General features: G+C 54.3%; 1 protein-coding gene across 1 annotated transcript; it reads left to right on the forward strand.

The window, feature by feature from the left end:
* Positions 1-26,950: 26,950 nt before the first annotated feature.
* GPRC5C (G protein-coupled receptor class C group 5 member C) lies at positions 26,951-41,902 on the forward strand. Its single transcript, XM_032429633.1, has 5 exons — positions 26,951-27,115; positions 32,954-34,036; positions 36,601-36,695; positions 38,675-38,824; positions 40,503-41,902. The coding sequence occupies exons 2-5, from the start codon at positions 32,986-32,988 to the stop codon at positions 40,533-40,535; spliced, it is 1,329 nt and encodes a 442-aa protein (XP_032285524.1). The 5' UTR covers positions 26,951-27,115; positions 32,954-32,985; the 3' UTR covers positions 40,536-41,902.
* Positions 41,903-59,462: the final 17,560 nt, after the last annotated feature.

The raw sequence follows: 59,462 nt of genomic DNA on the forward strand, positions 1-59,462 counted from the left end.
GCAGAGGGAGGTACTGGAGAGGGGAGGTGACAACTCTCTCAGAAAGCAATTAAGCATTTCTTGGCGCCCTTGGGGACAACCTCAACTTTTGTGCATTTCCCCCTGGGAGGCTGGGGAGGGGGTGGGGATGGGGAGGAGAGCACCTGTAGCTACAAATCTTGAAAGTTCTGCTTTGTGCAGTGGTTCAGACTCGGAGAAGCTCACTGCAGGAAGGCAGCCGCCCCAGACCCGGCCCCCCTCCCCGCCCCCTGCCCAGGGATGCTCCCTCCCGCACCAGCAGCTCCAGGGGGATCCGGGAATGGACCAGGAGTGGGGTCCAAGATACAAGGGGGCCCCCTTTCTTGGTCCACTGCTGAAGAGCAGCTCTGGATCATCAGCCCCAGCAGAGCAGACAGGCCGGGCTGCGGACAGGGGTGCGGCTTAGGACGGGCCCCGGGCTCTACTGCAGTTCACAGATGCCACAGTCCAGCTCTCCTGTGGGCTCGGAGGACCTGGAGGTCATAGACTCTCACAGCAGCCCCGTGCTTCGCGGGGCTCCAGAATGACTCTGCCTCAGCAATTTCCAGTGCAAATTTGCATTTTGTTTGAGTCTGGAAATAACGGCGGCAGACTCCCCAGGGCCCAGGAACCTGCTTTGCTCCTCTTGGCATCTTATGTCCAGGAGCAAGACGCAACCAGATGCATAGGGTGGCACTGAGGTTAAGTTACAACAAGTTGACCTGGCCTGCCCCACGGATGCCGAGCCACCTCGAAGACACGGTCAGGGAGGGTCCAGGGCCTCTCCACGCCCCTTGCTGGTCACATGAGTGGCCTGAATCCTCCATGAGCACCAAGAGGGTGTCTCTACTTCAGACTCTGGGCAGGGATCAGCATGAGCCCTGACGTGGTGGTGAACTGAGCGGCCAGGGCTGGGTGCATCTCATGCAAGATGCCTTTGGAGATTTCTGGTGAGAATATCTTCCCAATTTTCCTGACCCTTCACTGGCTCACCACACGCCCTGCCCGGAGCCTTTTCCAACAACTAAATCCTCCCTCCCCTGCACCCGGCCTGGCTCCTCTCACTCTGTCACTTACAGCTTAGGACTTTGTTCCTTCCAAATGTCCCCTCTCCAGATCTAGCTGAGACCTTTCCATGCCTAGTTAGTGAACACACTTGCCCTGATCCCCACCTGCACACCCCATCTCTCCCAGGGGGACCAGGGAGCCCGGATTTGACAGGCGCAACGATCCGGTGTGCACAGGCGCTGGATGCCCACAGAGGATTCCAGAGACCAAGGTCTTCCCAGGACTGGCAGCTCGGATGGCTCCCGGGGCAGAAATAACCCGAGCCTGCTGCCCTTTCCTTCTTGAGTGACTCAGCAAGAAGCTGGGGGACAAGGGGGTTAGGGGGAGGGGTTAGCCTGGTGATGGGTATTAAAGAGGGCACGTATTGAATGGAGCACTGGGTGTTATACGCAAACAATGAATCATGGAACACTACATCAAAAACTAATGATGTAATGTATGGTGATTAACATAACATAATAAAATAAAATAAAATAAAATAAAGAAGCTGGGGGACAGAAATACAAACCTAGTCCTGGATCTTGCAGAGGGGATAGCGGGCAAGGCGACAGCCTTTGGCTGTGTGTGGAAAGGAACCAGTCCAGGGCCGGGCACTAAAAAGATGCTCAACCTCACTTCGAATAAAAGAATCAAACGAAAACAACGCCCAAGCCCCATTTTCTACTGAGCAGATTGGCAAAGATCAAAGGTTCGACAATGCACTGAGCTGGCAAGGGTGGAGAAAGGCACTCTTGGGCTTTGCCAGCAGGACTGTAGACGCACACATCCTCCACGGAGGGCAATTTGGCAGAATCTGCTGAATGCACAAATTCTGTGACCCAGCAATTCCGCTTCCCGAAACGTAACGCCCAGCGGTGCACATTTGTGGAATGACCTAGGGCCATTGTTTATAAGAATGACAAGGGATGGGAGGCGCCCTCCATAGGTGACGGATTCCACACTTACGGTATGCCCAGGTGATGGAACACAGCACCAGGACAAGGAATTGGAGCCACTGATGCATGGATCTGGAGACAGGTCCCAGTTATGTTGTAAAGTGGGAAAACTAAAGAAGAGCAAAGCAAGAGCAGAACAGGCTGCAGGTGTGGCTGGTTTCGAGTCTCAGTGAATGAATGAATGAATGAATGAATGAACGAACGAACGAATGAACTGGCATGCTCCCATTTGGGTAAAAATCATAAAAGAAAAATAGTGCATATGCTCGTCTGGTTGTGTGTCCTGAGCAACAACTCTGGATGGATACCCAAGAAACGGGTTCCGTCGGTTCCATGGGAGCAAGCATTTTCATGATATACCTTTTTTGTAACTTTAAATGGCTACATGACCTATTGAAAAAGAAAATACAGTTTCAACTACGTGGACCCCCCCCCCCCCCCCCCTCTGGAATGGAGTGGAATGGAATGGAATGATCCCAGAACTTGAGGGGCCACCAGCAAGTTCCAGGACAGAATGCGGCTATCATTCCATCGTACACTCCCACGGCATGTGACATCTTACAGACTCCTTCATTTGTGCTGCACCTTCAATCCTCAGGACAGCCCCTTTCTTTCAGATGAAGAAATGGAGGCCCAGAGAGGGTAAGTGATTTCTCTGAAGTCACACAGCAAGTGGTTGAGCCCAGACTTGCATCCAGGTTTGCTGGCTCCCTCTCTCCTTTTCCTCCTCACTTGAGAGTCCTGGGGACTCAGGTCGCTGCTGTGATGTCTGCCTAGAACGTTTCTACCTAGAACATGAGCCAGGCCGCAGTGCAGATGGGTGCAGGCCCCAGCTGTGATGTCAGGGCCTGGCCTCGAACTCTGGGTCGGCGGCATCCTACCAGGGTGACTTTGGGGAAGTTGCTTATTGGGCCGACTCTCAGTTACTTCATCTGTGAAGCAGGAACCAGACCACCACCCACTTCAGAGGGTTGTCCTGAGTCTGACATGAGCTCAGTGCCAAGGACATAGCAGCCTCAAAGTAAGACCGAGCCAGGCTGCCCGGAGCACGGAGCTGCCCTCTGAGACAGCCCCACTGTGAGCTGCCTACTTCTTAGGAATCTTGCACAAACCAGAAAGAAAAGCGTTTTGCATGCATTGCAGGGTTGGTTCTGCACCGCAGGCCGGTGGACCTTCCTTCTGATGTTCTTTTCTCCTTCCCTTTCATTCCCACCCTCTCTCGTCCTCCCTGCTCCTGCCTGGCTCTCAGCAACCTGGAGGGATGGCCCCGAGATTCTGCACAGAGACCCAGGGCTGCCCTCAGCAGAGAAGGGAGGCCACCTGTGGCTCACCCCTGCCCCTCACCTCCACGGAAATACCCCAGACCTGTTTTCTTTGGAAATTATCATCAACCAGAAAAAGGTGAACAGGAGGGAAGAAGGCAAACAGAAGCAAGTTTTTCCTGTCCCTTTCTCCACTAAATAGTCTGGAACACTAAGCCTTTAGCTACATATCCGCCCCCCCCCCCCCACCACCACCGTTTTCTAAAATAAAATAAAAGTTTCTCTCTCTCATCTCAGGGTCTGGAGGTGGGAAGTCTTGTCTACCAGGGCTGTTCTGCTCCACAAAGTCTCTCAGAGAACCAGGCACTTCCCACCTTGCTGTGAGTAACAACATGATACACCCCTGCGGGTGGAGGCCGCCTCAAAGCCGGGGCGGGGGTTCTCTGGGCCAAGTTCATGGTTTCACAGCCTGAAGTGCGGGTTTGCAGGCGTTAGAGGGAATCTCCTTCAGACAAGCGCAAGTATTGGTCAAGGGGAAGGTAGCTCCACACACAAGAAAGGCAGACACAGAGGTGGCAGCCCCACAGAAGAGGGGTTAGGGGAACACGGAATTTGTGTAAAGAGAAAGCTGTCCTTTCTTCTGGACGGACAGAACCATGGACTGAGGAATTCACCACAGTGTGTGGACTCCAGTCCTTCTGGAGGCCGGGAAGTCCAGGAGCAGGGCGCTGGTGAAGCCCTGTGCCTGGCACCTCGCGGGTGGGATCATTCTTTAAAAGACGGCAATATTAAAAATAATAAAAATAAAAACTAAATAAAGGAAGAAGATTTTTTTTTAAGATTTTATTTATTTTTTTTTTTTTTTAAGATTTTATTTATTTTTTTGACAGATAGAGACACAGCGAGAGAAGGAACATAGCAGGGGGAGTGGGAGAGGGAGAAGCAGGCTTCCCGCTGAGCAGGGAGCCCGATGTGGGACTCGATCCCAGGACCCCGGGACCATGACCTGAGCCGAAGCAGACGCTTAACGACTGAGCCACCTAGGCGTCCCTAAAGGAAGAAGATATTGACAAGAAGAGCCCATTTCCCTCTTAATTCAGTCTCCCCTTCTTTGCTCTTGCTTTATTTTTAAAATTAACATAGAATAAAAATGACTTTTATCTGCTTTTGGTGTTTAGATTTGTGTCACCGCCCACCATGATCAGGGCAGGACATTTCGACCTCCCTAACGCCCCCTTCAAGCTTCCCCTTGGGGAGCCGCACCCTCTCCCCACTCCTGGCCCCTGCCTGGGGACCCTCGATATGCCCTCCGTCCCTGGAGGTTGTCTTTTTGAGAATAGGTCATAGAAATGGAAGTCTACGGCGCGTAACCTTTTGACTTTTTTTGTTCTTTTTTTCACTCAGAATAATGCCTTTGGGATCCCCCTCATTGCACGTGCCAATAGCTCTCTCCCTTTATAGCTGAGTCGTATCCTATCGTCCGGGGTGCCACACTTTGTTCATCCATTCATGTGTGGAAGGACATTCGGGCTGTTTCCTGCGTTAAGTGATTATGAACAGAATGCCGCAAACATTTGTGCACAGGCTCTTGTGTGAACGAAAGTTCTCCTTTTTGCAGGGCAGTCGCCTCAACTGGAGGCAATTTTGCCCCGGAGGGGACATCTGGCAATGTCTGGAGACATTTTTGATTGTCGTGTGCTCGGCATCTAGCGGTTAGAGGTCAGGGACGCTGCTAAACATCCTGCAGTGCCCAGGCCGGTCTCATAATACAGAATGATCTGGCTCCCAATGTCAGTAGCGCTGTGGTCCACAAAACTTGCCCTGGGGTAAATGTACAGACATTGAGATTGCTGGGTCACAGGGAGTGTTCACGTTTAACTTCATAAGAAATTGCCGAACTGTTTTCCAGAGTGACTTTCCCATTTTGCATTCCCACCAGCAACATATGAGAGCTCTAGGCAGGTCACATCTCTCTGCCAGTGCTTGATATCATCAGTGTTTAAAATTTTAGCCATCATGGGCGCCTGGGTGGCTCAGTTGGTTAAGCGACTGCCTTCGGCTCAGGTCATGATCCTGGAGTCCTGGGATCGAGTCCCGCATCGGGGTCCCTGCTCAGCAGGGAGTCTGCTTCTCCCTCTCCCGCTCCCCCTTCTTGTGCTCTCTCTCTCTCTCACTCTCTCTCTCAAATAAATAAATAAAATCTTAAAAAAAAATAAAATAAAATTTTAGCCATTATGATAGGTGTATAGAGGTATCTCGTTATGCTTTATATTTGCATTTGCCTGATGGCTAGTGATGCGGAATATCTTTTCACATGCTTATCTGCTACCTGTGTGTCCTCTTTGCTGAAGCGTCTGTTCAAGTCTTTTGTCCCCATGGACCTGGGGTGCACCATCCTCCCAGCACTTGGAGGCACTAGTCCAGAAGCTTGTCAAATCTTGTTGTTCTTTTATATAGCTTAATCTCTTATATATAATCTCTTATATATAATCTCTTATATCTCTCTTTTATATAGCTTAATCTCCAGCACTGCCTCCGATCGGTGGAAGGGGCCGAAAGCTCTTAGGTTCTAATGACTTTGCTCTTCCTTATTTCCAGCCCCATCCAGAGGCTATGTAGGGAGCCCACACTAAGTCTCTTCTTCAGCATGAACTCAGGTGTGAGCCAAAGGGCTTGTCATAAAACCAAAAGCTGGGCGCCTGGGTGGCTCAGTAGGTTGGGCATCTGCCTTTGGCTCAGGTCATGATCCCGGAGTCCAGAGATCGAGCCCCACATCCGGCTCCTTGCTCAGCAGGGAGTCTGCTTCGCCCTCTGCCCCTCACCCCACTCATGTGGTCTCTCACTCTCTTGGTCTCTCTCTCAAATAAGCAAAATCTTAAAAATGAATCAATCAATCAATCAATAAAATAACAAAAGCCCCTCCTCTTACTTAGGAGAGGACAGGCTTTAGGAGCTCTGTGCCTGAAACAGAGGACAAAGACCAAATACATTTCTTTAAAAAAAAAAAAAAATATATATATATATATATATATATATATATATATATAAAAGATTTTATTTATTTGAGAGACTGAGCAAGAGAGAGAGAGAGCACAAGTCGGGGAGAGGCAAGAGAAGCAGACTCCCCCACTGAACAGGGAGCCTCACGCAGGGCTCCATCCCAGGACCCCGGGATCATGACCTGAGCCAAAGGCAGACGCTTAACTGACTGAGCCTCCCAGGCGCCCCCAAACATATATCTTATTACACCACTGGTATAGACTTACAATGATGCCCCAACTTTCTTTGTCCTAGCTAGAACTTTCACACTCAGATCAGACACTTTGTGTCGGTTCTAAGGGAGGGGAGAAATGCTGATTTTTTAGAAAACTCAAAAACAGCCATTCCCTTGCTTCCTGGGAGAACAGATTGTATTTTGCCTGAGGAATATGACAAATGCAAATTTGCTTTCTTTTACTCACTATGGAGTTGGTAAGTGTTTATAAATGGATTCACAGACAGATGAATGCTCTCCACTCACTCCCAAGACCAAGTTGTGTTTACTCTGACAGCGAAACGGTTGTAACACTTCTGACTTACCCTGCAAGATATTACTTATCCTTGCAAAACATGTTTTTCATTAGGCCAAAAAACTTGCCAGAAAGTGCATACATAATTTCTTCTAAAGTGGAGTGGGAGTTCATCTTGTCTTGTTCTGTGATCGTTGGGTCTGAATACTCTCCTTCCAAATCTCTGGATTCTCAGAGAGGCGAGGCTGTGAGTCTCCACCAAAGCTAAGAGCAGGGTAGAAGGTGAAAGTGGGTTTCCTGGGTGCCTGGGTGGCTCTCAGTTGGTTAAGCGACTGCCTTCGGCTCGGGTCATGATCCCAGGGTCCTGGGATCGAGCCCCGCGTCGGGCTCCCCCTGCTTCTCCCTATCCCTCTGCTTGTACTCTAGCTCTCTCTCTCTCTATCTGTCAAATAAATAAATAAAATCTTTTATTTATTTATTTGACAGAGAGAGACACAGCAAGAGAGGGAACACAAGCAGGGGTCGTGGGAGAGGGAGAAGCAGGCTTCCCGCTAAGCAGGGAGCCCAATGTGGGGCTCGATCCCAGGACCCTGGGATCATGACCTGGGCCGAAGGCAGACGCTTAACGACTGAGCCACCCAGGCGCCCCTAAATAAATAAAATCTTAAAAAAAAAAAAAAAGTGGGTTTCCTGGTCTCACTGATCTGACCAGAGCTGGGAGGTGGGACACCCGCTCCCCACTGGCCTCCTTCCTGGGACTGGAGACCTCACTGTCCTTCCGCCCCTCCACTCCCAGAGTCTCTAGCCTTGCCACGGCCCCATTTTGCTGCCTGTAAACTGGCAACTTCACTATCTGACCTGCTCATCTCATGGAATTGTTTCCAGAGACAAACGATCAAGCACAGAGAATGTCTGGAAAGCTATTACCCAAACTGGCTTCTCTAGGGAATGGAATGGGGTTAAGTGGAGAAGGGGGGGCAGGGCATCAGGATGTCTTTCAAGTTCAAACAACTCTGATCTTGTTTCAAAATTTTTAAAAGTATGAATTCCTTTTGTGATTAAAAAAAAAAGTTTGTAAACGTTCACAGTGATTAAATATACCAATTTTCCAGCCCTGCTAAGCGGCTGGCTAGCTACTCTTCAACACCTGTGTGTGGGTCGCTGGGCCCGGCGTGGCCACTTTCCATCTGAGGGTGTCATTGAGATTGGCCAGGATGAGGATCTGGGTTCCGGGGCAGGTGGCCGAAAGAGAAGGCGTGGCTCCATGTTGGCTGTGAGTTGGCTCCTCCCTCCTTCCTCTGAACCCCAGGTATGGGACATATGTTCCTCCCTGGGTGTCTGGCCAGACCAGCCTGCAGGCAGGAGCCATGGTGCCAGAGGGAGGGATGCTGCAGGACAAAATGGAGTCAGCACAGAGCACATTAAAAAAAATCAATTGCTGGGGCCACAGCCCACCAGAATGGGGGTGGGGCTGGGTGCTGAGGCCATCCTCCCAAGGAGCCAGCTTGCAGCTGGGGTCCTGGGCATGCTGACGGCTCAGCCGGCACTGAGGCCAGCCTGGGCCAACTGTATTCAGTGGCCAAGGGCACAGCCAGGGGCTGGCACACCTTCACCGGACAGCAAGGAGGAATGGGGCCGTGTGCATTTGTACTTGTTTATTTGTGTTTGAAGCTCCTCGCTGGTGCGTGTGGGTGCCGACTTCCCCAGGTGCCTAGAACCCACCCAGGATAAGCCCTCCCTTGCTCACAGCCCCTTCCAGGTCTGGGAAAGTGGCTGGGGGCATAATCCTTGGGGAACCCAGGATATCCCAGGAAGAAGGGACCCCATAAAGAGACCACCATTGTTTCTAAGAGGAGCAGTCTCCACCGACTGTCACTCTGCCCGTAACAGGAGGACCGGTCCCCAGGATGTCTCCCTGGAAGGGGGAGAGAGGGAGAGGGAGGAATGGTGGGGAGCCCAGGTCCTTCCAGCAAGCTGCATAAACCAGGTCACTTTAACAGCTAAGCTCAAGTTACAGAGGCTCTCAGCCCCTCCGCCTGGGACATGGGGGCGCAAGGGGACAGAAGCGAGCAATGGTTCTCTCCTTGAGGCTGTAGCTGCTCAGTAGCCAACGGTGTGACTCGGGGTGGGGGTGAAGAATGACCTGGGTCTTGAGTCAGCACTGCCTCAGACCCCGACCCGACCTTGTCCTGAACAAGCGCACCTGTTAAGTTGGGAGAGACACCAACACATCCATGCCTCCAACAGAACAGAACTGCTACTCAGAACAGAGGAAGCTCTTCCCTCCTCTATCAGCCCAGACAGAAACCATCTCAGAGAGGGGCGCCTGGGTGGCTCAGTCGTTGGGCGTCTGCCTTCGGCTCAGGTCATGATCCCAGGGTCCTGGGATCGAGCCCCGCATCGAGCTCCCTGCTCTGCGGGAAGCCTGCTTCTCCCTCTCCCACTCCCCCTGCTGTGCTCCTGCTCTCGCTGTGTCTCTCTGTCAAATAAATAAATAAAATCTTTAAAAAAAAAAAAAAAAAGAAACCATCTCAGAGAGAGAGCAGCCTGGGGACTTCCCTAATTCAGGGGTCGGCAGGTTTCTGTAAAAGGCCAGATGGCAAAGATTTTCCACTTCGGGGCCAGGGTCTCCATCAAAACTACTCAGTTCTGCCATCATAGCATGAAAGCAAACAGATTTGTCAACAAATGGGCCTGGCTGTGCTCCAATAAAGCTTTATTTATAAAAACAGGCAGCGGGCCAGATTTGGCCTGTGGAATGTCATTTGCCCTTAGCCGATCCCTGCTGTAATTCACCAGACCCCTGCTAGGGCAGGTCTGAGAAGCCTTCAGGATTAGCCATCTTTTCCTAAACTCCTCTGGACCTGCAGCGGGTCTCAGGTTCCCTGAGAGCCTGGCTGTCCACCACTGCACAGGGGAGAAGAGTTTGTGTGGAGGGAGGGAAGCAGATGTTGGCTGAACTGACCCCCACCCCCAGCCCCGTAAATCACTTCACCTTTGCCCAATTTTTTAATCACACCTGAACAGAGATCTCCCCAGTGAGCATAGCTGTGGTTCCATAAATCACCAAGATAGGCCACTTACGGAGATAACAGGGAATGATCCTTTTCCGGAGGTATGTGAGTCTAGGGAACCTGCTGGATGCCGAGGGAGGGGCCACAGGGGGCCCCTCCATGGGGGCCCAGGACCCAGGAGATGTGTTTATTCTTATGCACAGCGCCTCGGGGCTCAGGGTCAGGCTACAGTGGGAAAAACAGGGTTTCTGCTCAAAGCTGCGGCCACTTACTCACCCAACGACCTTGGGCAAGTTACTTAATCTCTCTAAACTTCAGTTTCCTTGTTTTATAAAACAGAGATAAAAATAGTACCTGGTTCCTGGAGCCCTGAGGTTTAGCTCAGATAACACACGGAAAGCCCTGAACACAACACTTAACGTGTTAGGGCATGGCCAGGTCCGCGGCTGTGACTGCCGGGTGACTCACTAGCATCTTCCAGGGCCCTGGCCTGTGTCCGGAACTGCTAAGTTAAACCTGATTCCTACTCGGTACAACCCTATGAGGTGGCTCTTAGTAGCCCCGTGTTACGGGTAAGGAAACTGAGGCTCCGAGGAGTGATCCCCTGCCCCAGGGCACACAGACGTAGCCTCGGTCACAAGGGGAGATGGTGAGAGCGCAGATCCAAGAAGAGAAGGGTGGGAGTGGGCAGGAAGCTTGGGAACCCCCTCACGTGTGTTGGAATCACTGGGTTTCCACTTTCTAGAGGAAGGGGGCAGTGACCTTGGAGTCACCATCTCCGTGGAGGGCCTGTCTCTCGTGCACCCTCCAGCCTCGGCCGGGAGAGCCGAGCGTCCTGGCTTGAATGGTGTCTTGCAAAAATTCATGGTCACCTAGGGCCTCAGAATGTGATCTTATTTGGAAATAGGGTCTTGGCAGATATAATTAAGGTCAGAGATGAGATCGTGCTTCATCGAAGGTCATGGGAGCGCCCCTGTAAGGACCAGAAAAGGAGACTCGGGGACTTAGCGAGGAGGCCACACGAGATGGAAGCAGAGACTGGAGTGATGTGTCCGCAAGCCACGGGTTGCCCACAGCCACCGGAAGCGGGGACAGGGGCATGGAATGGGCTCTCCCTCAGAAGGATCTGACCCTGCCCACACCTTGATCTTGGACTTCCGGGCTCCTGACCTGGGAGAGAATCTGTTTCTGTTCTTTGAAGCCACCCAGTGTGTGGTGGTTAGTTACGGCGGCCTCAGGAAATGAACACACCCCAGGCGAGCATTTGCGGGTGGTTCCCCGTGACCCTGGTGCCCAGCACCCTGAGGTCCCAGAGGACGCTAGTAGGATGGGACAAGGGGCAGGGAAAGGACGCAGGAAGGGAGAAGTCAGCTGGTGGCCCGCTCTTGGTTTGGAAGGCCAGGGCGTGTGCTAGAAGTTTCAGGCGAGCGGCTGCCCCAGCCGGGGAGAGGGGCCAGGTCAGAAAACAAGCAGGAGGGGCAAGGCTGGCAGAACAAGGCTCCTTCTCCCCCCACCCCAGATCAAGAACAGCAGACAGACGGCTCTGGTGACAAGGTTTCTGCTAACGAGATACAGCCGCAGGGCGGGGGCCACGAGACTACGGTTCGGTCGGCTCGTTGTGCCACTTCAAACTGCCCTTCGGACCCCACTTTGGGGCCTGCACAGAGGTCCAGCCAATGATCCCAAACCGCCCCTGTGAAGCCAACCAACTGCTTGGTCAGAGCTGTGTCAGGATGTGGGAGGGAGGCCAGGCTGGATGCTGGCCACGTCTGGGCCTCTGTATCACAGCCTTGACCTTGGTGCCCAGGGCCTGTGCTGGCCCACATTCCCATGGCCCAGGGCAACCAGCAGCACCTGGGGGCTGGGGGGAGGGGACGAAGGCTGCCCAGTGGCTTTTCAGTTGAAGGGCTTTCTGTGTCCCCACGCTCCAGCCAAAGCCAGGCCCTCTGTGTTGTCACAGCAAGAGCCCATCTAAGCTGGGCAGCTCAGGAGCCTGAGGAACAGGGACTGTCCCTGGTTCTGGGTAGCTTGCCTCTAGGGGAGCAGGCATCCGTTCCTGACGAGCCCCCCATCGAGAGGTAGAGTCCATTCCTCCCTGCCTTGCATCCGGGCTGCCTTATAACTGCTCTGACCAGAGGAATATGGCAGAAGAAATGCTGAGCCGGATCCGTATTCAGCTCTTGAGAGGACTGGTATTCCTACCTGCTCTTGAAATCACGAGTGGCCACTTGAGAGGCGGGGGCCATACTGCTGGAGAGAGAAGCCACACGGAGGAGCCCTGAGCTGCCATCTGGGACTCCAGCCCCGTCGGGCCCCAGCTGCTGTGTGAGAGAAGACCACCTCCACCACCGGGGGGACGACCGGCCAGTTGAACCCTGTGGACCCACAAAACCATGCGAGATAAAAATAAATTGAAGCCGCTACATTTAGGGAGGGCTTGCTGATACAGCCCTTAATGATAGGAATACTCGGAAAGATTCATCCCTTCATCCCCGTCCCCAGGCTTATTCACGTGTTACTCGGGGGCAGCAAGAACTCTCAAGCTCCCAAGTCCGCAGTCCCTCATTGACGACCTGCCCCCACAGTCTCCCCAGTCATGAGCCCCGGTCATGGGGCTGACTTGCCAGGGGGCGCCGCTCTTTCTGGGGTTGGTAGGAAACCTTTACGTGAAAATCAATGAATATCTGTAAAGCCGCGAGGATGTTTGTGGCACTCTGGGGAACTCAAAGAGACATCCGGTGCCTTTTACCTACTGAACCTCATTTCACCCATGAAAACCATGAAAGTAGCAGGCAGGCATTATTCCTTTTGTTCTAGAACAGGAAACCACCGAAGACGACACACACAAGAGTGGGAGAGCCAGGGCTGCCAGCCACGTCCCCTGGCTGCCCACCCACAGGTTCGCCTTGCACTGCATCCCTATCGTGCCCAAACCATCCTGGACAGCAGCGGTGGCCTCCGTCAGGCAGGGGACAGGGACTTGGGGAAGAGAAACCAGCTGCAGACGGTAAGCCCTGGTCGTTGTTATGGCCCCGCAGCCACATTCTTGGGGGCAGGTGTGGCTCTTGGCAGTAAGAACTCGGCAGTGACTCACCTGGCCACGCCTTAGCATCTGCATCTGGAAAGGGAGATGCACTCCAGCAGAGAGCTGGTGTGAACCGAGGTGGGCTTTTGTGACCGCCTCCAAGGACGGAGCACCGTGGAGGTGACCCTCAGTGATGCCGGAAGCCGGATCACAAAATGCAAGCTCTCCGCCTTGCTCTCCACGAAGCTGTCAGACCTCCCAAGGCTGCCGCGCGGTGAGGAAGCCCATCGCAGCCCACCTAAGGAGGCCACATGGAGAGACCTTGAGGCTGCAGGATGGAAGATGCCTGTTGAGGCCCCGGCTGCCTCAGCTCCCCGCTGTTCTAGCTCCATCCACTGTTCAAGCCAGAACTGCCCAGCCAAGCCCTTCCTGAATTCCTAACCCAAAGAAATCATGACAGGTAAGAAAATGGCTCTTGCTGTTTGAAGTCACTAAATGCTGGGACGTTTTGTTGAAAGGCAGTAGATAACTAGAGCAGAGTTGGTTGGGAGCTGGTGGGTTGGATGGTGTCTCCCCCTTTCCCCTAAGAAAACCCCTCAGAATATGACCCTATTTGGGATAAGGGTTTGCAGGTGTCATTAAGATAAGGATCCTGAGATGAGATCCTGAGATGATCTTGGATTACGGGGAGCCCTACACCCAGGATGAGTGTCCTTATAAGAGATGAGAAAGAAGACACAGAGAAACAGAGGAAAAGGCCACATGAAGTCAGAGGCAGAGAGGGAGGGATGTGGCCACAAGCCAAGGGATGCCTGGAGCCACCTGAAGCTGGAAGAGGCAAGGAAGGATTCTCCCCCTCGAGCCTTCAGTGGGAGCATGACCCTGCTGACACCTTGATTTTGAACTTCTACCCTCCTGAACTATGAGAAAGTTCATTTCGGTCGTTTGTAGCCACCAAGTTTGTGATAGTTGGTTAGGGTAGCCCCAGGAGACTGATACAGGGGCTAGACAGGCAGCTCCAGGTGTGCTGCTTTCATGACCCCAACTGTATTTTATGGCTCTTAAGTCAGATGCAGAACTGAGAAACAGAAGTGCTCCAGGGTGGGGGCGGGGTGGGGGCGCAAGAAGAACAGGAATTTTCTGATCAGGACTCCTGGAGGACGCCCAGCGCCCATGTGCCACAGCTCAAGTGAGGCCAGAGCGGACAACAGGATGGGAGCAGGGGACCGGCTGCCTCCCCACCCAGGTTCCTCTGGTTCACATAAAGTAAACCTAAACCAAAGTTAGGAATGACTTGTCGGGTCTCCAGGTTTTGGTCCGAGTTCAGGTTACCTCCCTGCCATCCTCAGAATTCCACTTTTTGGCTGAGTGTGCTCCAGCACCTTTCCCCCAAAATCTTGTGTGGATTTGGGACTAAATCACCAGCCAGCCGGAGTTGGCATACGATGCCCCACAAAAGCAGGGACACGGCAGTGGCAGCGGGTCTTGAAAAGGGACACAAGCTTCAGGCAGACAGCATCAGTGAGAGAAGGCTGAGTAGGAGAGGCAGGAGGGAATGGTGGGGAGTGGGGCAAACCGAGGGCTCCAGCTGATGGTCGTTGTGTAGGAACATGGGCCCAGAGCTGCCACATCTTCCAGTTTTCTAAGAGAACCTGGAAATCCAGATTTTCATGTAAAATCTGATTTTTAAATTGTAGCAGTCAATTCCAATTTAAAACATCAGGTAGATAAAACAGAATATTTCTATAGGCCAAATCGGAGCTTTGAATTGCTGGTTGTGACATCTGCATTCATGACCATCTATTCGTGCCTGGCACTGAGCTGAAATCCTATCTCTGCTGAAATCCTGGACGATCTTCCACCCTGATTCCAGCTAACATGGAGTCCCTCCGTCCTTGTCCTTGTTCCCATGGCACCTCGAGTACTTCCATACCTGCTATCACCCTGTATCTCAGCAACTGGTTGACATGACTCTTGCTGATTAGATCAGAACTGCTTCAGGGCAGGGACTGTGATTCAGTTGCCTTTGAACCCCGTGCCTGGCACGTTGGGAATATTCAGTAAGTAGTCATTGGAATGCACCTGAAAATTCAGAGGCTCTGGTAGGAAGAAGTGAAGAAACTTGCTGGAGATCACCCAGCCTCACTGGAGGCAAAGCTGGGTGCCTGGCTGGGCTGAGGAGCCAGTGAGCGCCAGGAACAAGGAGCTGAGTGGTGTTTCTTGGGAGGGTGCCAGGACTCCACCAAGAAGCAACTTTTAGAGAAACAGGGAGGGAGACATGGGCTGCGGAGATGCTTGGGGCAGTCAGGTGAAAAAGTCGTGGAGCAGAATCAGCCCCGGGCGAATGGAGGGTCCAAGGAAGAATCTGATAGAGACAAATTTGGTGGCTAGAATCCAGAATCCACTGGGAAGTATGAGGAAGTTCCAGTGAGAGACAGCAGCCTGGGCTTGGGGGAAATGGCCAAGACATTAGGACTTTCAAAGTGACCTAACGGCTGCCACCCCCATGGTAATGGCCTCCAGCAGGCTGGCCAATCAAACCATCAGCTCCCATCAGCAATCTCTACCAGCTGTGCTGCAATTAAAGACAATACATGGGACACCTGGGTGGCTCGGTCTGTTGAGGGTCTGACTCTTGATTTTGGCTCAGGTCATGATCTCAGGGTCATGAGATCGAGCCCCACATGGGGCTCCCTATTCAGCGGGGCGTCTGCTTAGGATTCTCTCTCTCCCTCTGCCTCTGCCCCTCCCCCTGCTTGCACTTGCTCAATAAAGAAATAAAATCTTAAAAAAAACTAAAGACAATACAGACTCACAGGTCTACGGGGTTTTACACACCACACAGTGTGTGTTGTGGGAGGAGTTGTGTCCTCTTACCCACTTGAAGAGATACGTTCAAGTTCCAATCCCCGGACCTGTGAATGTGACCTTCTTTGGAAGTAGGGTCTTTGTAGATGTAATCAAGTTAAGATAAGGTCATACTGGAGTAGGGTGGACCCTAAATCCTGTATGACTACTATCCTTATAAGGAGGCCATGTAAAGACCCATGGGAGAGGCCATGTGACAACAAAGCAGAGATTGGAGTGAAGAAGCTGTGAGCCCAAAATGCCAAGGATTACCAGCAACCACCAGGAACTGGAAAATTCTTCCCTGGAGCCTTCAGAGGGAACATGGCCCTGCAGACCCCTTGATTTGGGGCCTCTTGCCTCCAGACCAGTGAGAGGATATATTTCTCTTGTTTAAACTACCCAGTCTGTGCTACAACAGCCCTAGCAAACTTCTATAGCATGTTTACATCTATTCTCTGACTGGATCCTCCCAACCACCCTGTTAGCTGCTCTCTGTTACTGTCTGTGACAGCCAGCCTCCTAGATGGCCCCACTGGCCCCACCTCCCGATATTTACCTCTCTGTGTAGTTCCCTTCCACACTGAATAGGGCAGACTTGTGTAACCAATCGGATATTGTGGAAAAGACGTGTGTGCCTTCCGTGGCTAAATTTCCGTTTCTGCTCTGCCTTCTCTTAGAATAATTGCACTGGGTAAAGCCTACAACCATGTCCCGAGGCCATATAAACAGCCTGTGGAGAGAGGTCTACATGGAAAGGAACTAAGGCGTCCAGCCAACAAACAGCTCCATGTAAGGGCGCCATCTTGGAAATGGACTCTGCAGTCCAGTCCACCCTCCTGATGAGTGCAGCCCTGACCAACACCTTGGCTGAAGCCTCATGAGAGACTCTGAGCCAGACACTCCCGGTTAATCCGCTCCTTGATTCCTGACCCACAGAAACTGTGTGTCAAGATAGACGTCTGTTGCTCTATGCCATTAAATTTCATGGTAATTTGTGATACAGCACGAGATAGCCAATACATTTTTTCCTATCCCAACAGAGGCAGTATGTGTACGAATTAAGAGGCCAGGGTCTGGAGTCAACTATCTTTGACTAGCTCTTGGTCTTAAACAGATAACTTTAGCCTCTCTGAGCTTCCTCATTTATAAGCAGGTAGATTCATTATAACTCATATTATAGAATGTTGGAGGATCAAAGGAGTTAATACATAACTTATAACAGTCCCTTGCACGTAGTAAATATTATTGTTATTATATGGGTGAGAAACAGCCCAAGAGAGGTGAACAGATGTCTCCATGGCTACACAGCCAGGTACTCAGGAGTTAGGCTGAGTCCTGAACCCAGTTTCTTAACTCCTTGGGCAGTGCTCATGCTTTAACTGAGTGACTGAATGTGTACCCTGGGTGAGTCTATAACTTTTCCCATTTCCTCCCCTGCAGCAGGCTGTTTCAGCCATGAAGCACTGTCCATAGCTGGCCATGCATGTTGTGCTGGGGATAGGGGGCAGCCAGTCAGGTCAAACTGTGGGTCTGGCCCCGGCCCTGGGAGAACCCCTGAGTCCCTGCAGGAGAGAGGCTGGAAAGGCATGCGAGACCAGGCAGCAGTGGGCGGGCACCCTCTGAGGGGGCTTTTCTGGACCACACTTCATTGACAGAGCGGGTCCTAGGACAGCCCGGGGTTAGGAAATGGCCGGGAGAGCAGGACAACTGTCTTGAAATGCAATAAGGTATTAGAGCAAAAGGGTTGTCGGGAATCAGTCTCTACTTCTCAGCCTGCTTTCATTTGAACTGATCAAAGTGACCTTGGACAAGCAAAGGCCCAGGTGCTACCAGCCCCCATGGGACAAGCACCCACTCCTCTTTTTCCTCTAAGTCTGTGGCTCACCTCCCACATCTGATAGCAGGAAACAGTCGCGGTGAATAAGGCAATGGGAAAAAGGGGCAGAAATTTTAAAAAGGCAGCGGCATTTGAAATGTACCTTTGAATGAGCAAGATCACCTATGGAAATTGGATGCAAAGAATCTCCAGGTGGGCGTGTAGCTAGGGACCAGGTGTGCAGCTCTTTGGAAAACATCAAAGAAGCTTACTGGGTGTGGTTTTTCCTAAATTGTCACTGAGGAGTGGCAGAGTATGTCTCCTCAAAATATGCCTCTTTGGCATAAGGATTATTTTGAGCCGATTATTTTGAGAAACAGCAGACTCCCGGAGAAGCTCTGGAAATTCTCAGTTACCCTTTTGTAAGGGAAAATTTACATTTATAAAGGAGATCTCCAGTTTGTAAGGGTGTCTCCCTCTCTGTACCAGGAAGAGATGGACAAGGCTCTAAATCATGAGAATCTTATTAACCCAGAGGCACCCACGTCAATCTGCGTAACAAACCTTATTCTTGTTTGCCTTACTTTTCCTAGTCACCTCCCCATTACTGGCCTTCCCCACGCCTTTCTTTCTTTTGTCTTTAGCTGAAGATAGTATTTAGGACTGAATTCTAAGTCACCTCTTGAAGTTACTCATTTCCCCTGTATACACATGCTCTTGTAAACTTGTTTGTTTTCCTCTTGTTAACGTGTCTTTTGTTACAGCGTTCCCAGCAGAGAACCTAGAAGGGTAGAGGGAAAATCATCTTCCCTCTCCTACTTCACCATGACCCCAAATCCCCCATACCAACAGCCAAGGCTCCCATGTCACTTCAGCTGACTTGCTTTTTCTCTGGAGCCTTACCATTTCTAGAAAGATGAGGTTGGATATGAAGAGGGAAGACCAGACACCAGCAGAAAATAATTCAATGATGGCTGCCTCTGACCTCCAGGAAGAGGAAACCTACAAGGGGTCAGCTCCAGAAAAATGTGTATGAGGGCTTGTCGTTGGGACTGGCTCACATTTTTTTTCTTGAGTTCTGCCCCCTTCCCGCCTTCGGGATCCTCACTTTCCAACAGACAAGGGTCCGACCAATATTTCTCACTGCAATGCTGCCCCCACTGGGGACACCACACCCTGCACTCTCACTGCTTGTCTCCCCAACAAGACCCCGTTCCCAGGAGTGTGTCCATCTAACCAGACTGCTCTGTGACCACACACCCTCGTCAGCAACAGCCCCTCAGCCCCCAGTCCTGCCCATCGCTTTACCCTCCAGTGAAGTCTTCAAGGTAGATTTGTATTTTGGCGGCTCTTACACTTTATCAGCATCACCATCATCTAGAGCACTTGTTGAAAGAGAGTCTGAGTGAGCCTTGAGCTCTGAGGAACCGTTCCCTCATTAGGATGACTTCAGACAGGGCTGGAAAATATTAGGGGAAGGAGCAGGAGGGCAAGACAAAGGAGGAAAAGCCTCATAGCAACTTCCTGACCCTTAATCATGCCTTTAACATAGGAGGGGCCGAGGGTAGGTGTGGGGAGGAATAGAGAAAACTGCAAGGCTCTCATTTCCTGGTTCCACTTCCGCTGGGCATCCGTTCTGTGCTTCCGTGACCGTGGCGCCACGCTTGCACTCACATCCCCAAGTCCCTCATTCCGGAGAAGCAGGGAATCTGATCCTTCACGGAGCCTGCATGCCTTTTGCATTGTGCCTGCATTTCCCCTTCCTTTCCTCATAGCTGACTGGAACAATTCTCGGTTTAACCTTGCTTCCCTGGTTCTTAAGGTCGGTGTTGTATCACTAATCACACCTGGGGGGCGTGCACCTTGTAGAACAGGCTCTTAGGCTTCTTGGCTAGAGATTTGGTTGGGTTCCATATCCGGAATGGGACCCCAGAAATCTGCTTTTTATTTTTTAAAGATTTTATTTATTTATTTATTTATTTATTTATTTATTTATTTATTAAGGGGGTGGAGTACGCTTGCGAGGGAGGGGTAAAGGGAGAGGGAGAGAGAGCATCCCATGCAGACTCACCCGGAGCCGGGAGCCCTCGATCTCACATCTCACGACCCTGAGATCATGACCTGGGCCGAAATCCAGAGTTGGTGGCTCCACCACTGAGCCACCCAGGCGTCCCGAAATCTGCTTTTTACACGAACAATGCAACTGGTTCTGAAGCTGTACACTGAGGTTGGAAAAAACCTAAGAACCAGCCTCACCACTGTTTCTGTGAGATGCTCTCTCCCTACACAGACCGGGCTGTGGAGATGAGCCTGGGGGCAGAAGGTCCCAAATCATGGGCATTCTGGCCAAGGGCTCCCGGATCTGTGGTTTGGCATAATCTTCACAGCAATCACACGGGACAGGGATTATTACCCCATTTCACAGACAAGCAAGTTCTGTGCTCTCTGGACAACTCTGCTGCTCCTTCTAGTTCTAAAAGTACAGTTTCATGACAGGAGGTCAAATGCCACCCCTAAGCCTTATGTCCATCACCATGTGACCTCGGGTGGGCTCTCTTCCCATCCAGGCCTCCAGTTCCCACACGAGGATAATAAAGCCGGCCGCATCATCTCCAGGGCCTTCTATACAAGCTATCCAGAAATAGGTTAATCAACGGGGGCTTAGCTTTGTCGTCACTGGGTTTGATTATGACTCTAATCTTCTGTCACCCAAACTCAGTCTACATACTTTATTGCTTACATTGTAGAATCAAGTCATACAGTCTCAATCAAAGAAAAAAAAAAAAGAAGAAGAAGAAGGAAGAAAACAGGGTCTCAGAGGAATTCCACCACTGGCTTTATCTGGGAGGGACTGTGCCAGAAAGCCTGAGAGCGGGTTAATGCGGCAGGGTGGGTACGGGGCCAGACTGTAAAAGTAAAGAAGCACGGCTCTGGTCTGGATGACTGGCAGCGAGAACGCAGGCCTTTGCATCAGCGGGCTCAAGTGTACGTGGTTTATGGCCAGGTCCCACTTTAGCGTAACCACAGCTGCTATTAAGACCCTCAAATGCACCATCCGTGGTTCTGAACTTTGCATAATGACTGAACTCTGCCTTATCATCAGAGGGGAGGAGAAGAACAGCGTGGAAACCAAAGGGGCTGAAATTTCAGCTGCTGCCAGGCAGCCCGGAGCTCCAGCACACTCCCAGAATAGCGCGGCTAGGTTCCCGGCAGCGTCCGGCTGCACGGCAGCTGGCCTTCCGGCAAGGGAGCCCCAAGCTGCGCGGGGGGATCAGCTGGGACTGGACACCTCCCAGAAGCCAGCTGGCTGGGCCTGCCCCGCTGGAGCGCCGTCTCTGGTGAGTGCCGTGACTCTGGCTCTCCTGTGACACCCTGGCTTTCTCCATCACCTCGGGGTCCTGGCTGAGTTCGAGAGTCAGGGTGCCCTCCGATCCCAGGCGAGCGGGTGGGGGCAGCGACTGGGTCTTTTGAATGCTGTTGAGAGAATTGTGTTGGTGGCTGGCGGGGCCGGTGAGCAGGCCCGAAGGCAGGGCGGGCTGCAGTGTGCGCAGAAGGGACGTGAGTGGCCGTAGGGGCCAGCGGCCACCCGGAGAACAGGGCTGGAGAAGGAAGAAGGGGTTAGAGAGGGAGACAGGTGGCCCTGCCATAGGCCAGGCAACTGTCTAGCACAGCAGTGGCGGGAGGCTGGCTTCGGAGGGTGAAGGGACTGTCGGGAGAAGGGACAGTGTCAGCTCGACGCCAGGGGCTCTGTTGCCAATGTCTTTCTCCCGTGCAGGCCTGTCCAGATCCTTCCTCTATTTCCTCCCTCACAAATATTTATTGAGGCCCTACTATGGGCAGGGCACCAAGGGAACCAAGATGGATCAGGTGCACATCTTTCCCTCAAAGAGCTTGCACCCTGGTTGGGGACATAAGACACGTACATTAATAAGGCAGAAAAGGTAAGAGCTACAGGAGAGATGAGAAAAAGCACTTTGCGGGCACCCCACAGAGAAATGCAAGTCCAGCGGAGTTCAGACAAATGGGTTTTAATCCACGGCACATTGCTTGGCCTTTATGAACCTCAGTTTTTACATCTATAAAATGGAGAGCATATCTGCTTTATTGAACTCATAAGGTTATAAGGATCGAATATATATAAAAGACACTTGAAAATCATACAGCACTACACAGAGGCAAGCTATGATGAGGATTGCATTATCAGACCAGCTAGCATTTCTCTGAACTTCCTGGCCTGGAATTCTGGGGGCCAGAGGGAGCCAGGGATCTGAGTAGGGGGTTCATGACCGCCGCAAGGCCAAGGCTAGACCCTGAGCCTGCCCTTCCCCTTCAAGAAGGCAGCCTCGCTCAGCTCCCAGCCGGTCTGTCCACTATTCTGCTGATATTTATTGCTTTTTTTTATTGTGGGTATAAAGCACTATCCTAGGGGCTGCAAGGAAGGACAGACATGAAATCTGAATCCAATCCCCACCAAGCGTATCAGCAATTAGAGAGGCAAGATATTTATGCATAAGATACAATTAACGATGCAGAGCAGTGCTAGGCTAGCAAATTCGCCTTAGAACGGGAGCTCTAGGAGAGCAGAGGGAGGAGGACTATGGGGTGGGGTCACCAGCCAAAAATTCTGGGAGGAGCACAGGACTTTAAAAGGGGACTGGAGCAGAGAGATCCAGAGGGGGCTTCCCGGACTGAGAGTTGGTGGGGGTGGGGTGTGAGTAAAACCACAGGAAGGCAAGTCCAGTGGCCAGACTGGGAGCTGACCTCTCAGGCTGGAGTGGGGAAGAGGAGGGGGATGAGGCTGGCGCCCAGGGTTGAGTGCAGGTTGCAGAGGTCTTGAATGCTGAGCGAGCAAGCTTAGTCTTTCACTTCAAGGCAGTGGGAGCCAGCGAAGATTTCAGCAGAGCGACGGGGTGAAGTCAGGGAATGTCCCCTGATGGACGGCGGTTTGCAGGGTGACTGGAGGTGTTGACGAGTGGGAGGAAGACTGTAAGCGAGGTAATCAGCTTGGGGCCAGGTAGCCGCTGGAGTGAGGTAAAAGGGTACCCCATCCCTGGAATGTTCTCAGATGGGGGTGAGACCCTCCCTCCCCCGAAGGTAAGGGGGAACTAGATGCAGCACTGTGTGCACATTTCTTTTTCGTTTTTGGAAGGGGCTCATGGGCAGAGGGGCCTGACTCCTTGGACCCTCTGCTTTGACCCTGGTTCCTAGATCCACTGTGTGTTGATGGACGCTCTCCAGACCGGGGCAGCTCAGAAAATCCAGTTCTCTCCTCCACAGGGAGGTGGTTAGTGGCCACTGAGCCATGGACAGGGAGGGGGATAAGGAGAAGCAGATTTGTGGCCACTGAGGATGGGCTTGGCAGCAGGTGACATTCCAGCAGGCTCTGCCCAAGGCCCACTTCCGGGTACATTTCCACAGGGATCATCCATGGGTAGCGAGTTGTGGGGAATTAGTGTTTAACTTGCCCGCTCCCAGACCCCTGGCTTCCTGTTTCTTAAGGTGCCACCTTGGGACCTGGGTCCTTTAAAAAAAAACGGGGGTACCGACTAGTGCAAGCGTCAGTTCTATAAACCTAAGAGAAAAGGAGACTTAGCCAGACACCATAGGCTGGGCAGTAACCAGTTAATATGGAGCCTGGGAGCAAGGAAAAGTCAAATGCAAAATCTGTTTACCAGCCAGTTGTGGGGCACCCAGCCGCCTGGTACAGGATTCCAGGCACCTACCTGTCAGGGAGCCAAGAGCTTCCACCCTCTGCTCAGGGAGGGACTGTTCTCGCTTCACTGGGGCCAGGCCACAAGACCAAGGGCACTCAACCCCGGTGGGGGTGAGGGGGCAGCCCTTCCCCTCCCCAGAGAAGGAAATGGCTCCTGAGAGCGATTCCACCAGCTGAAGCTGCAATATGGACTCCTGCTCCCCATGCAAAAGGAAGTCCCTCTAGGGAGCAAAACTGACCTCTAGCCTCCTCACCCCTTGTGCCCCAAGCCAGGTGGTCAAGTTCCTCTACCTGGACTCTGAATGGAGGGCATTGTTGGCTCAGGGGCAGTGGACTTCGCCAAAAGGCACTGGGCTTGCCTGCTTCCCAGGAAGGCCTCGTGCCATGGGCAGGGCAGGTGTGGTAGGCAGGGCAGGTGCATACGGCTTGCTCGAGGCCTGTGGTTCGAGGGGAAGGTCGGCGGCGGACTACTCTCCAGGGGCTGGATCGCTACTCTTACCACTATGGTCCTGACCATAAGACAATGGAGCTACCCTACGTGACCGGCTCTGTGCCAGATGCCAGGGACCACAAGATGCGTGAAACATGTCCCCCTCTTGAGAAGGGCACAGTCTAATTGCGGAGACAACAGCTGATAGGCCTGATGAAGATACACTGGGCTAATGATAAATAAACAAATGCATCAAAAGCTGTAGGTAAAGCAACTCCCACGGTTATTTCTGGGGAAGGTGAGGAAAACTTCACAGAGGGACACTGGGGCTGAGCTTTGAGGCAGAGCTGATTTTTGTAAGAATTTTGGTCAGAGAAGGGGGGGTGGGAGGGAGAGGATGTTGGAGGAAAAAGAAACAGCTGCGGCGAAGGCCCAGAGCATGGCATGATAAGGCTATTCCGATAACCGTAAAACAGAATTGAAAGGTCAGAGAAGACAGGACTTTAACTTGACAGGACTAAGATTAGAGGGGATGCACCAGGAAAGGAGAGGCTGACCGCTGGGCACCTGGGGCACCTGTGAGCGGCAGGTTTGTGTGAGGAACATTCTAGACTCGGAGTCATCTGGATGTTACAACAAGATGGAAGGGTGGGGTTATCGTGCCCATTGTACAGGAGAGGAAAGTAGGGCCCAGGGCGATGCAGTGACCCATCCAGATCACAGATGGCAGGTGGCAGAACTGCTTCCGGCCCTGGGGCCTTGTCAGTCCCTAAGCCTCTAGCAGCTCAGAGAAGGAAGGCTGGGATGGATGAAAGGAGTTTCCACGGCCCAAAAGGAACTCAAGCACCATATATAAGGGGAGGGAGGGAGCCAGACACTCCCCAACAATCCATTACTCCAGGATCTCTCTGCACAGTGGGTGGGCAGTATCCATAGGGGATGACTTCACAAAGTGTTATTTTCTGGTGAAAACGGGAGTTCATAAAGGCTTATATGCCTACGGATCATTAAACTGGGTGAATGGCATTTGGGGACACAGACGACCCTGTACCCGGAATTTTGGAAAACAACACACCTCTCACAGAACATCCCTTCTAACCAAGGAAGGCTGCCAGTGTCCAGAAGCACCCCCCACCCTCACAGTGGGACTCAGGGGGGCTGGAGTGGGGTGGCGCTCTCAAGATCTGGACCTCCAGTCCCACCACCCCACAGCCAGCCAGGCCCTGCCCCAGGGACTAAAGCAGAGGGCACCTGGGATCCTGGAGGCTCAAAGGGCTGGGTCATCTGCCCCGAGGGCCTTGCTTTGTTTTGAAGGCAGATCTTGTTCCAGAGTGAGACGGGGTGAAAAGGGACCCAGCAAACCTTTCTCAGAAAGCTGTCCTACATTTCCAGTGGTGCCTACTGCTCAGGGCTGGCAGGCCTCTTGGCCCACTCCCAGTGGGTGGCCAGGCACCCCATACCCCAACCTTACCCCTGCCTGGGCAGGGACTGATGGGGGAAAACTTGCCTCTTGGGAGAGTCTTCTGTACCTGAAGGAGTTCCAGAAGCTTGAGAGCAAACTGAGAAGACGGGTTGGATCCACAACTCATCTGCCCCCAGTCCACTTCCCCTACACCCATCCCCAGCTCTCGGAATTGGCTTTTCACGTATGCTAAGGAGCAACCCTCAGTGGACAATACCTGCCTTGTTAATGAAAGCTACAGTCAGAGGCCAGAGGGACTTACCCGCTCACTTAGGGCTTGCCTTCCCAGCGCGGGCACCTGCCTGCACACCCTCACAGGAGGGTCCGGGAGACGTGGGGCGGGGGTGGAGTTAGGGGAGGGAGACCGAAAGTAACGCACAACTTCGCACCAGAAACGCGCTCTTAATCTTAATATTTAAAAAGAAAGGAAACAATTCAGTGATCACCGCACTTCCCAGACTTGCAAGCGAGGGCAAGGCACAGGGAGGGAGGCAGGTTCTAGAAAACGCAGGGCCCCACGGCCGGCCCCGGCCGCTAAGCAAACATTCCCTCCTGGACTCCGAAAAGCCGGTGCGCGAGGGGAGGGGCAGGCCTGACGTTTATCGCTCCGGCAGCTCCTGGTGATTCATTGAGTTTGACTTCTGCCTGTCGTAGATTGAGGCACACAAACAGCCCCGGAGGTACCCCTCCCCTTTCCCCGCGCCCTCCCCCCAACCTTGCCACCCCCGAGCCCGGGACCAGCCGCTTCCCCCGCCTCCCGCGCGCCCCGGGCTGTGCAAACACGCCCCGCCGCCCGCCCCGCCGCCGGCTGGCTCCAACCGCGCGCTGCTGGCGATCCCCCAGGCGACTCGGCGTCACGAGAACCAGCACCCCGGAGACCCGTCGCCCTGCCCTCCCTCCGCGTCCCCTGGGCCCCGGCCAGGCCCAACAACCTCTCCCTTCCCGGGGCGCCGCGGCCCCTCCGGGCCTCCCGTGCAGGCTGACTAGGCCCCGCTGGGCGCCCCCGGACCGCGCAGCCCACCTCCCGCGGGGCGCGCCAGCCCCAGGGGAAGGCGGCCGGAAAAAATCTCTTGTTTACTGGGCCGGGGACGTCCCCGACTGGATTCGCTATCCCAGTTCTGCGGTCCCCTTTCTGCTGATTCCTGGGGCTGGAGGGGAAAGGGTGGCAACGGGCTGATCCACCCCCGGGCAGGGAGTGGGGGTGGGGCGCGGAGTGGGGCGGAGGGTACCCGAACTCGTGGAAAAGTCCGCGGGCGGCCGGAGGGCTGGACTCGGAGTCAGGGCCCTTGCGTCCCTGAGCGCAGGGACTGCGGGGTCCGGGTTAAACACTGTACCCCGGGGAACATGACCGTGAAGGCTAATTAGGACAAGTCGGAACAGGGAACGGGGACGCGGGGAGGGGAGCGCGCGCTCAGAGTTGGACCGTGTCTGGCGCGGTCGCAGGAAATCCAGGCGTAGGGGAGTCGGGCCCAGGGCGACGTTTGCTCACGGTTCCGAGGGGTTCCGGGCCCGGCCCACGGCGGTAGGGGCGCTCGCGGGGTCCCCCCGTCCATGCATGTTTGGTGACCCAGGTGCCGGGAAAAGGCCGCGCGTGTTAGAGGCGGACAGTCGGCGTGTGGTGTGTCCACGTGTGCAAGCTCGGGGAGGGGAGGGGGCGCAGAAGGCGTGACAAAGACGGACTTTGTGTCTTGAGTGTGCGCCTCGCTCTAGCCCAGAGCAGCGAACTGTGCCCGGCGTGTGTCCCTCACGGGAGAGCCAGGACGAAGGTGACGAAGGCTCGGTGAGACGCACCAAGGCGGCCCCCGCGCGTGTTCGTGTGTGCGCGCTGGGACATGCGGGGTGGGAGAGCCTGCCCCCCAAACCGCTTTCCGGAGGGAGAGCCAAATCCTGAAAGTGAGTGCGCGTGAGTGCGCGTGAGTGCGCGCGCCCGCGTGCGGGGGCGTGGCAGTAAACAGCAACAACACTCGGACCAGCTCCGCCAGAAACTCCGAGCTCCCTCCCCGGCCGGAAAGTGCGCCTCGCCGGAGCCTGGAGGTGAGTCGGCGGGGGGGGGGGAGGGCCTGGCGGGCTTTGTTGCCGTGCAAACGGGTTGCACATACCTGGTGCGCCGCGGCCGCGCGATCAGCTCCTGAATGGAGGTGATGTCACGGTGATGCAGGCGCCGGCCCACCCTCGCCCGGAGAAAGGAGCCGAGTGCGGGGAGAGGCCAGCGCCAGAAGGAGGGACCGAGTGCGGCCAGCCCAGCCCAGGCTCCCGGGAGAGGCAGGCCCTGCGCCCCGAGCCCCCGCCCGGGCCCCGCCACCCCAGGCCCGGGCTTCGCCTGGCTCCGCGCCCTCCGCCGAGCCCCTCTCACCCCGCCCGCGCTCCGCTTGGAGCTGGAGGTGGCCCCAAACGCCGCGCCGAGTGGGGCGGGCGGCGCGTCCCAGGTAAGGGCTGCTGCCTTCCCGCTCCGCCCTCCCCTCCGCCGCCCGGAAGAGCCGGGTCGGGCCGGCGGGCCGTGGGCGAGGGCAGAAGCCCGAGGGTGGAGGACCGGGGGAGGGGGAGCGCGGAGGACGCCGCGCCAACTCGGCTCCGCTCGGTCGCAGAAACTTTACAAACCGGCGCGAGCTGGGGACCGGGGGTGGGGGAAGCCCGGCGCTGTCCCGAACTCCACAGTCGGTGCCCCCTCCACTCCCGCTGCCTCTCTGCGTGAGTCCACGGTCAGCAGCGACTGGTGGGCCAGCCTCCTCTCCGGTGCCCGAGGATGGGGAGAGCAGGTTTCTGTGGCCAGAGGGAATGCGGGAGACAGGCTGGGGTCCCTACTCATTCTGCATCCAAGGCCTGGGGAGCGCCGGTGTAGACCCCAGGGGTGAGGAGGGAAATTCTCAGAATCTTCCTGTAGGAAGTTTGGCATCAGACCATCAAAGAGCCCCTACTTCAGGCAGCTTGGCTTCTAGATCCCTCCGACCCCCCAGGGCTTTTCCAGGGCCCTTTGCAGCCGCAGGGGTTGGGTAGCGCCCCTCCGTCCTGAAGCCCGCAGTTTTACACCCTGGAAAAGCCAATCATTTAAAAGCTCCATGATCTTGATCCTAAAGCACAGGAACCAGAATGTGTCAAAATAGGGTTTTTTGCACTTGGTTGTCCCCACCTTGTGTCTTACTACATGTGTGGGGGGGGGTGGGGAGGGGTGTGGGGCGCATTCCACAGCGGCATTCCAGAGCAGACCCTTGGATTGAAGACTTCCACGTTTCAGAATGCTCAGGAAATTTTGGCCCAAATGTCCACTTAATGCGGAGGTCTAGGCTGAGGTTCCTGGAAGCCCCTCCCTTCCCAACCTGATCTCTGATCCCTCTTATTGGTGGGTTTAGTCGCCAGAGCCCCTGGACAGGAGTAAGATGATAAGGCATAAGGACAGAACTCCAGAAAGGGGGGTGGGATGGGGGAGAAGGGGAGGAGGTGGGAGGGCTGTTGGTGGGTCCATCCATCTCTCCTGATAGGCTGCCGAGTGCTGGCAGTTGAGGAATGAGGATGCTCTGTGGTATCCCTGGGTGAGCCTAGGTGCCTTTGAGAGGGGCTGTCAGGGGTCAAGGCACCACAGGCTGTGTGTCTCTCTCTCACTCTATCCTTGAGCCTGGGAGATGCAGACCAGGGCGGCACTGTGAAGCCCATGGTGTCCTCTTCAGGTTGGTCTCCTATGCCCTAGGGGTTCTTGGGTTCTGGTGTGAATGGTGGGAGGTTAGGAGGGGGTTGTTCTGGAAAGATGAGAGGGCCTGACCGCCTCTGATCAAGCCAGTCAGGGCCAGCTCGCCTCTGAACCCACCCCACTGCTGAGGCCTCTCTGCTCCTCCTGGAGAGGGAAACTGGGAGGAAGGGGATTCTGGAACTGGATTGGGCTGACTCAGACCAGAGCTGGGGTGCTGAGTGGCTGAGTGGGGGAGAGGCCGATTTCAGAGGTGATTAAAAATATCTGTATGACTGATTCCAGGGAGGTGAAGCAAAAGGGCCCCTTTGTCCAGGAAATAATCCGAGACCGGGCTGTGCCGCAGTGTTGGTGTTGGAGAAATTCATGGGGCGGGAGGCGGTCCCCCTCCCACTCCCCTCGGTCCCACTGAGAACCTCGAAGCAGAAGATGTGACTCCACACTGAAGAAGGCAGGGGAGAAGGGGGCACTGAGTCTGTTCAGCGAAGGCTTTTTTAAATGCCTGCTCTGATGTCTACTCTGTTCAAGGCACAGCACTAGGTGTTTACAGGGATGCTAAGTTAATACGTCTTGTTCACTACCCTCACACACCTTCCAGCCTGGTAGGGGAGACTCATGCACAGAAGAGCCATCAAGGCTCAGAAGACAGCCAGGAAGTGCAGGCTTTAGGGACCCGCGGGAGGGAGAGCCTCTTAGGCAGAGCTAGGTCCCTCTCTTTGCAGTGCTCTTCCCCTTCTCCGCCATGTAAAAAGTGGCATGGGTTGCCTGGCTGAATCTGCACTCGGGGAGGTCAAAGGACACATGCAGAGCTCTGCTGAGCTTCCTTTAAATCTGCTGGCCTCCACGGATCACTGCCCTAGGCCTGAGTAGGTGTATTCCTGTCTCCATACTCACCCTTGCATTTTTCCGGGGAACAGAGAAATGGATTGTGTCCGGTGGGAATGGTTTGTTTCTTCTGGGGCTGGTAAGTATCAGGGCCCCGGAGCAGCCAGGTACCTGGGCGGGGAGGAGCAACAGCAAGAACAGGTAGGTTCCTCTTTCCTTCTTGGGAGTTCTCCCCACATTGGTGGGGCGGGCAGAGAGCTGCGAGGTTGCTGGATGCCGGCAGGGTAAAGACGTGTACTTCTAAGAGCAAGATGGCTCAAGAAGAGTAAGTGACCAGAAGGGTTGCAGAGCTAAATGGGACCTGGCTTGGTTTTGTTTTGTTTTTGTCATGACATGGCTGTTACCAGATTTAAACTTGTAGTGTGGGCTTTGGTATTCTTTCCCCCTACCTCCAGTCAGTCCTTAGATTTTATTTGGGAAAGGATCTCTCAGATCTGGCCATTATGGCTTTACCTTTGGCCTCGATCTTTAAACGGGTGAATGTGTCCTCAATAAATCGATTGCCTGTGCTTTTGGCCAGATTCAGATCTGAAAGCACAATCCTAGTTACGCCGCGTTTGTGCAAAACACAGCTTTAGTTCAGTGGCTCCCCATTGCCTTTAGAATGATGCCCCAACCTCCTTCCCTGTAGCACTTCTAGTCTGTGTCTCCCCTTACAAACTCGGATCATACTTGAAGGTGATAAAATACTGAATAAAATGCTGTTGAAAGGTCTTCTCCGTTCTTTTCTGACCCCTCAGCGGGAAGAGCTTCCTCCTCTGTGTTCTTGGAGCACCTTTCCCTCTCCCAGAGGCAAATTCTGTTGTGTGGCACTTACCATTTTCTCACAGACCTACCTTCTCTCTCGTACTGGATTTTAAAAACCATCAAGTCAGGGAGAAAAACAAAAACAAAAAACAAACCGTCAAGTCACGGGCTGTATTTGTTCATCTTTGTATTTCCCAGAGCTCTGAGAACGACTGGCTTTGTCGTCCCCCCTCCCCCCACCAAAATGCACAGTAAATATTTTCTGATTGGGAATAATTGCCTGTATCTAATCTGGGACCCAGAGCGGGGAGGGGGTGAAGTGCTGGAAGATGTGCAGATACCTGGGGGCTAACTCAGGGTGGCCTTTCTCAGGGCTCACTTCCACATCTCCAACTTTACCACAAGTTCTGGCTACTTTGCTATGAGCCCCAAACACCCAAGATGGGGTTGAAGGCTTAGGAACCCACAGCATGTAATCTGCAAATTACCTCTTCCCTGGGGTGGTTCAGTGTTTCTCCTTACCCATCAATCCTCCACCCTTCGTTTTTCTTTCCAGCAGTTGTAAATACAGTTTATGCTTTATTGATTTACGATTGCACAAAGTCCCCTACGAAAGCTTATTTAAATCTCGACGCAGGGGAAACGTGCTTTTGCATCAGAAGTCAAGAGAAACTGAGTTCTGACCATGCAGTTATTTAGGAAAACAATAAAGATGTTAGCTTATTAAGAGTTAATGATAGGTAGTATTTGGAGGAAAAGCAAGCTTAACTGAAAAATGAAGTACCTGAGGGCGCCTGGATGACTCAGTGGGTTAGGCCTCTGCCTTCGGCTCAGGTTATGATCCCAGGGTCCTGGGATTGAGCCCCACATCGGGCTCTTTGCTCCACGGGGGGCCTGCTTCTCCCTCTCCCTCTGCCTGCAACTCTGCCTGCTTGTGCTCTCTGTCAAATAAATAAATAAAATCTTTAAAAAAATTTTTTAAAAATGAAGTAGCTGAGAAGGTCGAGATACCGGCAGTATTTTCAAGGGGCACCTTGGGTCTGTAGGATATGTTAAAGGACTTTGAAAATTGACGATCTTTATTATGTCGGTTTCACTTAATTTATGGGTTTTATTTTCCCTGATCCAATAGCCCGTACTCTTCCACTTATCAATTACAGAGAGACAGTTTCTATTGACTGAGATTTAGGACTTTTGTTCGCCTGTTAGAAATTAGGTAACTAGGAATGGTGAAAACTTAAGGGGGTGGACTATGCATCACTACCCCCAAAGGAGGAAGAAAGGAGGTGGGAGGAGTTGGATCATGCCATTCCCCTGAGAGCCACTAGTGGTCACGATCATCCTGGAAAGCTTGGTTGCCATCTTTCCGGAGAGTTCCGAGGACCCAAGAAGTGAGAGAGGAAGAAGCAGGGTTATAACTAGTTACTTGAACGTAAGGGGCAATTTAATGTGCATATCTGTATTCTGCAGTATTTTTGAACTTGGCTGTTTAGAACATTGAGATTCTCTGTTCTCCAAGTAAATTTAAAGTCTTTCATTGATTGGATATTTAATTTCTCTTAAGCTGCCACATTCTTTATCTCCACACCACACAGGGATAGTCCAGCTGGTGTTGAGAGCAGGGGTTCCGTTTTCTTTGCTGCTCATCTACAGGCCTTGGTAGAGCCGCCGCCGTCGGGACTGGTCGAATGAGTAGTACGTAGAGTGATAGGGTACCTTCCTGGTGTGAATGAAAGACCCTTTTTTGCCTTCTGGCTACAATGCCTTAACGGTCTTCCGTGACAGATGAGTTCCTTTGGGCGTTGCATTGCCCTTCCCCATTCTTGCTTTTAAAAATGTTAATGCCTCATAGGAGGATTTTTGCATGAAGTCATTAACTCCCTAGCTGAGAAATTATTTTATCCTTCACTCCAGCAACCGAGCTAGACAAAGAAGTTTGGATTCTGAAGAGGAGAGCTGGCGTGAAAAGTGGGCAAATGAAGGGCAGGAAAGGGAGGTGGTAGGGAGGAATCCAAGAGAACTGTCTCTTCGTTTTCTCTGGCTGCAGGTCATGCCTTTCGGGTGCTCGTGAAGTACCTACTGCGTGAATGAGCGCATGGCAGGTTGGCCATGGACGTGGGCATCACAGGGGCAGAGTTGAAGGGCACAGTGTCAAGGCCTCTTGAACTCTGAGAGGGTCAGGGCAGAGAGAAAGTGCGGAGTGGCTTGGTTTTGACTTGCTCTCAAACCCTATCACCCTCAATCCAAACTGCAAGAGCTCAGGGAAGGTTCGGATGCTGGTTATGATAGGGGAGGGGGAAATCTGAAAATTCAGTGACAGATTCCTCCTTTTCCGTGAGTAGGACCGGAGATGACAAATGGGCTCCATCTCATTTGCCTCTCTGGTCAGTTGATATGCCTCCCAGGAGTGCTGTGTCAAGAAGGAATCTGAAGCCCGTGGGGACAGTCTCGTGATCAGCTCGCACTGTCTGCCCCGGTTCAGGACAGGGGCAAGCAAGGGACTTGGGTGTCAGAGTCTGGCCTTGGAGGACTGATTTTGCCTTTTCCCTCTCTGTCTCTAGGGACCCAGCCGGAGCCTGGCCTGGGAGCCAGCATGGCCATCCCCAAAGCCTTGCTGACGTGCCTGGGGCTGCCCGTCTTCCTAATCGCAGGCGCCCAGGCCCAGAACCATGTGCCACCTGGCTGCAGCCCGGACCTCAACCCCCTGTACTACAACCTGTGTGACCGTTCCGGGGCCTGGGGCATCATTTTGGAGGCAGTGGCTGGGGCGGGAGTTGTCACTACTTTTGTCCTCACCATCATCCTTGTGGCCAGCCTCCCCTTTGTGCAGGACACCAAGAAGCGGAGCCTCCTGGGGACCCAGGTCTTCTTCCTGCTGGGGACCCTGGGCCTCTTCTGCCTCGTCTTTGCCTGCGTGGTGAAGCCTGACTTCTCCACCTGTGCCTCTCGGCGCTTCCTCTTTGGAGTCCTGTTCGCCATCTGCTTCTCCTGCCTGGTGGCACATGTCTTTGCCCTCAACTTTCTGGCACGGAAGAACCACGGGCCGCGGGGCTGGGTGATCTTCACTGTGGCGCTGCTGCTGACCCTCGTGGAGGTGATCATCAACACCGAGTGGCTGATCATCACGCTGGTCCGCGGCGGCGGCGAGGGCGGCCCTCTGGGCAATGGCAGTGCCCCCGGGGCCTCGGCCTCCCCCTGCGCCATTGCCAACATGGACTTCGTCATGGCGCTCATCTACGTCATGCTTCTGCTGCTGTGTGCCTTCACGGGGGCCTGGCCTGCCCTGTGTGGCCACTTCAAGCGCTGGCGGAAGCACGGGGTCTTCGTGCTGCTCACCACGGCCACCTCCATTGCCATATGGGTGGTGTGGATTGTCATGTACACGTACGGCAACAAGCAGCGCAACAACCCCACCTGGGATGACCCCACGCTGGCCATCGCCCTCGCCGCCAACGCCTGGGCCTTTGTCCTCTTCTATGTCATCCCGGAGGTCTCCCAGGTGACCAAGGCCAGCCCAGAGCAGAACTACCAGGGGGACATGTACCCCACCCGTGGCGTCGGCTACGAGACCATCCTGAAAGAGCAGAAGGGCCAGAGCATGTTTGTGGAGAACAAGGCGTTTTCCATGGACGAGCCAGCCTCAGGTAGGCGGAGGGATACCCTCCCCGCGTACCCCGTCTGTCATTCTGCATCCTGGACGGTAGAATGGGGCGGGGGGGCGGGGGGCTGGTCTCCTGAGCGAGATGGAAGGCTCTCGAATGATCGCTAGCGTTCTGCCTTCAAGCCCCTAAATTCCATTTTTAAGTTTTTGTTTTGTTTTGTTTTTAGTACTCCTGTAGTTCATGAATATATTTCCACTGTAAAATTTAAAACACCCACAGATAAAATTCCCTCCGGCTGGCTCCTCCCAGTTCTACCCTGTTCTTTCCTGTTCTGGGCCACCTCTGACTGGTATTTTACCTCCACATGCCTCTGTTTCCTCATCTGTAAAATGGGGATGATAATGGTTCCTGTTAAATAGGGTTCTTGTGAAGATTAAGTTAATGCATGTGCCCGGCACTTGGAAATTACTCTACAAGTATTAGCTATTAGCTGTATTCCTATCCTTTTACTGTGATTACAACCACCCGTCCCGGACTTGTTTTTCCATTATGTACATATTCATAATTTTAGTTCCCTTTAAAAGTCTTCTCAGTTAAGATTTTGTTCTTTTTTTTTTTTTTTTAAGATTTATTTATGTGTTTTAGAGAGAGTGCGCCAGAGCACGTGCAAGCTAGGGGAGGGGCAGAGAGAGAGGGAGAGAGAGAGAAGCAGACTCCCTGCTGAGTGCAGAGCCCCACACAGGGCTCGATCTCACGACCCTGAGATCATGACCTGAGCCCAAATCAAGAGTTAGTTGGACGCTTAACCAACTGAGCCACCCAGGTGCCCTGATTTTGTTCTTTTTAATAAAAGCACTGTGCCACATCCTGATCTCAGCAGCACCCACTCTCCAGCTGGCTTGTCCCCAAGCTCCTGTCCCGGCTCATTTGTTAATGGGATGGGGCTTTCCTGTTGGAGCCCAGCACTAGGGGCACCAGCCAGCCGTACAGCCTCGGAGGGGTCAGGCTGAGGGTGTCTGGAATTGGAAGAGGCAGGAATGGGTGCAGCTTCTGCAGCCTGTGCCAAGCCCCCCTCCTCCCCCTTGGAAGCAGCTTGAGAAGCAGGCGGGCTGGGGGGCGGGGTGAGGAGAGATGCTTCTCTGGGACACTTGGCCAGTTGAGCTCCTGGCTTCCAAAGGGAAGAGTATTTCCCTGGCATTTGTTAACTGTAAGGACCGCTAGCATTCATTGAGCACCTACTGTGTGCTCAGTGTGCACGCATTTCCTGATGTGTCCTGTGGCGTGCTGTCCTTAGTCAGCTGCCTACAGCCCCTTTATCTGACGTGACTGGGAACTGGAGGGCAGAAGGACCAGGACAGACCCCTGACCCCAACCCCAGACTGGGCTGAGCAGGATGTTTGGGGGCTTAAGACTTCAACTGCTTGACTGTCGGTCACCAGCTCTGGGGTCCCTGCCAGAGGGCTGAGTCAGAGACGGGAAGTTCCAGAAGCAGAACTCCCTGCCTCTTCTCTACAAACTGGGACCCCCCCCCCCATCATCTCTGTTTTGGGGAAAGGAGTGACCTTTGTCCTGTCTGGCACCTGATCTGTGATCTGCCCACGGGGGTGGCCCCTGATCCACATAACAGAGTGGGACTAGTTGAGTGGGGGTGGGGCTTGTGCACCCACATCTGCTCCCGCCCGGTGTCTGGCCATGAGGCCCATGTAATACTACTCAGCCTTTGTCCTCGCAAGGCAAACATTTCTGGGGCTGTGAGGGTTTTTTTCTTTTCTTTTTTTTTTTTCTAAATGGAAAAATCAATCGAGTGGGCCCAGCACTTAGGAAGCCAGTCCTGTATAGTTGTGGTCCCTCGGAGCTGCGGGCCAGCAGCCTGCAGGACACAGACAGCCTTCCGCCTGCCCTCGGGCCCCAGGGGTTGGTCGTGAGCTTTCCTCGGACACCCTGGGAACCCCCGCAGGGTAGAGCAGATGGGGACAGCATCACACCCGAGGGCACCGGGAGGTATTCTTGGAGCGGCAAACAGTCCTGGAATCTTGCCAGGCTGCCCCAGGACAAGATGTATGTACATTCAGTTCAGTCCTCCTGGTGGGGCTCTGGGTTGTGGGGTCCTGGAGGATCAGCTGTGCCCCGGGACGACTGGCAGTCTCAGGCTGTGGGGTCTTTGCTCTGCTTACCCTAGCGCCTTGCAGCTGTGGCCTGCAGTGGTAGAGGCCAGAGCTGGAGCCTGGCCGTCTTGGAAGGCCGCCGAAGGCCCATGTGCCCCTCTTGGCCTCTGGCCCCGGAGGGCGGATGGGGATATGAAGGCTGCTGACAGGAGCATTTTTCTTGGCTGAAGGCGGGGGAGGGGTCCTCACACTGCAGGAAAGCCCGAGCAGAAGGCAGGCAGCATCATGCTCTTCTTGACTCCTGACAGACGCATGCTGGACTCAGGAGGGGCCCCCATACCTGCAACCCCGCCCCGCAAGTGGGCCACCCCTGGCCAGGCTTCCTCCCTGGGTTAGATGTTATCCCAGGGCAGGTGAGCCCCCTCTTCCCTGCCCTTCCCTCCCCCCTGGGGAGCCCTGCCTGAGAACCCAGCCCCCAAACGGCTCTATGTTTCTTTGCAGCTAAGAGACCAGTGTCACCATATAGTGGGTACAATGGGCAGCTGCTGACCAGTGTGTACCAGCCCACCGAGATGGCCCTGATGCACAAAGGCCCGGTGAGTGGGGTCCCAGGGTCTCTGTGACCCCGCTGGGGGCCGTGGAGCTCAGCCCGAGCCGGCTGGTGCAGAGGCCCTGTGGCCGGTGCAGGCTGGGGCGGAGGTGGTAAGGAGAAGGCAGGCTTCTCCGTCTGATGCATCAGCGTCAGGGAACAGAGCCCCTCGGCTCCTAATGCCCTTTTCCTGGAGTTGATGTCTGCTGCACTGCAGTGAGACCCGCCCTGTGTCATGGGGCATCACACAGGACTGGGGCCCCGGGCTGCGGAGAATGCAGAACAGGTCCTCTTTGAGCGATAGGAGAGTCCAGCTTTACCCTAAGGAGCTTAGGGAGGGACAAAGGAAGGTCTCAGCCAGGTAGGGAGGTGGCAATCTTTGGTGCCCCCATAAAGGCACAGAGGACCAAAAAGCAGGTCTGGGTATGTACTTACTCCTCAACCACAGCTGTCCCAAGAGGGCCTTGGCTCCCTTCCCCCCACAAGCAGGCTCTAGCTCTCAACCTCATACCTCCCCTGGGTTCTGGAAACCAGATGCTCCATTAGCCAGTGGGGGGTGGGAACAGGAAGACCGTGGGTTAGATTCTCACTCACTCCGTATATGTTCCTCCCCCTGGGCTGGCAGTCACTGTGGGGAGATGTCAGTGACCTGCCTTGGCAGGACGCTGGGAACAGGAAGCCAGGGAGGTCAGCGGGGTGGTGTTCTCACCCCCCTCCGTGCCACGAGCCCCCGGGGCACGGTGCAGTAAATATCAGAAACTTCCAGCTCCAGCCCCTTCCTCTCCCTAAGCTGAACCTGCTGCCAGGTGCAGGGAGGGGCAAGGAGTCTCTGGAGGACAGGAGCAGAGTCTGCTGGTCCCAGCCACTCAGACTGTGGAACCCCCCCCAGGGTCCTTCCTCCAGCAGCTGTCTCACCCTGGCCACCCCTCACTTGCCTGGCCACACCCAGTCCTGCTGCCCCAGGGGGTCGAGGATCTGGGTGAACAGGGAGTACCCACCCACGGAGATGAGTGGAGACTACGGATGGGGGCTCCCTCCCTCCCCGCCCCAGTTAAACTTTGACCAGGCCACCACTGGGTAGAGCCTGACTGGGTGTGGCTGTGGCTGAACCAACTGCCCAGGTGATTCTGAGGCACACCCAGGTTTGAGCCCCACCCGCCTGGATGTTCCAGGAGCTTCCGGGGGCCTGCGAGCTGGGGATTGCAAACCAGTGGGAGGACCACCCGGGTCTGATTCAACTGAAGGTGGTGGGTGGCTTGGGGCCCTGGGGTTAGGGATAAGGCAGGTGGGGCCAGGAGTTCACCTTGCCTTCAGGCCAGGAGCTGGGATGGGGGCCTCTGGACCCTCCACCCCACAGCCATCTCTCCCCCACACAGGAGTAGGGCACTGTAGCTCTAGCCAGGTTCCAGGCAGAGAATTTGGGTTTTAAGTCTCCACATCTGATTAACCCGCCCAGGCTTCAAGATAAGAAGTGTGGGTGTGCCCGAGGCCTGCCAGCTGTCCTCAGCCACACAGACCTGCCGCTCTGATTGCCACTGGGTGTCCTATTGCCATTTGAGGGCTCGGGGAAGGGTCTGGGGAAGAGGGAGCCTGGGACCATTACAGGCACGTAGTAGCAGCTCAGTGTGGTTCACTCTGCCCTGGGCCCCAGGATTTCCCCCAGGAGTTGGGAGCAGGAGGGGGGAGGCTTGAGAAGAGGATCCTTCTGAAAATAGTGACGCCCCGGGGCCATCCGAGGTGACCAGAGGCCCCTTCCCATGCCTAGAGGCCTGGCGCTCTGCAGGGTGAGGGAAGGGGCTTGAGGTCAGAGGCCAGCCCCTCCGTTTCGAGAGGTGGAGTCACCCATCCCAGGCGGCCGCTGGGGCCCTGCTGGGGGGGGGGGGGGGGGGGGGGTACTGCTGGCAGGCACAGCCCTGCAGGAAGCAGAGTGTTTGTGCGTCCGCCCTGGCAGAACCTGGCTGTGAGACCTCCTGTCCTTCCTTCCAGTCCGAAGGAGCTTACGACGTCATCCTCCCACGAGCCACCGCCAACAGCCAGGTGATGGGCAGTGCCAACTCCACCCTGAGGGCCGAAGACATGTATGAGGCCCAGAGCCACCGGGCCACCACACCTCCGAGAGACAGCAAGAACTCCCAGGTCTTTAGAAACCCCTACGTGTGGGATTGAGTCGGCGGTCAGGAGGAGGCAGGCAGATTTGGGGAAGGCCCTTGGGACGTGGCCTGGGTGAGGAGCCCACGGTTCTCCTACTGCCCCTGCCCCCTCCGTGGCTCAGGGCAACTGTGCCTCGGAGCCGGGAAGGCCATCCCTGTCTGCCAATGTCTGGGTGGGTGTCCCAGGGGCCCCCCACCCACGCCTCAGTGTTCGTGGAGCTTCGTGCTCCAGCCAGATAGTGTTCTTTTTGGGGTGGTGGCCGGTCAGTGCCAACATTTTCTGGAGTCTTCAGAGAGATTCCTGCCACCTCGAGAGATTTCTCAGGCACGTCTGTCCTGGGTCTTGCTCCTCTATGAGGAGCAAGGGTGCCTAATAAACACGTTTTTGCTTTATGAGCCCTTCCTCTGGGAATGTCGTTTCTGACCCCGGGCTCTTGGTCACTGATGAGCCTCCTCCTCCGTGGGCTGGGGGTGGCTCCTCTTTCTCCTTCCGAATCCGGCTCACGGGAACGCTGCTGCTGCTTTTTCCTTCCGTGCAATTAAGTAGCTGACACCTGCCCGCAGGGAAGGAGTCTTCAGCTGAGCCTGTGTATCGTGTTGTGTCGCGGGCGGTCAGAATGAATTTCTGGGCCCAGCGCCTGTCCAGGGTCTAGTCCAGCATCTGGGCTTATCTGAGATCAGGCAGCTTTTCCCCCGGGGCGCCTCCCCCCCCCCCCCCCCGCCCGCCCCCGCCATGCACGAGGCCAGAGTGGGGAGGGCAGGCCCACCATCGGGCAGCTCTGCGGAGGGTGTGTGTAAGGGAAGGCAGACCAGCTTCAGACCCTCTTAGGGGGGATGGCCATTCAAGTGCTCTAAGGGACGCGGTGGAGAGTCGCCGGCCTGTGCTGTTAGATGGTGCTGTGCCGAGCACGGGTGGAAGCGGACGGCTCGGAGAACACTGGCACTTCTTTACAAAGTGGGTTTCCAAAGGTGGGAAAGGGTCAGCTGGTTCTGGTTGGTTCCATTCCTGGACAGTTATTAACGTGTCCACTGGCTCAGCCCTTTATGGTAAACAAAGCCTTCCCACATCAGCTCCTTTTAAACCTCGTGGCTGCCAAGAAAGGTGGACAGCACAGCATTCTGTCCTCTTTCCCGAGTCAGAATCCCAGAATCGTGCCATTTTTGGGTCAGACGTGGCCTTGGAGGCAAAAGGTGGGGCTGTCCCTCTCCTGCCCCTGACAGGGGTAAGCAAACCGACCCACCGAGGCCACAGCGGCCTCCAGAGGGGCCCCACCGGTCAGGTTGTGTTGAGCTCAGTCTTCGAGGCCCACCCTGGGGCCGAGCCAGTGGCCTGGGCTTGGATGAACAGTAGTGCCGTGACCCTCGGACACTGGCTCCGGGCTTTGCAAAGGGGCTGCCAAGCCTGCCCCTCCCGAGCTTGGGAATGTTTCTACCCAACGAGTCAGAAGCTATTTTCTGACACCGGTCGTAGGGGGGAAAAAAAAGTCTCTGTTGGAAGAGAGAGAAAGTTGCCGGAAGAAAAACAAACTTCTCCCAGAGTTTCCCTTCTATGTCAGATTGCACCAGCCCCGCTGGGACTCAGACACTGTTTTTAGTAGAAGCCAGAGTTTGGGCCCCCGAGTGGTAGGGTCCCCTTTGACTCTTGTTCTTTCTGGTTACTTTAGGCTCAGTCCCCGCAAAATAAAACGAGATGGTAGAAGCCCTCTTCCCTGAACCACACGTCCGTCCTGATGTCCTCATACCTCTGTCTGGGCTGGGCAGGGCCCAGCACCTTTCCCGCCCTTGTCATTGGAGCTGGGAGGGACCGGAGGCCACCAGCCAGAAGCAGAGGACTGAGTGGGGGGCCTGTGAAGCCCTGAGGCGCGTGGCTGGGGCCCTGGGGCCATTCCCTTTGCCTCTCCTGACCCCCACGTGACTGAGGCCACAAGGATCTACAGAACTGCCCAGCCTGCCTCCGTCCCCCCTCAACACCCTTCCCCTAGTCACAGCCCGTGTGTCCCATGCTGTGGTTCTCCAGATGGCCATCCTCAGATGCCCTGTCTTCACACCACGGGCCTTCCTGGCTGTCTTGGTGTCCAGCATCAGCTTGTCCTGCCTGCGCCTGGGTGTTTGGAGCCAAGCCCTGGCGGAAGTGGGCTTTCTCATCAGGGCTTCCTGTCACCACCTGGACCGTGGAAGGCCCCTAAGCTGGGACAGAGCTCGGCCCGAGGCCTGGGCAGACACCGCTCCTCTTCGTGGCCTGTGGGTGCTGGATCTGAGACCCTTTGGTGCTTCCCTCTTGTGCCCCCTTACGCCATAGCCCCATGCCTTCCCCACCTGCAGTGAACTGGGGCCCATCGAGACACAAGGTGGGGGTTGGGGCTGCATCCTCAGGGGCCAGCAGAGAGTCCTGGATCACATGGGCTGGGGTCTCAGCTGCTCCCAGAACTGGGACTCATGCCATGTCCTGCTGGGCAGATGTACAGTATTTCTGCCTCGCCTTGGGCACCCCAAACGTGCTGGCACTGTTCTCTCCCACGACATGCTCCAGAGGGTCCTGACGGCCACCCAGGGAAGTGGGGGGCATCCTTTAGGACCTGATGATGGTGGAGCAAGGGCGGAGATGTGCACAGCTCCAGACTCACAGGAACGAGATCTCTGTAGCATCGTCTCCTGGTTTTGTCCTGCGCTTGGCTACCAGGCAGAGCTGGCTGGCCCAAGGGGGCCTCCCCAGGCGTGTCCCTGGAGCTCTGTGCTCAGCGCAGAGTCACCTCTGGGTGCCCAGGGTTGGGGGGGAGAGAACAAGAGCAGGGCCCGACCTCACCCTGTGGGCAGCCCACAGCTCTCCAGCACCACCCTCCTGCCCCCAGCAGCCTGTGCCTTTGTTACTGGAATATTTCTCAGGCCCTACAGAGAGAGTAGGGCCATACGACTGCCTGTGACAGCCCCCTACCCCCAGCGCCACCATTGACCAATCATGTGCTGGGTTGCTTAGCTCCACAAACAGAGTATTACTTCTCTCTGATGGAGGGAAGAGGGAGCTCTCTGCACCTCAGACTTTTCTTGATCTAGGTTAGTGGCCCCAAGATCCCTTACAGTGAATAAAGGCACGGTCTTGCTTTTCGAAGTGATAGTCTCATGTGAGTCTTGGCCTCACCAGGCGGCCACGAAGAGCAGCCTGCAGTGAATGTGGGTTTGAATGTCCGAGTTCTCCGGGGATCTGGGTGTTAGCTTGGGAAGGATGGGATCCTGAAAGCTGCAGGCCACCCTGGCTCAGGGTCACCCAGTGGCCCTGCTCCTTCCAGGCCTTGGCCAAGTGGAGAAGACAGAAGACAGGTGTGTTTTTAGGAGAGAGGTGCCTTCCCCCAAGTGGTCCAGCCGCATCACAAATGAGCCTGGGATGGAAGAAAACTAGAAGAGGCCAGAACCTATTACAGGTAACATCAGACCAATACCTTGGTAAATTTCATACCCACTCTGTCAAGCCGTTCAGCTCGAAGCGGAGTAGTTTGGACCCTAACTGCTCAGAATTAAAGGACCTTGTCCTCTGTTTCCGAGGAATTCCTATCACAGAGTCCCCATGTGCTCACTGAGATTTTTTTCTGGGATTTAATACATATTTTTAACCTAGTCTCTTCCCTTATAGACCAACAAAGGCAGTTTGATTCCAACTAACTTTTTCTCGGTTGGGGATTTATTCTAAGGGAGGAAACCAAGCCTCCAAAAATAGCCAAGATTTGTGCCTGTGCCCCACCCCCCTGTCCCCCCAAGGTCTGGGAATGTAGGGATGGGGCAAGAGAGGGGGACAACCCCTATCATAGTTCTGCTGCTGCCTGGCATGCTGGAGGGGCACCATTGAGTGACATACTGGGCTCGTGGGAAGGCAGACGGGGCCAGGGAGATGATCAGTACCTCCCCTGAGGACCTGCCAAGGGCCACATCCACTATTCCGGTTTACACTGGTTTCCTGCACTTGATCACACCTCGGATAAGAGCTAGAAACGAGAGAGCAGCAAGAAATAGGTGAAGTGACTTGCCTGGGGTCGTGCCCTCCAACCCTTTGTTACCAAACGAGGCACTTTCTCCAGCCCCATGCGGTTTGCGGAGATCAGACTCAGGTGCAAGTGACCAGATTTTGTTTCCTGTCTGCTGTGTGCCTTCTGGACCCTCCCGGAAGCTGCAGCCCCCGCTTCACAGCAGACCCATGAATTATTTAGCATCTGCTCCAGCTGGGTAATGCTCTGACCTCATCCTCATCCTTGGGCTGAGGGTGCGGCTCTGACCTTCGTCTCCTTGAAGAAGGGATATTGATGGATGGAGGCTGGGGTGGTGGGTCCCTCTGTGGGCTGTGGGTGACTGAAAGGTACAGGGAAGGAAGTGAGGACCAGAAACCAAATGCCCTTTTAGCAGGAGGCAGTTCTGCAGAGAGAACATGACCTAGGAATCCAACAGTTATGGGTTTGGATCCCGACTCTTGCTTACTAGCTTTGTAACTTTGGGCAGCTCAGTTTCCTCGTCTGTAAAATGGAAGTACTAACACCCTGAGTTCATATTTAGTGTCTAGTTCCTCAGGGTCACTCCGTGAAAGTCACAGTCAAGGTGGAGCATCCAGGAGCTAGCTGTCCAGTGTTTTCTGCCCAGACACACTGCTTTCAGGGCCAGATTTCACTGTGTTCTGCCCTCCGGAGATGCCTCTTTCCCTTTTCTCTGCTGTCCTTCATGCATGAGGTCCCCAGAGTGGGTGGGATAACAGGTTGCTAGGATTGGAGGGGGATGCTATGGAGAGGGACAGACCCCGACTGGCAGGGGTTGACCATCAAGGTGTTAAGAGGGTCACTTGGGGCACAGGGAAGTCAAGAAACCAGGTTGAAGATGGGGGATTGGACTGCTTTCAGTTGACAGCAAATGTTAATAAATATTGAGTTCCTACTCTGGGGACAGAGAGAAGCAAGATCTGGTCCCTGCCCTCTGGGGGCTCGCAGCCTAACTCCTTTGGCAGGTCAGACCCAAGGGCTGAAGTGGATGGGGTGTTAGTGGGCTCCCTCCCGGATCCATACGGGTTGGCATCCCGCTTTCACCAGCACCACTCACCCCGCTCCTCTCCTCTCGTGGGACCTAGTTCTTACTAGCTCCCCTGACTCGCTTTCCTCATCTATAAATTGGACCCTGAGCTTCCAGCTCCGCGTAAGCCTTGGAATTGGGACCCCCCCAGTAGTTGAAGGGGGACCCCAAAGCACAGGCTGTGCCGAGGGTGAGACCTCCCGGCCTGGATTCAAGGGCTGGCGCAGAACTGGGGGGACGCAAAGACGCTTGGGGGGCCAAATCCCAGCGGCTCTCCGCTCGCACCCGGGGCCTCTCCAAGGGCCCCGGGGCGCCCCGTTCTGACTTGGCCGCCCCGAGAGCACGAAGAGGTCGGCTTCAGCGTTCGACGGCGCCGGCGGGGGCCCGGGGGACAGCGAAGGTTTTATGGCGTCCCTAACCGAGCCCTCCAGCCGCCGCCCTGCCCTCCCGGGCTTGGGGCAGACAGCGCGGGTTCCCGACTCCCTCCCGCAGCCTCCGCACCCAACCCACCTTCCCCCACGCACCTGGGGGGCTGGGACGTGGGGGTGGGGACCGACTCAGGGCTCCGACGTCACTCCAGCGGGGGCCCGCCCCCAGCCCCCAGCCAACCCGAGGTCCCTCCTGCGCCCCGCCCCGCCATCCCTGCAACCTGATCCCCGCCACCCCGAGGAGCCGGCCCCGACCGGCTGGCTCCGCTTCCGCGGCCGGCTGGGGGTTGGTGGTAATGCAGGTCCCTCCCCAGCCTGGGGCCTAGCCGAGACCCTCTGCTTCTGCTCAACCTCCCCTCTGGGGATCTCGGTCGCCTGTGACCTTTTTCCTGTTCCCTCCCAGGCTGTGTGAGCCCCAGACCCAGGCCAATAGCTATAGCATTCATCCCTGTGTCTCTGGGCCCAGCACCAAGCCAGGGGGCCCAGGTAAGTGGGTCTTTGTTCCCAAAGGGAGGAGGCCCGCTGGGCTCATGCTTGCATGGATGGGTGCAATGGGGACCAGCGCACAGGGAGCCCCTGTGCTGCCTTGGGTCTGCCTCTAGGACAGGGTCCCTCAGCCTTGAACCACTGACATTGGGCCCGGATCATTCTTTGTGCTGGGTGTCATCCTGTGCATTGCAGGACGCTGAGCAGCATCCCTGGCCTCCCATCTACTAGATCCTCAGTAGCAACACCATCCCCCTAGTTGAGACAACCACAAATATGCCCAGATATTGCCCAGTGTCACCTGGAGGCAAACTGTCTTGGGTTGAGAAAACACTGCTCTGGGGTATTCCAGGGAACTCGCCTGCTGCACACAGGGCACTGGGTCCAAAGCCGGAGGCTTCTGCTAGCCGGGACTCTGTGATGCTGTTCCCAGATCCACTTCTCCACGCGGGTTTACAGACGCCTCCGGCCAGCCTAGGCACTGTGACCTTTAGCCTGACAACATTTGGGCATCATGTGACCAACCAGCTTCTCTCACTGTGCAAACAGCTTCCGGGCTCCTGCCCTGATGTGGGTGCTGAGCGGAGCCCTGGGACAGAGAAACTTTTTCTGTCACTGGCAGTCAGTGTCGTTGTGTTAGAGGTTAATTGGACACTTAGGTAGTCAGGGTCAGGGTCCCCAACAAGAAAGCAAAAAAGCCAGGACAGCTAAGCCAAAACCGCACTAGCATCCTGTTTTACAGCTTAGACAGGACCACAATGGCATCCTGTCTAGCAGTCTCTGCACAAGTGACTTTTGCAAAACATCCTGAAACAAAACAATGAACCATAAAACATGGGTCACTATCACAAGCTGAGGCAGTTAGTCTCCAGATGTCAGCCCCAAAGACCAGCAACATGTGAACAATAACCCGTTAGGTAGACAGGTGCAAGATCAAAGCCCTGATTGGCACACCTTAGCGGCCAATCCACAGGGGCCCACACTCAGGATGCTCAAGATAGTTCCTCAAAAGAGCTTATAAATTTGAACACCAAAACGGCAACCCTCTCGGGTCCCCTCCCTCTCCGGGAGCTTTGTACTCTTGCTCAATAAACTTTGCTTTGCTGCCCACCACTCTTCCTCTGGTCTACCTCTTCATTCTTCGAAGCAGCATGACCAAGAACCTCGGGCACTAAGGGAACAAAAATCCTGTTAACAGTCAGTACCAGAAAGAGACAGGATGTGTCCAATCCCATATTTAGGATCCAATCCCATACTTAACGGGGAACGTTTTAACAGTGCCCCCTCCCCTTGGATATTCATATTTACCTGTATTTGCACAAAGAGTCAAAAGACACCATAACAGGTTAAAGTGGAGGTGTGTGTGTGGGGGGGTGTCCCTGGGGCCAGGCAGATGAGGGTCAGGAAGACTTTTTACTGTGTTCTTTCTCCCTCTCTCCTTCCTCTTACTCTTTCCTTCTCCATGAAAATCAATTATATATATATATTTTAAAAATTCATCTGAAAAAAGAAAAGGAACCCCAAGGTGAGCTCACCGTGTAGCAGCTCCCCCCTCAGCCCATCAGTGTTATCGCTGCCCACCCTTCACGAAGGCCAGCCCCCAGCAGTGCTTGGCCACACCTCTCACTCCACACCCTCCAAGAAAAATAGGCAGCTTTCACCCTGCCAAGTTTTTTCCAGTGCATTCTGCCCTTGGGAGGACTTCGGAGGAGGCTGAATATGGAGGGCCGGGGGAAGACAGAGTGTGTTCATTGCAGGCAGGTACATGGGACCCCCAAAGTCCATTGCCCACCCCAACTTAGCTAAATAACTGCAATTTTAGAAGACTGAGTTAAATTTGTGTTCACGGAACATGCGGGGGCGTCAACACCGCTTGCAGGGTTTATGTGTGTGTGGCTCATCATTAGAAATCATGGTGTGTCCCTCAGGGCAGAGAATACAGCCGGGAATGACGTCTGACCCATTCATTCATTCGCTCATCAGTTCTTCATCAATATTCATTAGAAGCTGTTCCTTGCCACCATGTCATCAACATCAGTCCCCACCCTGAACTCTGGCACATAATTCTCCCTCCCCCATCATCCGTGGACCCCACCTCCCATGTGTGGTCAGCCCCGTGCCTCTGTGCATGCATGCACATGCATATGCACCAGTGTACTTGTGTTGGGGGGTGAGGGCTTACCTGGGAGAGGTTGTGTCTCAGATTGCAAAGTGGAGCCATGGGGGCAGCCTGATCCGGGTGAGAGTTTCTCCCTTGCTCATAGTCATGGAAGTCAAGAGGCGAGTGTCTGAGTCATCAGGAGGTCCCTTCCTCTTGGGGACCAGTGAGCAGGGAACCTGGTGTATTAGTTTGGGAGAGCCATCTGACAAAGCCGCACAGATGGAGTGGATTCAACAACAGATGTTTGTCATCTCAGTTCTGGAGGCTGGGAGTCTGAAATCAAGGTGTGGGCAGGGTCGGCTCCTTCTGAGGGCCCCGAGGGAAGGATCCGTCCAGGCCTCGCTCCTCAGCTTGCTGGTGGCCGTCTTGTCCCTGTGGCTCTTCACGTTGTCTTTCCTCTATGTGTGTCCCTGTGTCCAAATGTTCCCTTTTTATAAGGACACCAGACATACTGGATGAAGGCCCACCCTAATGACCTCCTGGTAACTTGCTTATTCCTGTAAAGACCCCCATTTCCAAATCGTGTCCCATTCCGAGGTACTAGGACTTCACCATATGAGTGGGGTAGAGACGGAATTCAGCCTCTGACACCTGGGCTGGTCCTGGGTGAGGTGAAAGGGGAGTGGGCCTGTCCGCGCAGGCCATAACCAAAGCAGCTTGAGGAATGCAGCGGGCGCTAGGGAGAGGTTCCGTGCTCGGAGTGTGTCCTTCACAAGTGTGGTCTTGCAAATGTGGGGGCTTGGTTCTCTTAGGTGGGCCATGGGATACCCCCACATGGGGAGCTGAGTCTCCCTGGCACCGTGTTGAGATTATTTTTCTCCTCCAGGGAAGCAGATGGCATTAGTAAATGGAGAGAATTATCTATTGTCCATACGCCAAGAACACTGAGATCTGTGTACCCCTTCCCAGATATGGGCGACAGATCTGGGTCAAGGGAGGGCTGGTGGTGAGCAAACGTGAAGAGTGAAGTCCCTCTGTTGAGAAAGTGTGCTTCCTCATCTTTCATGTTTCAATAAAAGGATAGAGAAGAAACTGCCCCCTCAGCATCCCAAATAAGGCAAGAGAGCTGTGATTGGATGTCATGATGGGCCCACAGTCGCCCCCCAGGAAAGCCATAAAAGCCAGGGGCATCTGCCCACCTTGGGTCAGAGAGGCGCCACTGTGTCAGCCACCCCCAGGAGTGAGCCGCGCCAGCCAGCTCTGGGCCCAAGACCACCTGGCAGGAGGTTGGAGAACCCCGTCTTCCAAGGAGACAGGAACCTGAGGTATAATACCTGGATGTAGTGTTGTGCTCCCACTGGAGGGCACAGGGACAGCTGGTCTTCCTGACCGGTTTCTGGCTCATTGTGATCATAAAGGAAGTTCAGCCTTGCAGGGCAGGAGGGAGGTCCCCCAGCCCGGCATTCCCAGGTACAAGGCACTGACTAAATGCCTTTTAAAATGGCCATCCTGGGGCGCCTGGGTGGCTTAGTCGGTTAAGGGTCCAACTCTTGATTTCGACTCAAGTCATGATCTCAGGGTCATGAGATTGAGCCCCCAGTCAGGCTCCATGCTCAGTGCTGAGTCTGCTTAAGGATTCTCTCTCCCTCTGCCCCTCCCCCTGCTTGCTCTCACTCTCTCTCTAAATAAATAAATAAATAAAGTCTTAAAAAAAAAAAAAAAAAAAAAGGCCATCCTGCCTCAGCTGTCCTAACTATGACCGGGGAAAGTTTTCTGGCCACCCTTGGGCCAGCTAGGAGGAGGGACCTGGGGACAGGGTCAGGACTTCTTGGAGGAATCTTTTTTTTTTTTTAAAGATTTTATTTATTTATTTGACAGAGAGAGAGAGACTGCTAGAGAGCGAACACAAGCAGGGGGAGTGGGAGAGGGAGAAGCAGGCTCCTGGCTGAGCAGGGAGCCCAATGCGGGGCTTGATCCCAGGACTCCAGGATCATGACCTGAGCCGAAGGCAGACACTTAACGACTGAGGCACCCAGGCGCCCGTCTTGGAGGAATCTTGACAAGAACCTGGGAAGTTCTGGGTTTTATCTTTTGGAGGGCCATAGTTTCTTTAGGAATTCCCTCCGTGTGCAAATTTCAAATCTTAAAATCCTTAAAGAGGCCATAACCTCTTTACCTCCAGCTGCCCTTCTGGGGCTTACTTCCCCTTCACTGGGGTCTCCCAGCTCCTCCTCGCTCCCAATCCACAGTCTGCCAGGACACTGCCTGGACACAGTCCGCCAAGCATCCCTGAGCAAGCTGCATGCCCAGGCTTACGGTCTGTAAACAAGGATGTTCCAGCCACAACCTCACCCATGACCCAAAGGTGGTCCTAGCCATCCTACCCTGTTCCCTATTTTTTTTTTAGAAAATATTTTATTTTTATTTTTTTAAAAAAGATTTTATTTATTTATTTGAGAGAGAGAGAGAGAAACAGCATGGCGGGGAGGAGGGTCAGAGGGAGAAGCAGACTTCCCGCTGAGTCGGGAGCCCGATGTGGGACTCTATCCCAGGACTCTGGGATCATGACCTGAGCCGAAGGCAGTTGCTTAACCAACTGAGCCACCCAGGCGCCCAAATATTTTATTTATTTTAGAGACAGATAGAGAGCACAAGCAGGGGGAGGGGCAGAGGGAGAGGGAGAGGGAAAGAGAGAATCTCAAGCAGGACGTGGGGCTCCATCTCATGACCCTAAGATCATGACCTGAGCCGAAATCAAGAGTTGGAGTCTTAACTGACTGAGCCCCCCGGGTGCCCCCTGTTCCCTATTTTTAACACAGCTTTGAAAGGATGTGGACTGCCCCAACCACAACCATTGGTTAGCTTTCCATTGCTCGCATAACGCTTTAACAAATACTTCTGATGCTTGAGGACGCGGAGGCACAGTGAGTGCAGCATTTAGCTCCTCACTAAGACTCCAAGGTCCTCCTTCTGGATGGGACTCTCACCCTAATGCCCCCAAGCTCAAGGGAAATCCAGAGAGACTGTCTGGGGGAAGCTGCAGAGCTGCCCATCTCCATCCCCCTGCACGGGTACCAGAGAGCTCTTCTCACTGGTTCGTGTCATTCAACAAATAATTGTTGAGTTGGCCGTCAAGTGCAAGGCACGGTCCTGTCCTGTCCTGTCCTATTCTTTTTTTTTTTTTAGCAAAGATTTTATTTATTTACTTAGAGAGGGAGGGAGAGAGAAAGAGAGAGAGAAAGAGAGAGAGGGAGAGTGCACCAGGGGGTGGGGGGCGGGGAGAGGGGCAGAGAGAGAGGAGAGAGAGACTTTCAAGGAGACTGAGCATGCTGCGCTGAGCATGGACCCCAACCTCACAACCCTGAGCTGAAACCAAGAGTCGGATGCCCAAGTGACTGAGCCACCCAGGCGCCCCTGTCCTATCCTATCCTAGTCTATCCTAACCTATCTAGCACCTCTGAGTACAAGTAGAGTCCCAGGCATTCCAAATTCTGCACAGTAGAGTTTCCTAAATGTGTTTGATTATAGGCATCATCTTGGGGAGCTTGTTGAAATGACAGATTCCCAGTCCCAGCCCTGGAGAATCCTGATGCTGGAGGTCTGAGGTGGGCCTGGGCATCTGTATTCCTAACCAGGACCCCAGTGACTGTTACAGTTAGCCAAGCCTGGGGCCCTGTGGTGGGGACCCAGATGAGCTGTCTACCGTCCCCACCCCTGACTTCCTTGACGGTCCTGTGGAGGTTGCTCGGGAGCGTGGGGGCTCCTGGGGGACTGGCCCACAGGGAAACTTTCAACCACTTTGTCACCCTTTGGGGACTGCTGTGGGGTAGAAAGGGGAAGAGTCAAACGACCTTAGGCCTGTCATCCCCTCACACCTCCCAAGAACTGAGGCTCTGTTTGGGGTCAGGCTGAATATCCTTCTGGAATTTTCAAGGGCTCTGTTCATCCTCCTCCCAGAATTCCTGGAGAACAGAAATCAGATGGGACTGACGGGGTATGGTCGCGGGACTGGGATCCAGGACCCCGGGGCCACTTGTCTGCACCATTTCCTGTGTCCGATAGAAGGGAGAAGCCCTTTCCCACCCAGGCCACTGGGACTTTTGCCTTGACCTTACCTTGTAAGGTAATCCTTTGTTTTCCTGTCTATGTGCTTCCTACCAAACTGTGAACTCCCAGAAAGGAGAATTGTCATAATTTTATCTTCATGTCCCCAGCGCTGGGCACAATGTAGGTGGTCATTAAATATTTGTCAGTTAAGCCAATACACCGTGCCTGGGCATAGAGTGCCCCCTGGTGGACTCAGGAATATGGCGGTGTCTTGGGTTTTGGCCGGAGCAGTGACCCTGGAGGGACGCGTCCTGACCCTCTGGTTCTGGGCAGCCCATCCAAGTGTGAGGTCATGTGGGGCTGGGGTCGGCATAGTGGTCCCTGGAAAGGCATGGCTATCCTAGGATAATGAGGGACAGATGAGAAAGGGACACTCAAGGCAATGGGGAAAAAAGAGTGGGGAAAAGACGGGTTGACAGGAGTCTGAACTGTGGTGCAGAAGAGCGAGGACCAGGAGGGCTGCTCTGTTGGCCTTGGATATTAAGGAAGTGGCACAAGCTGTGGCCATTTCACTTTCCCCTCGAGCACCGCAGGATGGTGGTGATGTGATAAAGCCAGTAGAGATAACAACCCCAAAGCTTTATGGAGCACGGACACTGGGGAGTTGTGTGATCATTAGCCTCATTTTACAGGGGGAGAAGCTGAGGCTCAGAGAAGTTAATAAGTCAGCCAAGATCACACAGCTTGTCAGTGACAGGACTGGAATTCAAAGCCAGGCCATGAGTCCAAGTCCCCGCTCCTTATCATCATCAGCATATTCATTTGCTTTCAGAGCCCACTTGGTGGATCAGATCTCTGGGAAGGGTTGGGGCTGGGACACCAGATCCCACAGCCATGAGCTTTGCTGTTATGTCGAGTTCCCCCGTACGAACGCCTGCCCTCTGTCTCTGGAGAGAGTTTTGGTGATCCAGGGGTTAGAGTGGCTCCCTGAAGTCAAGTGCATGGCTAACTTCTCTGCCTCCTGCCCCTGCTCCTGGGCATTTCCAGGGTCTGTCTGAAACCTCTTTTCTCTCCTGCATCCTCCCTCTTCCCCAGGGCGTGGGTGCTGTGCCAAGGCTCCACCCAAATCAATGGAGTCAGAACTTCAGGGTGCACTTGGGTGGGGGAAGGGGAAGGAGGTTGGAAAGGTGGCTCAGGCATGGGTATTTTTTTAAAAAGCTCCCCAAGGGAGTCTAATATGCATCCATGGTTGAGAACCCCTGCGGGCTTCCGTGTAAATAGATTTAGTCAGTGGAACTGGAAAGCTGTATCGGGATCACCCCTCTTTCTGCTTCATCCGCGGGCCCCCCCAGTGCTGTGCTGTCTCTTCTCCATCCCCACCCCTCCCTGGACAGACACACACGTGCACCCCTGAAGCTGCCCACCACGAAAGCCAAGCCTCCTATTTTCTAGAGCTGGAAACTCAGGAACGTGCAAGCTCTCATCCTTGGGTCTCCTCCCCGTGTGGCCAAAACACACGTTCAGAAAGGGGATCCTGTTGACGGGGAGCCTTGGGGTGCTCGGGCCTTGAACCCAGAGCCTTCCAGGAGAGAGCTTAACTGGGAGAGAGGGCAGGGAGGTTGACGCGTTTCCCTGCCTCTGCCTTCTCAGTCCCAGAGGTGAGGCTACTGCTCCACCACCCCCACCTGCGGCCTCAGCCCCGCCCCTCTTCTAGAACAGTCCAGTGGAGGCAAGAAGTAGGGCAACAGCCTGCTCAACCTAACAGGCGGCTGGGCAGTCCCAGGTGGGCCTCAGAGCTGGCCGTCTGGATGGGCATCTGAGCGTCCCCTGGGTCTCCCGGGCTGGGAGCCAGGAGCCCAAGAGACCCCAGAGCCTGAGTTCCGGCGTCTCCCATCCCTCCTGGGCAGCTTGGTCCAAGAGTGGGCTCTGTCCTCTTCCTTTCTCCGTACCTGTCCCCTCCTCCCTTCCCCGGTTCCTCGTCCACCACAGAGGGTCCCCCTTCCTCTCTGAAGCCCTCACATTCTCTCTCCAAGGGGCTGGAGCCTTCCCCTTCTTCCTGGTCTACTGGCTGGAGGATCTGGAAGGATCAAGGCCACACACCTGGATATGTGTACAGAAGCCTCTCGGCTTCCTGGCTTAAGAAACAGTTACCTGGGGCGCCTGGGTGGCTCAGTCGTTAAGCGTCTGCCTTCTGCTCAGGTCATGATCCCAGGTTCCTGGGATCAAGTCCCACATTGGGCTCCCTGCTCGGCAGGAAGCCTGCTTCTCCCTCTCCCACTCCGCCTGCTTGTGTTCCTGCTCTCGCTATCTCTCTCTCTGTCAAATAAATAAATAAAATCTTAAAAAAAAAAAGAAAGAAAGAAAGAAACAGTTACCTGTCCGAGAAAGCCGGCAGTTCTGGAAACCACCGAGAGATGGCGCTATGGACCGCCCGTAGCTGGCCAATTCCAACTTTCCCTGGGTTCTAGGGAGAGCAACTTCTCTCTACCGGCAGCCCCTTGCACTGCCTCTTGCCTGCCGGGTCCCGCTGCCTAATTTGTGTTCCCTAGTTCTGGCCACCTTTTGGATCTCCCTGGCACTGCCCCACAGCCTGCCTACTCCAAGACTAGGTTTGGCCATCAGGCTCACCCAGCTCTACTTTGTCCAGTCTGTGCTCACTCCCCACCCCACCACCCAATTCTCTGGGGCCTTCATGTGTCCCCTGGAGCCAACCAGAGCTGGAGCAGGCAGGCAGGAATGGGCTGGGGTGGAGCCAAGGTGGAGCCAGGGGGCGGTCAGGAGTTGAGCATGGAAGGTGCTAGAATTCAGCGGTGCAATGGAGCCAGATAGGAGTGAGCTGGGCACACAAGAGGCCAGGGCAGGGCAGTGGATCTTGCCTTCAGTGCTACTGACAAGTGGACCCTGCACTTCTGCACTTTATCCCTCACTTCCTTGGGAGAGGTAGACACCCATTCCCTCTGTTGAAGTTTTAACGACTTTGGTGCTTGGTTTGTTGACAGTCTTCCCTGTTCCTTTCACGTTGCAGGAAGGAGGGAATCAGCTCTTTGAAATATTAATATTTGGTTAGTGCCAGGTAGGGTCTGAGGGGGATTGGGGCAGAGGAGAGAATAAAAAACAAGAGGGACATGGGATGCCTGGGTGGCTCAATTGGTGAAGCATCAGCCTTCGGCTCGGGTCATGATCCCGGGGTCCTGGGATCGAGCCCGTATCGGGCTCCCTGCTCATCGGAGAGTCTGCTTCTCCCTCTGCCTGCCACTTCCCCTGCTTGTGTGCTCTCTCTCTCTCTGATAAATAAATGAATAAAATTTTTTAAAAAGATAAAAAAAAAAGAAGGATATACAAAGATCAAGATGGATAGATGGCTGGGGGTGGTGGTGGAGAGAAGGTCTTTGGGCTCACATTCACAATGGGCTTCAAATTTGTTTTTTAAAGATTGATTTATTTATTTGATAAAGACAGAGTGTGGGGGGGGGGGCAGAGGGAGAAGGAAAGAGAATCCCAAGCAGACTCCATGCTGAGTGCAGAGCCCAATGTGGGGCTTGATCTCACCACCCTGAGATCATGACCTGAGCTGAAACCAAGCATCAGACGCTTAACCGATGGTGGCCCCAAGGTGCCCCGAAATTTGTTTTTTTTTAAATTTAGGCATAACACCATAAAATTTACTCACTTTGTATGTGTACTTCAGTAATTATAAGTAAATTTACAGTTGTGTAACCATTATCAGAACTCAATTTTAGAACATTTCTTCAAACTTAGTATTGACATTATTCCTAAGTGAGTTTGTCCTTAAAGTCCCAGAGTTTATGGGGCTTTACCTGCTGGGAAGGAGAGAAGGTACCCTTCCCATAACTCTGCACCTGGGTCCCATTGCCAGCCCACACCGTGTGTTAATATTTTATAAACCTTGTAACTGTCTGTGTGCTGCATGTCAAAAGCCTTGATTTGTTAAATGCTCTAATTTTCATTAATCCTTTTTTGGACTTTGCATTTTGTAATATACTAAGAGACTCAGGTAATGGAAGTGGGTCAGACCTGTCTGGATCCCGGGGAGGCACAGAAAACCAGAAAGAAATAAAAAAGAACACACCAGACTCAGGCAAGGTGAGGCGACACGATTAGCTTCACGTTCACTACCAGGCAGCATGTATATTCCTCACCTGCTGCCTTGGAACAGGGAGGGAGACACGGTCCTGTCTACAGCTAGTGCTCAGCGACTGCAAAGGCCTGTGAACTCTCAGCTTGCCTGAGTTCTTGGCTTTGAAACACATGCATTCTGGGCAACCCTCTCGGGTCCCCTCCCTCTTCCAGAGCTTCGTACTCTCAATAAACTTGGCTTTGCTGCCCACCAAAAAAACAAAAACCCCATGCATTCTACCAGCTTCTGGAAATGTCTGTGGGAAGGCTGCTGTGGGTGCTGGGACAGAAAAGCAGGGGGGTCAAGGAGGTTTGAAGAGTGTGTACGTGTGTTTGAGGAAGCTGCTGACCTTCCTGAGGTGGGGTCATTCCCAGAGTGTCAGAAACTCACATATTCAAGCCAAATGTGCTTCCCGAAGCCAATATTAGAAGTGTTTGAACTGACTGCTTGCTGGTTCTTCCCACCCCAACCCTCTGTCAGGACAGGGGCAAGAGCCCACAGGGACTGTTTTCTGTTTGTCTGGCATCATTCTAAGAGGCCTGGGGCTGCCCTTGGGTGAGGAAGGAGGAGGAAGCAGAAGGTGGTGATGGGGAGTCTGGGGGGAACGAGAATTCCCGGGCAAGCCCATCGATTTGTCGGCCTCAATTGCCCAACATCCTCTTCCCCATTGCACTCCCGGGGTGGCCGTTGGGTGCCCTCCACTGCCTTCTAGAACCAGCTCTCCCCCTGCCCTGAGCAGTCACCCACCGGAGAGGCGTGGTATGGCGGACAGAAGTTCGGGTTCTTGCAAGTAAATCATCTCATCTCTCTGAGCGTGAGGGGCAGAAGTGAGCACAGTTCAGGGCGTGAGTTCAGTAACCAGCAGCCTAAGTGACGGACAGGTGCAGTCACGTCTCTGCTGTCATGGTGAGCCTCCCGTTGGGGGGGGGGTGCGCAGGGCCGGCAACACAGCTCCCATTTCACAGAAGGAAGCACTGATGACTGACTGAGGCTGCGCCTACAGCTGGGATGCAGCTCAGGGCCAGGACACAAGGGCTGGACCTCCGTGCTCTGCTAACCCCCGCGTCACAGGCAGGCGTCCTCCGGGGCTGGCTCCCCTCACCCACCCCCTAGGCTATCAGCTGTGATTCAGGAGACATGGGAGGCCAGTGCCGGCCAGAGGCTGCTCCTGGGCATCTGCCCACTTCGTGTGTCCCTGGGGCTTCGGGAGAGGACAGCCCATGAGCACTGGATGCTGCCCCTTCCTCCCCCTCTAGGTGTGCAGACTGCTGGTCTCTGTCGGACCTAGTTTCTGCTGAGCGGTAGCTTAGGGTAAGTGCACAAACCCTAAGCGCTCTGTTGGATGGATCTTAACATGCTTGCACCACTTTAAGTTCTATTGCCTTTCTTCCTCCTGAGGATGGAGTTTGGCAAGAGGACGAGAGAGAGGCCTTGACGGCCTGGCTTCTCTGTATCTATCCCCAGTTCTGGGCAGTGTGGTGGGCACATGAGCCTGGGGCTGCGGGGGCCTGTGTGGTCCCTGCTCTCGTGGAGTCTTACCGTGAAAAGGAGGGCATTCAGTGACACCCCGGTGTGGGTGAGCAAACACAGAAACAGACATTGCAAGGGATAGGGACACAGGAGGGGGTTCAGAGGGGCCTGGGGGAAGCAGGCGTATCTTCTGAGGGGATGGCTTGAGTGCAGCCTTGAGTGAGTGAGTAGGGGGGCATGGAGGAGGCTGAAGGTGAAGGAATGACGTTGAAGAGTCACCCATGCCCCTCCCGCTGCTGATGCCCCAGTCCCTGTGACTGGGGCTTTGAGGAGCCCCAGGGCCACCCCTCCGGGTAGAACCCGGAGCAGACCCTGGGTGGATGCTCTCGCTGAGCTCTGCAGGCTCCCTTGGGACCAGGTCTCAGTCTTGGTCCTCTCTCTGGGGTGCGGACATTCTCTTCAGGTCCAGGCACCTGTGAGGGGGACAGGGCCTGCACGGAGCAGTGGCCCTGTGGACAGGAAGCCCCGGGAGCACTCTCGGGGACAGAGAGCGTTCTCAGTCCTCTGGCCAGGACCGACACCCATCTGCTAACCCACAGTTTCGTCTCAGGCTAGAACACAGCGTGCCCAGGGTCAAGCCAGAGAGTGTGCTATGGGCCACGACCAACTGGTTGTGGACTGTGACCCTGGGACTATGGAATGCACTGGAATATGGGTTGGTCAAGCTTGCCTGGGCCCCTGGAGGGTTTGGCCATGTTGGAGTAGCTTCTCTTGAGATGGGCAGGAGGGTGAGGCGCCGGCAGTCCCAGGGAGTCCAGTGGAGAGGCAGGCTGGGCCAGACTGGGAAACCAGAGGCTTCCAGGGCTCTGTCCTCCTTCCCAGCTGCCCTTCCCCCACTGCTTCTCATTCACAGTTATCCTTTTGCCTCCAAGGATCCCGAGGATATTAACCCCCTGGAGACAAAGCATCTGGTACATAGTCGGTGCTGGTTCTCCCCTCCCCTATCATTACGGACTCACCCAACGGTCAGCTCCCTTCTCTGGCCAGCCGGTCATGCAGCCACTTCCTGCTGGTCAGCCCTCAGTGCCCAGCTTCTTGGCTTTTGGTCACACTTGAGGGGTACCCACATGGGTGAGGGGGCCTGGAGCTCCGGAAAGGAAGAGGCAGAGTGATGGGGAGCCATCGACTGTCCAGGAGAGAGGGCAGCTCTGAGATTGTGCCACCTTGGAAAGGGAAGTTCTGCCGAATGGCCCCATAGCTAAATGGCCCCCAAATCTTTTCTGGGGCCCCTGCCATTCACAGGACTCAATGTGGTGGTTGCTGCTACTACTTTGTCTGCCCAGAGAGCCCCCATCCAGCACTGCCCACCCCTGTCCCCACTGGCCTCTGAGCGCCTGTGTCCACACTGGGAAGACACTCTAAACCTGATGAGCCCCAGGCTTGCAGTTCTCAGGCTTGGTCTTCCCCTACATCATGTCCCCTAGCAGTTATTAGAGAGTAGGGCGAAAGTGTCACTTCCCTAATCTTCTAACAGCATGTGGCAAGTTTTTTTTAAAGATTTTATTTATTTAATTTAGAGAGAGAGAGAGAGCAGGGGGAGAGGCAGAGGGAGAGGGAGAGAATCTCAAGCAGACTCCACGCAGAGCACGGAACCCGACGTGGGGCTCAATCTCACGATCCTGAGATCATGACCTGAGGTCGGACGCTTAACTGACTGTGCCGCCCAGGTGCCCCATCATGTGGCAATTTTGCATCATTTCGTTTCTTCCTTAGTGTTCGTGGACAGGTTGGGGCCAGCAGGATCGAGTCCCCTGCCCTTCCTCCTCCAGGAGTCCAAATGTTTCTCTGTGCTCCTAAGATTATTTGTGAAGCACACCTCTCCCTATTGAATCCTATTTTCCTATTGCCTCTCTTTATTTTTTTAATTTTTAAAATTTTTATTTTATTTATTATTTATTTTTATTAAAGAGGCTCCACACCCAACCTGGAGCCCAATGCGGGGCTTGAACTCACAACCCTGAGATCTGAGCCAAGATCAAGAGTTGGACCCTTAACCCACTGAGCCACCCAGGTGTCCCCCTATTGCCTTTCTTTAGAGTAAAGACGTATTCCCTTGGGGAAAGACTGACCTAACGACATTATTACCTCACATTTGAGTATTTTTATAATTATTACACGGTTTATTCCCACAGATTGCCTGTGATCGTCGACATTTTGAAGGAGCCACAGATTTTACCCACGGTTGTAGCAGCGCCAAGTGGACTAGCCACGGGAGATCCTAGCCTCCTCCTTCTCAGTCTGGTGCGTCCCCTTCTTAACCTTGACATTCAAGACCGTAGCAGTGCCTTTTGGTGGTTGAATTGGAAAAGATGCACTTTTGGGGAAACTTTATAATTATTAGGCCAAGTAAACCACCAAGTATGACACCTCTACCACAGTCTCCTGTTCCGTTCAAGATCTTGATGTTGGATCTCCACGAGCTTTACTTAATCTGTGACTGCATTGTCATAGAAATTCTTCTGATGCCTACCTAACTCTGTGCTTGGAATCTTCCGGAGCAGAATGGGCAAGTCTTCTTGGTTCCCTTGTGCCTTCCCTGGGGAAGGGGCTCCTGTGGCCAGAAGGGAGGAGGAAAGTGAAAATCTTCCAAGGGGCAGGGAAGGAAGGGCATTCTTGGGACTCCAGAGCTAGTTCAGGACTCCCTCTGGGTGACACTCAGAGCAACCACAAGCGCTCATGATGTCACATGTCAGGGTTGGTTTCCTCTGCTCATGTGGCCTTTCTGTGCAAGCTGAGGGCACTTGTCACGGGGAATGTGTGTGTGTGTGTGTGTATGTGTGTGCATATTTAGCATCTGAACTCCAGGTGGATCATGGCAGGAGGGGGTCCTTGTAAGCTTGCTAAGTCCCCACTC

This window comes from Phoca vitulina, unplaced genomic scaffold (assembly GCF_004348235.1).
Source record: "Phoca vitulina isolate PV1807 unplaced genomic scaffold, GSC_HSeal_1.0 scaffold41, whole genome shotgun sequence".
Classification (NCBI taxonomy): Eukaryota; Metazoa; Chordata; class Mammalia; order Carnivora; family Phocidae; genus Phoca; species Phoca vitulina.

Coding starts and splice junctions, on each gene's coding strand:
- GPRC5C (XM_032429633.1), top strand. CDS start 32,986: ATGGCCATCCCCAAAGCCTTGCTGACGTGCCTGGGGCTGCCCGTCTTC. Junction 36,696..38,674: donor CCCTGATGCACAAAGGCCCG/GTGAGTGGGGTC, acceptor CCTTCCTTCCAG/TCCGAAGGAGCTTACGACGT. Junction 38,825..40,502: donor GAGACAGCAAGAACTCCCAG/GTCTTTAGAAAC, acceptor TGGTTACTTTAG/GCTCAGTCCCCGCAAAATAA.